This window comes from Schistocerca nitens, chromosome 2 (genome assembly GCF_023898315.1).
Source record: "Schistocerca nitens isolate TAMUIC-IGC-003100 chromosome 2, iqSchNite1.1, whole genome shotgun sequence".
Taxonomy (NCBI): domain Eukaryota; kingdom Metazoa; phylum Arthropoda; class Insecta; order Orthoptera; family Acrididae; genus Schistocerca; species Schistocerca nitens.
Genome location: NC_064615.1, coordinates 589224884 through 589296972, shown reverse-complemented (window position 1 = coordinate 589296972; position 72089 = coordinate 589224884). Strand labels below are relative to the sequence as shown.

The window sequence follows — 72089 nt, the reverse complement described above, 5'->3', positions numbered from 1 at the left end:
GTGCGTAGTAGTGGGCATCTTTCTGTCCAGAATAATCTTTGGTGATTCATCCAGTCTTGCCTTCTGCGTCTGCCAAAGTATATTCTAGCAACGGTGAGAACTGCTGTTCTATTCGCACTGCTGTGGACTAGTCCCTGTATGCCTCTGATTACGTTTTGTCATCTTCTCTCTTCCTCTGCTTGCTACACGTGGGTATCATAGTAAAGGTATGTGTCTTGGTGATCAGCACACTATGATATTTATACTGTCATGTTTTAAAAGTAGTTCATGCCACAGGGTGAAACAAACGTCTACTGATTGTTGTTCCACTGCTGTGCTATGTTGCAGTGTTATGGGAGGTTTAATTTACATATTTACCTGCTTGTTATCATCATTATTCATTCAGATTTCTTATTCTTTTGGGTAACTGTGTGTTCAGCATCAGTTGATGGTTGCCGAAGGCACAGTCTTTTCCTCGAAACCATTTCCTCTGTGTTGGAGGTGGTGGTTATGTGCATGTATATGTGAACTATGGTGGCGGTATTGGGTCAGTAGTGCAGATCCATGTGTCTCTTCCAGGGCATGTAATCGAGTATCTCTTAGGTGCTGGTAGATGACTGTGTCGACGATTCCGTGATGAGTTGCTCATAGCAATGTGTATTCAGCCACACGAAATTTAGCTACGTTTCATCTCAGTACAAGGGATACAGTTTGATAAAGCAATACAAGCAGAGATGAGACAAACAGCTTATTCGTCTGCATTAATTTCTTACAGAAGAAGAAATATCACTGGAGTCCACAGAAATCCATATGGTAACTGAAAACGAGCCTACGTCTTGCATAAAAACATTTCATTTGTAGCAGTTCACTGAAGAACAATGGATTGCGTAGTTGGATTATGTTATTGTGTGTTTGTCTCTGATTACAAATATTCGGGTACTGAATGGGCTCATGTAGGATGTTAAAGGGTTAACTTTTTCATTAAACTGTTTGCCTCCACTTTCATCTGATATTTCCACACAAACGCGCGCCTTCTTGTTTTGCCTGGCGCTGTAAGCGAGTATAACAATAACAGTCTGTGCAGTTTAAGACCTAACGGCTTACGCAATGATTGCCAGCTTTGTTATGTGCCACAAAGAGAACTAGGATATTTGTGTATCTTAATGTAAACAGCTGCCATCTACAAACTGTCAACACCCTGGATTTGCATGAGTTTTGTTTGCCTGTAGACATCGAAACCTTGACAGTACACATAGCACCCTTGTACTGAGACCCATATTGGACAATAACCCAGTGTCAGTGGCAGCTCAACGTGAGTAATAAGGGAAATGCTGGGAACATTGGCCAACTGTGACAATGTCTGTTAAGGCATTTAGGATGATGAAAACTATTAGGAGCTTCTGAAACTAAACAATTATTTTTTTGTAAGGCGCATGTGTAACTATTGGCATTCTTAGCTACGAAGCATTTCGTACTTATCCATTGTTAACATGCTGAAACTTACTAAATAAAAAAATAAAAAGTTGATTCTTTTATTTTTTTTACTTTTTTGCTGCCTCTGCTGATGGAAACCAGTGTATGTGATTGTCAATTGGCCAAAGCTGTTCCCTTTGGTCATAAAGACCTTGGATTCCGCTGCAGCGTAAAGGGACTGGGTATCACCAACCAGCAAAAGTATGTCAAAATACCATATGCGACTACCTTTTAATAATTCTTCACAAAATAACCTCATTTCTTTGTATCTTGTCGTAAACACATGTATGAAATGTGAGTACTTGTTATTTAACAGTTATTTGTCAGTATTATCCATTATTAAAGTCCATGGAGAAGAAATAAAAACGTTGAGGTTCGCCGATGACATTGTAATTCTGTCAGAGACAGCAAAGGACTTGGAAGAGCAGTTTGTACGGAATGGACAGTGTCTTGAAAGGAGGATGTAGGATGAACATCAACAAAAGCAAAACGAGGATAATGGAATGTAGTCGAATTAAGTCGGGTGATGCTGAGGGAATTAGATTAGGAAATGAGACACTTAAAGTAGTAAAGGAGTTTTTCTATTTGGGGAACAAAATAACTGACGATGGTCGAAGTAGAGAGGATATAAAATGTAGACTGGCAATGGCAAGGAAAGCGTTTCTGAAGAAGAGAAATTTGTTAACATCGAGTATAGATTTAAGTGTCAGGAAGTCGTTTCTGAAAGTATTTGTGTGGAGCGTAGCCATGTATGGAAGTGAAACATGGACGATAACTAGTTAGGACAAGAAGAGAATAGAAGCTTTCGAAATGTGGTGCTACAGAAGTATGCTGAAGATTAGATGGGTAGATCACGTAACTAATGAGGAGGTATTGAATAGGATTGGGGACCAGAGGAGTTTGTGGCACAACTTGACAAGAAGAAGGGACCGGTTGGTAGGACATGTTCTGAGGCAGCGTGGAGGGTAAAAATCGTAGAGGGAGACTAAGAGATGAATACACTAAGCAGATTAAGAAGGATGTAGGTTGCAGTAAGTACTGGGAGATGAAGAAGCTTGCACAGGATAGAGTAGCAAGGAGAGCTGCATCAAACCAGTCTCAGGACTGAAGACAACAACAACAACAACATTATCCATAATATAGAAAGATATCAGTGAATTCTGTGCGCTAACCAAGAATATTCTTAATTCAGAAAAGAACGGTCAAGCAGATCTGCAGAGGCAGTTGGCGAAATTTATGTGTAGGCCGGTTTATTTTATAATTCTTACTGGACCATCCTCATAAATATATTTTATCATGGGATTTATAGATGATAGTACTGATCCATTTAGAAAACTCTGCAACATTCATTCTGTGAACAATAGACGGAAAAACGATTTGCACTTGGATATCTACATCTTAAATGTTATACAGAAATTTGTGCACTATACAGCAAGTTTTATTTTGACTGGATTTCCAACAGAACAGAAAAATTGTGAGAAACCCCTTGTCTCCAAGTTTAAGTGAAAGGTTTCCTTGCGGCATGTTTTTTCTATTCTGGACTCGATATCTTCATTTTAGCTGAGAATGTGTTACATTTTCATATATGCTCTTACATTTTTTCGTGTTTTATTAGTTAATTAATTGTTGTTTATAAATTTTCTAATCATCGTTGCATGACTAAGCAGCTTTAGCTCACATTGTCCAACTAAACCTGATATATTAAGAAACGAAACTGGAGCTGCAAGCCTTCAGCACCTGCGGCAAACGAACCATACATCGGAAGATCAGGAGGACCGTCAGCTGGACGTCGTACATCAACTGCAGAATCAACAATGAACCACAGAAAGAAGAATTTTTCGTCCCGTGCCGTTTCATGTAATTGGGCTGGGTCCCCGTGTTTCATGGAAATCTGGAATTTTTAGAAAAGGGAAAGGAAGTATTAGTGTTAAACGTCACATCGACGGCGTGGTCATTAGAGATACGGTACGAGCTTGGACTGGCGAAGGGTGAGGAATGTAATCTTTCGCCTTTACTTCAAAGGAACTAACATGGCAACTGCCTCAAGTAATTTATTGAAACCACAAAAAAACTTACACCTGGATAGCTAGAAGTGGATTTGATTCGCAAACTCTCGAATGCGAATTCAGCGTTTTAATTACTGAGCCATGCATATCAAGATGAGACTTTTGGCTGTGAGACCTTACGGTATGGTTCAAACACCTAACTGGGAGGTCTGTCATGTATTACCCATGCTGGCACCTCCACTTCGTGAATCATGTTTCTTCTTAGAGTATCTTTACAGTGTAGGTGCCTTTGAAGAGTGGATGCAGGGTGTAGTTCAAATGTTCAAATGTGTGTGAAATCTTATGGGACTTAACTTCTAAGATCATCCTAAGGACAAACACACACACCCATGCCCGACGGAGGACTTGAACCTCCGCCGGGACTAGCCGCACAGTCCATGATTGCAGCGCCTGAGACCGCTCGGCTAGTCCCGCGCGACGCAGGGTGTAGTGTGTGTGTGTAAGCAGTTGGTGACTGTGACAGAGTAAAGATGAAACACCACGTAGGCATATAATATACACTTCTGGAGTAGCCAATCGATATGGATGTTATCCTGTGAATGTGTCACGGTTCGGCTTCGTAAAACATAACACTGTAGAGAGATTTGTACACTAGTGTTTTTGAAAATTGCAACGCCAAGAAAGAGACATGTGATTTCAATGAAATTTATTCTGAAGGTTAGGGATACAACAATACACAGGCTGGGCAATTAAAATTTGGCCTGGACGAGTGGAAATGATTGGCGGTGAATGTATGGTTATCACTACACCCCGTGACGCGCACACCACGTCCACATTGGTTCAGAGCGTAGTGCGGGCTGCGTCAGTATGAGTGGCGCAGTGTAAAGGTCAGTCTGGTCGTGGCCCTAACTGGCCACCCATGTCACTTGATCTGTCAGTGTGCGATTACTTTGTGTTGGGAGCCCTCAAGTCTAAGGTGTATCGCAGCAACCCTCATAGTTCTCAAGAACTGTAGCAGAGCATTTCGGATGAGATTTCAGCAATTCCAGCAGTCCAGCTTTGATCCGCCTTCAGCAGCTTGCTGACCGGGGCCCAAAAGTGTCAAGAGATGAATGGTGGTCACTTTAAACATCTGCTATAGTCAGGTTAGTACTGTCCTTCCTTTGCTGTGTTTCTTTGTACCATGGAACTCTGTTCTCTGGGCAATTTCATTTGTCTCACCATGTACTAACGATTGGAATTACAGAACTCTACTTGCACTTTGAGGAGATAACTCACTACGGTGTGAAGCGGCCACTTACTGACTTGCTCCAAGCGGAGCCTCTGGACATCGTGGCATAGAATCAAAGAGGATATGCTACTGGGGGACATACAGTTTATAGTCGTGTCCACAAAGCACAGACAGTGGTTTCATGAGGATCACAACCAACAGACCATATCCCACACATGTTCAATGGGTGGTATGACAAGTGAATGTGCAGGTCAGGAAAGCATGGTACCCGTCGTTCTTCGAATGCTTCTACATTCCTCGTCACATGTGGCCGGGCATTGTCCTGCTGAAATGTGGCACGTTGAATAGCCGGCAGCAGGGGCTCTAAAGCGTCCCTGATGTAGCGATTGCTGTTAATTTTCCCCCTAGTACATAGGAGGCGACATCTTATAGCCAAACCGTCACACTTGACACTTAGACAATCACTATTTCGGCTTCAAACTGCCATTATCAAGTGTTTTAAGTTGTAAGAGGTCCATGACTAAGGAATTTATTGCTAGCGCACTCGAGCAGATGTAATTTTGATGGATTGCTCACGCGCTGCCTGCGATATCGATATCGATAGAATCGCAGACCAGAGAGCAGTGTCGGCAGTAGTAGTAGTTGTAGCTCCGGCAGCAGCAGTAGTTGTAGTAGCTCGCAGTCGGGCGGTTGGGCCGGTCGTAGACAGCAATGGCGGTGGACGAGCTATGTAGTATGAGGCAAAAGCAGCCACGCGCATATGCAGTTTGTAACAACTGATTTTGTACTATTGTTATATCAAGTCCCATCTAAATGTTTTTAAAAAATCTTTTAATAATAATCCTTTTTATGAAAATAACTTTTGACAATCATTCATCTGTGATGTGTTGGCAGAAGAGCCAACACCGTGTTGCTAGAGGAGGCCGAAATGCACGCGTTTAAGCTCACGCAGACTGGCGTGAGGTCTGGAACAAGGTAAAGTAATTATAGTAGCCAAAAATAGTACATAGCTTCTGGAATACTTAACTTTAATCCATAATTGGAGAACATCGCTCTTGATGATACATAATTACAATCTCAATATAAACTGGTAATGGCGCCTTGCTAGGTCGTAGCAAATGACGTAGCTGAAGGCTATGCTATCTATCGTCTCGGCAAATGAGAGCGTATTTGTCAGTATATCATCGCTAGCAAAGTCTGCTGTACAACTGGGGCGAGTGCTAGGACGTCTCTCTAGACCTGCTGTGTGGCGGCGCTCGGTCTGCAATCACTGACAGTGGCGACATGCGGGTCCGACGTATACTACCGGACCGCGGCCGATTTAAAGGCTACCACCTAGCAAGTGTGGTGTCTTGCGGTGACACCACCATCTGAATTTAAAGATTTTACTTATTTCTCCTATCCATGGTCATCCTGATTATCGTAAAGAAAAATTAGTTGTTTCTTTTTATACATGACAAATCTAGCGGCCAGCATTGCACTGGGCTGTGCCAGTAAAATTTCTTATAGGAGCAGATATATACGCGTTATCCGGCGACTTCACTGAGGTAGGGATTTTCAATTTATTCAGAATGATCTTTCAGGGGCCATGACGCAGCACTACTGACGTCCAAAATTTTTAAATTCACAATCAGTTAATTATCGAAAGGTTATATGTGATGTTACTTAAAATCCGTCTTGATTGCAATTTTTTTTAAATTCATATGACCGGTTTCGGTTCATTCAGAACCATCTTCAGATCTGATATTTCAGTTACAGAAGTTACTCCTGTAACTGAAATATCAGATCTGAAGATGGTTCTGAATGAACCGAAACCGGTCATATGAATAAAAAAATTGCAATCAAGACGGATTTTAAGTAACATTATAAAATCACTGATTACTGTTATCCCATAAGACATCTGTCTGTTTTTGCAAAGGTTATATGTGAGCCACAATTTTATTGAGAGGTTAGTCACGATTTTTTTCCGAGGTTAGGGAAATAAATTGTTGGGAGGTTATACTAAATGTGAATGTTATATTTATTTAAACTGTTGGGAGGTTACAAAGTGTTATACAGTGCCTAAGATGGCATACTGTGTAACACTTAAAACACTTGATAATGGCACTTTGAAGTCGAAATCATGATTGTGTAAGTGTAAATGTAACACTGTAAATAAACAACAGTCTAATGGCAGTACTGACTTTAAAGAAATATGTTATGACTGTGGCTCCGCATTATGAAAAAAAAATTATTAAACGTCACACTTGACTTTTGCACGATTACCGCTCAACTATGCGGTCTGCGTGACTGCGTTTACCACTGTAGGGAGTAACACGTAAGCGGTCATGCTTGATGACCAGTTGAAACTGAACTCGTTCAAGAACACCATATTTCGCCACTGAGCACGCCAGCGAAGGCGTTCATGTGCCCTTCTCAGTCTTAACAGAAACCGGTGAAGATTACCATCATCTGTGAGTTTTTCTCGCATTCATTGACTGCGCCTACACCTGGGCAATATGTAACCCATCTGTATTACAATATGGCGTAGTACAACTCCTCTGACTCGTATTGTGACGGATAATTTAGTTAAGAATTGCTACTCTCATTAGCGTGGATATCACTGGAAATTTTCGGTGATTAATTTACGCTTTCTTGCTAATTAATGTGGCACCACTATGTGTGTACCAGTCGACTAGGAATTTGATGGTAGTGGATAATTATGAGCAAGACAGTAATATTTCATATCAAACGTTAGTATCTGGTGAAACAGGAACGGGAATAGATAATCCACCATTAGCTCACTCCTCCTCCTCTTTATCACCACTGGTTCCCAGAAATGAACGATGGACAACGTATTTATCACTTGAGTGAAGTCGATAGGCGGACCTAATCAAGTGCCGATTATGGCTCACGTACTTACTATCATCAACCTAATCAATCAAAATATCAAGTGAATCTCTGCAAGATTAACCTCTTCTTAAAGATATCACACCACACAAATCGCGGCTTCAACTTATTCTTTGACTACACACACACACACACACACACAAACAAGACACATCCATTTCTCATGAAATTCGTTTCCTCGCTCCCCCACTTCCCTTCTTTTTTCTGTAGGCTACCGATCTCAACAATTTTCCTCAATTGTCCATGTCTTAAAACACTTCTTGATGACGGCGATTTTCGTTACTTGTCAGCGTCTTATAGCTATTTTCTAAACTGACGCTCCGAAAAGGCTTCTTCTTAAGAGCACCTGTTGTTTATTCTGTGCTCCAGTAACTTTTAGACTACAAAACGCGACGTAATGTGTCCTTATTTCCAGTTGGTGGCCTTAACGCCCATTTCGAAAGCAAAATAATGAACACTACATGCTTTAGGCACAAAACGTACTATTAGCAGATTAAAGTGGTGACGACTGACTCTCATGTTAATATTGTCGAAAATATTTATTTATTTATTTTGTTTTAATTTGATAGAGTCACTGAAATAGTTAAGCATTGTTACTACTATCATTATATATGCACTTAACATCAAATCCAGGTACAGTGCTTTGTCGTGTTGGCTGTATTTTATGGCTCATCTTACATGTTTCTCAGCTTGTTCACAATCGTTTCAAACGTGGGAAAAGGAAACCAAGAACAACGGAAATTCAGCAACTAGCGACACAATTTCTGGGAACCAAAACATGAGTATCTCCACCAGTGAGAAACGAAAAGAAATGTTTTCAGTCGCGATGAAGGCGACCACTAATTACATCCAAGAAGATGAGCTTTGACGGTTGCTTTGATAGACGTTTGCCTTATATAAACCAGTTCAAAATTAACGTTATTTGCAAGAATTATTAATATGTGTATGTCGGGAGCAGTTATTTCGTTTAATATAATGCAACATTTTGACAAAAAATAAAGAACTCCACTATTCAAAGCGAGAAAGGCATTTACTCTCACACAATGCGTTAATAGTACGGAATGGGTTATTATAATCTGGTGTAACATCTCAGTTATCAATATTTATGCTCTTTGCATGATAGCAGTGGAATCTGTAACATTCATAAGCTTCATGTGTAATCAAGGGGCCAAAATGTTTGTGGATTTTTATCAATGTGGGAACAAGACATACGTTTCCGAGGTCGACTCAGTCTGAAATGAGTACCAGGAACAACGCTGACACCACACTTACCACGTGTCCGCCCACGCAAAAGCATCTGTGTCATGCCCTGGCCCGCAACTGCTGTCGCATTAGTGGTTTTCTGTTATAAGGATAGGTTACTGTAATGAATAGTCTCAACATACGGAATTAGAACATTAATTGATTCTTTCTTTATTAAATTATTAATTTGCTTTTCAGCTTTTAATTCAATCATAAAATGCCGCCGGCCGGAGTGGCCGAGCGGTTCTAGGCGCTACAGTCCGGACCCGCGCGACCGGTACGGTCACAGGTTCGAATCCTGCCTCGGGCATGGATGTGTGTGATGTCCTTAGGTTAGTTAGGTTTAAGTACTTCTAAGTTCTAGGGGACTGATGACCACAGCAGTTAAGTCCATAGTGCTCAGAGCCATTTGAACCATAAAATGCTAGTTAGCTCTGTAATGATCAAAAATTGTATACTTTAAGTAACTTACATCCACAATGGTTTTAAGAGGCGATGATATTATCAACACGTTACTAAAAGAAAATAACATATTCATGCAAATGAAAATGAAAAAAGTTACATATATGCAAATAATTTTATTCTGTTGCAGAAAGATCTATGTTATGATCTTCCTGTAAGCAGAAACTACAAAATAACTATATAAAGGTACCAAATAATAACAATAAATATTATTATTGTTAATATTGTAATTGCAATTATAGTAATGACATGTTAACTTCCAATATAAAACACATTCCTTCTTACATCATTTGCACTTACGAATTTGCTGCTATTTTGGCAATGTCAATATTTATAGTCATATAGTTATGAACATTCAAAATTTCCAAATAATTCATTCTTTTCTGGGTCATTTTTGACTGCAAAAACCTTTTCAGTCGCCTAAGTGCTGAAAATGACTGAATAATGATTTTGTGCAGTCCTGCCGAAAACTAAAAGTAACAGTTTCAGGAAAATAAGAAATCTGAATTGATGTAAAACTTCCTGGCAGATCAAAACTACACAGTTTTGATCTGACCGAGACTCGAACTCGGGACCTTTACCTACTGTCTGAGTCACTCAAGCATGACTCATGAGTCGTCAACTTATTCTTTGACTTTTGGGAAGAGATTTCCGCCAGTACCTCGTCTCCTACCTTACAAACTTCACAGGAAGCTGTCCTGTGAAACTTACAGAACTAGCACTCCTGGAAGCAAGGATATTGCGGAGACATGGCTTTGCCACAGCCTGGGAGATGTTTCCAGGACGAAATTCATTCTGAGTTGATGTAGGTCTGAAAAATATCCACTAGCCTCTCCATTGGCGTCACTTTTTTCTGGCAGCTCTTCAAAAAATTTCAAGAGAACGTCACAATTACTTTCCAGCGATTTTAGTGATGAGCACACCAAAGATTTAATAGAATCTAACCAGACTCAAGTATTACAAGAATCCCAAAATCTTAAACATGGCTGCGAAACAGCAACGGTGTAAATCTGAAGAGGTTGAAAATCAACCAACCAGATGCAAATAAAAAGTTATTAACCATTGACCATGGTTTCGATATTTGTAAAAAAACTATCTTCTTCAGAAGTAGTGGTCGTAAAAATGTATACACCAGTTACAAAATTATTATAATACATGAAAAGCTAGCCCATTCGTTGCTTAAGAAGGAATACTGGGCGAAAAGGAAGGCCAACAAATGTTGATTACGCGTGGTCCTAAGTGATCCATCCACGAAGAAGAAGAAGAAGAACAAGAAAAGAAAAATATTTGTGAGGTAAATGTACCCTTTTATTACATCACTTGAAAGCGAATAGACTAGATGAAGACGAGCGGCTCTTGCCATAACTAAATTGATAAAACAAGTATTATTGCAAGCTATGGCGTTATATAGCGCCAGATTAAGTGTATCGTACTTCAAAATGAATACTCATTAGCAAGTGCCCACAGATAGAGGCTGTTGTCAACATAAAATTGTAATAGGCGTCACAGGATAAAATATTTGCAACGTACCTTATGCGAGAGTCTAAGGCCAACTGCTACAAATATACATGCTCAAGTGGCCAGGGAAAATTGGGCTGCAGAGTGCGCTTAATACATGCGCGTGAGAACTGTGTCTTGGTTGAGTTGTAACTCGCGAGTAAGCACTTCCTTGATGGATTTAAACCGCTGCTCACAGTCATATAATGTGTAAATAAGAGCTCCGCCAATGTCGGTGAACATGCCGTTTTTCTCAGAATATATTTTTTTCTACTGCTGAGCTCCTGACATTTCATATCACTCGGTTTCATTTTTCGTGACCTTATCAACGCATGTTAATACAGTTGATATTCCAGAAATGGCACTGCCATAGTTTAAGATTCTGTTTTTTATTTTGTTATGTAATTTTTTATTCACCGTTTTGCTAACAGAAGTAGGCTTTTTATCCGTTATCTTCTGCATACTAAAGCTACGTGCAGTGTCACTGCACTTCATAAATGTATTACAGATTTTATATTTAATGTATACCTCCAAAATTGTTTCATATGTTAGAGGCCTTCTATAAGAAATGGCCATATTGCTTTAATGTAAAATTATGCTGCTTAACACCAGCAAGACGCTGTGCTTACGCGCATGTGTATAGCGCCCCCTGCTTACCCATTTTTCTTATCGCTGAAGGTTGCGTAGTGTTAAGCGGAAGTTTTCTCGTGTTGGTGGGGTTGTTTTAGCGTATATGTGCTCTTCTTTCCCCGTGCATTTGTCGCAGTGATCTTTTGTAAACAGAACTCTACCTTCTGCACGCTCAATTTATGTACAATATTACTCTGTCAGCAAATGTATTAATAATTTTATACATAATGCATACCTGTAAATCTATTATATTTTTAACAGCTTTGTAGAGGCAATTTCTTACTTACTTTATTATAAATTGCTATTGTTCAACACAACCAAGACGCAGTTCTTACGCGCCTGTGTTTAGTGCACTATGCAGCGCAATTTTCCCTGATCGCTTGAGCATGTATATTTCTAGCAGTTGGCCTTAAGTCTTTGGCATAAGGTACATGTAACTTACGCAAATATTTTATCCTGTGACGTCTAGTACAAGTTTATGCTGACAACAGCCTCTATCTGTGGGCACTTACTAATGAGTGTTCATTCTGAAGTACGATACATGTAATCTGGCACTATATAAAGGCATGGCTTGCAATAATAGTTGTTTTATCAATTTAGTTTATGGCAAGAGTCGCTCGTCTTCATCTAAACTATTGTGCCATCATGTGATGTAATACGTGAGTGCATTTACCTCACAAATATTTTTCTATTAATATTTTATTATCTTTGCAAAAATAATTTTGTAACTGGTGTATATACGTTTTTAGGAGCACTTGTTCTGAAGAAGATATTTTTACAAATATAGAAACCATGGTCAAGCACTAATAAACCTTTATTTGCAACTGGTTGGCTGATTTTTCAACTTCTTCATTACAAGAATGTTTCTTCACAGTATTATTAGGACTATATTTGACTATACTTTAAGAATACAGGCATTGAGATGCACTTTTCACCACTGCCATTGCAAACCACCTTGTGGAGCAGAATGATCTCAGAGTCGCTCAGAGAGTGATTTTCACGCTATCTTCGTTGTGTTCTTGTAGCGACTGAAATAGTACTAGTCTCTGGCGAATGACTTAGAAACGAAGTTAATTCACGAAGTATCGCTAAAAAGTCTCGCACATAACTAGTACCTTGCACTACCGAATACAACACAATGACCAAATAAAGCTCTCGGTTCCTTCTGTGTAATCCTACTTGTAATTCTGTTACTCGCGCTGTCATAATGACCACGACAGTATTTGATATCAAAAGATAATCATGTTATTAAATTACAGACGGCTTCAATCAGTGTCCTGGAAATTAAGTAAGTTACTTCATAGAAACTCGTAAACACTTGTTCAACTTGCAGATTTTTATCAACAAATCTGAAACATATAGATATTTGTTGTTTCACTGATATGTCCGAAGTGGTGTCTACAACGAGAGAAAAATATTGTACCGTATTAATAGGTTTCACAATGTTTTTCTGTGCATCGCTGAATAATAATTAGACAATTTCTTTAAGTATATCGCGATAAACCCATCTATATGTGGTTCGCTGCAGCCAAGATTTTATCTCATGAGCGTCTTTTGCTCAAGGAGCAGCAAGTGATGAATAACTGATACTCAGTCTGTGTCATCCTTACCTGCTATTCTTTGCTGACTTAAAAATTGAGGGACTTTACTATCTTTAAAATTGCCTTGGATGCGTTTTTATATATTCTAATTTATGTTCGATTCCATGGGAATGATTGGCCCCACGGCCTTTATGTAATCCAGGACACTCTTCCTTGTACTAAGCTGCACTGAGAGCTGAAATCTACAATGATGAGTTAAAATATTGAGACTACCTGTTTAATAACTTCATTGTTCCTCTTTGGAACTGAATACACCATTGATTTTGTGTATTAGGGACCCGTAAGTTTCTTGGTAGGTTTGTGGAGGTGTGTGGCATTAGATGTCTACGCACAGGTCATGTAATTCGCGTAAATAACGAGCTGCTGATTTTCGTACTCGGTGATGGTGCCCGATAGCGATCCCGATGGGTTCCAAAGGATTTACATCAGGCGAATTTGGTCACCGAGACATCAACGTGAGTTCATTATAATGCTCCCCAAACCACTGTAGCTCGGTCCTGTCTCCGAGATACGGACAATTATACTACTGAAAGATGATATCGCTGCCGGGGAAGACAGCATAAACAGATGCAGATGGTTCGCAGCTGTCAGCGTGTCTTCTATTATTACCACACTTCCTTGCAAAGGCATGATGAACGGTGAGCCCTGAAACACTTGTGCGTGCACCAGCATTGTGTTCTTTCGCCAGAAATACCACAGATCACCATCTGTTCTGCTTTACAACGCAGACAAGTCTCCAAGCTCCACTTTCTGTGTACAGTCGTGGACGTCCAATACTTATATTGGTAGTCTGACTGTCCTACCTCTTTTCGTAGACACTTAGGACCGTAGCAAGTGTACATTCGACCAGCTTCGCCGTTTTCGAGATACTAGTTCATAGGCTCTGCGTAATAATAATATGCCCTTAGTCAAAGTCGCTTATCTCAATGGATTTACCCATTTGCAGTCCCTATCTTCGCTAGGGTGATTCCCCGTCCATGTTAGAAAACCTACTGTTAGAATTCAAAAATGCGGAAAGAAGCAATCTTCAGTATTGTGTTTCCGCTTTCCACACGTGTCCGGTAATCGAGCCATGCTTGAAAACTGTGAAAAAGTTTGCCTGGCAGAGAGCTTTTGCTTCAGACATCCAATTCTTTGTGCTATCGGTTAATACGGTAACACCCTTTTTCTGAGAACGAGAACTTCCAGTAAACGATCTAAGTTCAGGCGTCCTTCCAAGCCACTGTCCCTCGAAGAAAAAACAAAACGATAACAATCCAGATTACTTGAAACCAAGTTCACTGAAATCATAAATCACGCCGCTTTTGTCAGACTGAAACAAAAAGAAAAAAATCAACTATTGAGGTAGTCGGCCACAGTCAGCTTCCTCGTGTTCGGTGTATTCTTTATTAGTGGTCAATATCGACAAGTAATTATTTTAAAACAATTGTTGAAGAATGGAGTGAGCATGTTTTAGTGTCTCACTTGTAAGGGAACATCAAAGCAAGCAGAAAAGACGGAATTCTATTCACAATGTACTTGCTTTATTATTTTGGTCACTGTCTTTCTCTTCGCCAGAGGCAGGCGGAGAAGGGTGGGATGTGTTGCTTGGTTGTCTTTGCAGAAACGCGTTTCGAAAACATAAAAGTTTCAGAGTTTAGAAATTTTAAATTCCACCACAATGTTTTAATTGACTAATATTTTTGATAATAGCAAGTGAGAAATGTTTATTTTATTTTGTTTTTATCAAACCAAACATCTTGTGGGGTGTAGTGCACCCACAGGATTATTTATGTGGGGGCTCTAGCCCTGGAGCATAGTCTGAAATCCTGCATAAATATAAGTAAAGTGCACGTATTACGTTTTGGGTATTCTGCAAAATACTGAATGTATGTCTGCAAGCTTTGCTGTTTTCTCTTAATACAGAATAATGCTGATGGAGTCATTCAGTCAGCCTTTCTTTCGCTACAATGACACAGTCGGCACTAAAGGCTGCTCACAAGTGTACAGTAACAGAATTCATTTTTAGATTCATCTTTCCTTAGTACTGTATTGTTTAAATTACTTCCTGTTTAGGTGTTAACTGTGAAAGTGAAATCCACTGTACCAATATTCTATGAACTGGCGATCAGTCACACTTTGCTTCAGTGTAGTTGCCTATCTATTAAATCACAATAGCATTCCACAGTTTATGATGCGACTAGGTCCAAAATATTCATGACATAAGGGGCTTCTGCTTTAGTAGTGGTTCTCATTTTCTTGTTGTTCAGGGCAGTTAAGCTGTAAGTAGGCTTTACAAAGTATCTTTACCAATCCGGAGTGACGAGAATGCATACTTTGATTATATGTTAGTGCTACCTTCTGTCTTTATTATGTAGGTTGTAACGGGTATAAGTGTGCATATTTTTATATGTGGCACCACAATATGTACACACGTCAGTGTGCTGGTTGTTTCTTCTCTGCATCAAACAGGCTCCCCACAAACAAATTACATACTTTACGACCTGATGCTTTCTGGATAGTTGCACTGCACGACTAAGTGGACTACGCCTGTCAGTGTAGACTAACCGTTTTGCGTTCTAACCGTTTTGCATTTACATGTCCACACTTCAGCACCTGATCTGCCGCCCAGGGGAAAATAACCATTAATGGCTTGCTCTTGCCACATGTCCTAGCTAACCTAAAAACATACAACTTGTAATGATCGTAGTTATTACTCTGCAAGTGACGTAGATACTGTTGTTACGTTGTTCAGTCCACCGTCTGCAGTCACTAACAGATATATCTGCACATATGCATGTTACACCCTGTGCAGGTAGGGAGGGGTGATACGTCTTCTATTTCATTCAGAAATGTCACATCGTTTATCATTTAAAGATGACTAATAGGTTGTCACTTCCAGCCCCTGCCACAACCCCCCTGCAGAAAACTGATGACATAATACAACACTGGACATTAAAATTGCTACACCAAGAAGAAATGCAGATGATAAACGGGTATTCATTGGGCAAATATATTATACTAGAACTTATATGTGATTACATTTTCACGCAATTTGGGTGCATAGATCCTGAGAAATCAGTGCCCAGAACAACCACCTCTGGCAGTAATAACGGCCTTGATACGCCTGGGCATTGAGTCAAACAGAGCTTGGATGGCGTGTACAGGTACAGCTGCCCATGCAGCTTCAACACGATACCACAGTTCATCAAGAGTAGTGACTGGTGTATTGTGACGCTCCAGTAGCTCGGCCACCATTGACCACACGTTTTCAATTGGAGAGAGATTTGGAGAATGTGCTGGCCAGGGCAGCAGTCGAACATTTTCTGTATCCAGAAAGGCCCGAACAGGACCTGCAACATGCGGTCGTGCATTATCCTGCTGAAATGTAGGGTTTCGCAGGGATCGAATGAAGGGTAGAGCCACGGGTCGTAACACATCTGAAATGTAATGTCCACTGTTCAAAGTGTCGTCAGTGCGAACAAGAGGTGACCGAGGCGTGCAATCAATGGTACCCCATACCATCACGCCGGGTGATACGCCAGTATGGCGATGACGAATACGTGCTTCCAATGTGTGTTCACCGCGATGTCGCCAAACGCGGATGCGACCATCATGATGCTGTAAACAGAACCTGGATTCATTCGAAAAAATGACGTTTTGTCATTCGTGCACCCAGATTCGTCGTTGAGTACACCATCGCAGACGCTCCTGTCTGTGATGCAGCGTCAAGGGTAACCGCATCCATGGTCTCCGAGCTGAAAGTCCATGCTGCTGCAAACGTCGTCGAACTGTTCGTGCAGATTGTTGTTGTCTTGCAAACATACCCATCTGTTGACTCAGGGATCGAGACGTGGCTTCACGATCCGTTACAGCCATGCGCATGAGATGCCTGTCATCTCGACTGCTAGTGACACGAGGCCGTTGGGATGCAGCACGGCGTTCTGTATTACCCTCCTGAACCCACCGATTCCATATTCTGCTAACAGTCATTGGATCTCGACCAACGCTAGCAGAAATATCGCTATACGATAAACCGCAATCGCGATAGGCTACAATCCGACCTTTATCGAAGTCGGAAACGTGAGGGTACGCATTTCTCCTCCTTACACGAGGCTTCACAACAACGTTTCACGAGGCAACGGCGGTCAACTGCAGTTTGTGTATGAGAAATCGGTTGGAAACTTTCCTCATGTCAGCACGTTGTAGGTGTCGCCACCGGCGTCAACCTTGTGTGAATGCTCTAAATAGCTAATGATTTGCATATCACAGCATCTTCTTCGTGTCAGTTAAATTTCGCGTCTGTAGCACGCCATCTTCGTGGTGTAGCAGTTTTAATGGCCAGTAGTGTATAATCAAAAGCAAATTTTAAGCAGGGAAAAAATCATGATGGTAGAACGACAACTTGTCGAATCTAAAAATGCTAGCGAGTTGAAACTATACCTACGAAAAAGAGAATAACACATCATTGTGGTGAGACACATTGATGAGAAGTTCGAGTAATTCTTATTCTTAAGGTAAAATAACTGGAAAATACTTCAAAGTACCCGCCTCCTTTCCTGTACATTTACAGTTTCCCAGTGTCCACCATACCTGGCGTGGAGGTCGACTTCCAACTATGGTTTGTTTCAAAACTTCCCATTATTTATTGAGTTTTCGCGAATTTGTATTTTGTTGTACAATGCAAGGGCATTTTTTGCTGTGCTGAAATCTTTTTCCGAAATTAGTAGTGCTAACTTTCTCCTTTGAACGTCAAAACATTTGTTGACTTCCACCTATAAAAGGACAAAGTTACCATCGTCATAAAATGAGAGAAATTGGCGTTTACACAGAAAGTTTTGTGTGTTCATTTTTCCCGTGTGATATTCGAGAGTGAGCCGGCCTGTGTGGCCGTGCGGTTCTAAGCGCTTCAGTTTGGAACCGCGTGACCGCTACGGTCGCAGGTTTGAATCCTGCCTCGGGCATGGATGTGTGTGATGCCCTTAGGTTAGTTAGGTTTAAGTAGTTCTAAGTTCTAGGGGACTGATGACCTCAGTAGTTAAGTCCCATAGTGCTCAGAGCCATTTGAACCATTTTTTTATTCGAGAGTGAGATTCTCGAGAAATATTATGAAATCGCTGTGTTAACTGTCTGCGAAACATTTAAGTGTGAATTTAGAGTAAGCAAATAGATGTATATGTGGGTGAACAGTTTCAGTACAAAAAACAATAATAATTACTCAAATATTAAGTACACCGGCTGCACGCCAGTATTACTATTACTGCTGTTGACACTTCACGTATCCAATCACACACAACAAGAGATTTCGACAACTTGATTATAATGTCTAGCTTTCCCGCAATTTCACTCGTGGAGATGTGAATAGTTCAGGTATCACTCACGTTGGCGCTATCTTAATCATGTCTGGCAATCCAGCAAAATGTATGGGGGGAGGCGGATGTTGTGTCTGACCACACTGTCTATCTGTCAGAAGTTCAGGGTTTTCCACAATGGGGGTGTTCGTGCAGCAGCTAGTCTGCAATACGCTGTAACCTGACAGCCTAAGTGAGATGAATGGGATTTAGGGACCAATAGGTAGAGTAATTCACAGGGGAACGACCAGATCATCCTATCCCAAAGCAGTCAATGTCCAAGTCTGCCATCAGATGTGACACACTCTTGGTGCTAACAATTTTGAGCGTATGGCAGTGGTGGCCGGAAGACCCCTCGCGGGGTGGTTCGGCCACCGCTCCACAAGTTCTTTCACGCCACTACGGCGACTAGCGAGTGAATGAGGATGAAATGATGATGAAAGGCACACAACACGCAGTCATCTCGAGGCAGAGAAAATCTCTGACGCCGCCGGGAATCGAACCCGGGACCCCGTGCGCGGGGAGCGAGAACGCTACCGCAAGAGCACGAGCCGCGGACCTCTTGGAACTGATGAAGGTTTTCTCTCTGTCTGCTTGAGGCACTAGAAATGTGTGCAAAGACCGGTAGCAGCACCCTCCTCTACTTTCATTACATCCACAATTCAAACAATCAAGCTCTGTGGTTTGGTGACTGAGTGGGCTAAATGTCAGAGTGCACATCTAAATGTCTGGTGTTCAGTCGTTACTTGTAGGATATTTCTTTCTTTCGCTTACTGCTTCTTTCACTTTTGGTAATTATTTGTGTATTTAAAAAACGCGAAGCCTCTCTGTGGTTTGGAATCCATGGTAAACTAGGATCCTCTGTAACTCGGTACCCAGATCAAAATTAGGGGAAAGGTAAGGGCATACCACGTCCAATAGGAACATGAAACTACACAGCAGTGTTCAAACCAGCATTTGGGCTGATGACAACTGAACCTCAACACTCAACTCTCTGAGACTATGCAGGATGCAGATATTTCTATTAATGACTGAGGCCAGTGTACTGAACAACATTACATTAATATTTACTTCCTTTGCAGAATTATAATAATAGTTATTACGAATGGTATGCTTTTACGTTGGCTAGAACCTCCAAGTAAACGAGGCACAAGCAAGCCACTAATGTTTATTTTCCCCTGGGCAGCAGGTCAGGTAGTGAAGTGTGGATGAGTGGATGCGAAACGGACAGTCTACACTGACAGGCATAGTCCACTTCACAGCACAGTTAAGATTGTACAGAAAACATCACGTAATAAATTATGTTATGTGTTTGCAGGAAGACAGTCACATAAAAAAGAACTAACACACTGAAATGGGTACACATTAAGGTACCAATTATCACAATATCTGTAACTGTACCCCTAACAACTTGTATGAAGTGCTTCAAACAATATAGTATTTAAGCTATAAGAAAGGGCAGTGACAAATACAACAAGAAGTTCACTATATGATTCTCATGTTCAAGATGAAAAGTTGGAAAAATGGAATGCAAAAATGTAAGCAGGTTTCAATAAGAAGTTCATTGTAACATCTCGGACTAGGAGAAAGGATTAAACAAAGTACAGTGTCTTCTCTTTTGTTTCGTTCTAGGCATGACTCAATGCAGTAATCTCATTTTCATTGGACTGGTTTTAATTTCGTAAGTGTTTTTTTTTCAGGTTAAGATTCAGATTGTTTGCACTGTAATGCTCACTCAAATATATTTTGTACATATTCACACATTTCTTTAAACATGTGTTGTCTCTAGGGCTTTTAATCCTCTTAGAAAGGATTAATTACAATGTGTCTTCTGGAACTATGGATGTTGCCTATGCAACTATCATAGCTGTGTTCATGCATATTTACTGTGTCACGACCGGTTTCGTTCGTTAGAACATCATTAGTTTATTGAGTTGTGCCACTATCATGATTTAAGAGGTCTAGTTGTGTTATGTAACATTAGAGGCAAAATCTGGAAAATGACGATCATGCAGACATTCAGACGACCGCCTGGCAGACACATGGAAAGCAGTAAGTAGATGCTGTGGACAGATTAGTCTGGACAGTGTGTTATCCATTTTTGAGGCTGCTTGTGGTGGTGGTCTCGTTCTACACGACTTTACTTATGTACAAACATTATAGTGTGGTCTGTGTAAAGTCATTGCTTATCTGCTCAGCCCTATTGATCTCCAAGACAGTAAGCATAGCTGAGTCATTATAACCATGAAAGGTAAACAATAAGGTCAGATCTATAAGTCACCAAACGATTTCATTACATTACTGTCTGTAAAGTGGCACATATTTGTGTTAAATGTTTGTGATGTATGCTGAGAAATGAATAAGGGTAGTGAAAGGTAAAGTCAGAAAAAGTGCACATGTAGAAATAAATTTTACTATCATTTCTATTAGTTAGTGGCCTGCGTTTAATCTCATTTATACAAATCTTATGCAAATTGTAATTAAATGCAATAAACCACGTTACGCTGTTAAACGCACGTGCTAGACTGAAAATATTATGGCGATGTAAGCTGCAAAAGAAAGGGGAAAAAATCTGCAGTTACATTGCTGGGAAGTTATCAAGCTCTTACGGCTGTTTTGTACAAAACTGTCGTGTGCTTTGTTGTTTCCAGAAAATAATTGATTCGTGAATTTACCCTGTTTGTTTTTACTGGTAGTAGAGAAACGTGACGCAGAACCATAACGACAGCCAAACACAATTTCTGAACTATCTGTTGAAGAATCCTGTGGATAACTGAGAGCTTAACACGTATTCCTTTCGTAATGGACGGATGCATGTCATCTCTGGATTATGATGCACTTTATGGAAGGGAAATAAAATATGTTCCGTTGATGAGCCAGAGTCTCTTGCCTTGATGACTGCTGAAGTATACGCCATTATCTGTTTTAAGTTACGGTCAAGCGCTATGAACGAACGGAAACGATGCAGGTTTATTTTATTAAGTTTTCTGCCGATAGATGGCGTCGAGAGCTAGTTCGACGATATATGCATCAAAAATTTGTACATTAATAACACGTGTTTCGGGCGCTGACGACCACGATGTTCAGCACCCTAAACACACAACAACAAAAAGTCTTTGAATCACTTTCGTTTTGTGGATTATTTTTTGTATTTATGTATGGTCAAACGCCAACGAACTGTTGACAAACTCACCAAACCAGAAAAGAGACTAAGACGGAAAGATAGTGGATCCGCTGAAAGGAAGACAAATGAAAACGAATAAAGGTTCTTTTATGGTTGAAATACATGTTATTATTGGGCTCTGCAGTTATGTTATATTAGCTATGGAAAATGAGCTTTAATTGCTAGTATCATCAAGAACCAGGAAGGGAAGAGAAGATTACAGTTTAATATCTGGTTGATAGCGAGGTAATTCGAGACAGAACACCAGTCAAGTTGAGACAATTTACGAAGTATTTGTAGTTCACGTAACTGCTGTAATCACCCTGACATTCAGCTTGTGTTACTTAGCCGAACTGTGGAATAATGTGAATCAGGATAACTGGACATGAATTATAATATGACTCATCATGTATGCGTTTCACGTGACTTAACTGATGCGCCATTTAATGAAATTACATTAAAAAAAATAATCAGTTACTTTTTTTTGTTTGTTTTTAGTTAATTTGCCTTTCTTTCCTTCTGTACGTACGAACTTTGTTGTAGAACCTCTTATTTACGTGTGGTAATAAAAATTCATTTACACAGAATTAAGTACATTTAAAATTACGTGAATTCATACTAACTGATTAAGAATATTTAGTTGAGAATTAAATCCTTTACATAATTCGGCCTTGGCACACATTTTCTAAATGCAGTGGTTTTTTTAAAAATATTTACTGAATTCTTTCCCAGCGTTAGCTATGGAACACAAGATTGTCTCTATTAGCAGAAAATGGTTAAATATTGCCAAGCCAACGTTTAATTATCATTGATAAAACACACTTCACTATGTATTTAAGTTATTTGAAAGAACCAAAATTGTTAAATTTCAACGTTAACTATCCGCCTATGAATGCACAAATGTGAAACTAGTAATAAATTCCGTCAGTCTCAGGATCGCTGTAAAAGAAAAACATTTTCTTAATTCACTGCTAATTTTTATCTGCTCCCGATTTACGGGTTTGGTTAATTTTTCTTAGCGGAACAATTTTTTTAATGTGCCGCCGCTGCAAATCGTTCGGTCGCGGCACAGCCCAGCAACACCGCTAGAAATGCTGAAAATTCTTTAAAGAAATATTGTAGATGACATGGGCAAGCTAATTTACATTAGTAATACACACTTTTGTTAAATTATAATGTATTTAGACCACAACAATAATTCAACTTACATTAATTTGTAATTTCTCCTCTAATGGCGGCTAAATCTAGATACAGACAAAAGAAGTCTACCCATTCATAAAATGCTACGTAACAGCTTCCTCTCACTCTCAGCTCTCGAGGAAGACGACAAAGAATGCACACTATGTATTCCTATTTATACGACTCTCAACCGTTATTGTCTCTTTGCAATCTGCGGCTGTATTTTACATTTTTCTTATCGCAGATATTGACACATTTCGTAATTATGAGTTTAGAAATATTACAATCATAAATACATCGAGAATATTACTACAGAAAATATTACAATAATAACGAATGTCCTTTACACAAAATTAAATAATATTTTTTGTTAAATAATTACAGTCTATAGGAATTGCTTCATAGCGGCGTATATAGTACGATTAAATTTTAGTTTATTAATAGTGTGAGTGTTGCCAGGGAACGTTACAGCCACTTCACTGTCACAGAAAAAAAGGATAAGAGAAACGACAAAGCTGTGAACAAAAAGGATACAGAGAACATGAGGAAAAATTAGCACTGGAATAGGCTTTCGAAAGTTACAGAGGGCTTTCCGTGGCGTCAGTGGAAATGTTCATGGACGTTATCATATATGTAATAGTAGCAGAAATCCTTAACAGGAGACAGCACAAAGTAGAGAAGCGTAATTAACTTGGCGGGGATAACGTCAACTGCAATGTTCGATACTGATTTAGAAGTCACTCAGTGAATGCAGTGTTGATTCCTCATAAGGTCAAATGTTAGACGGTTTCTGGAAGATACTCTAGGTCTGAGGAATAGGTAAGCTAACCTAACCTAACCTGTATAAAAGAATATTTTTGTCGTTCTGTGGGGATCAGTAATGTGTACAGGTCATCTCGGTAGAACGGCTCGCACGCTTTGTGTTGGGTTTAGGTGCTCTGAGGTGGACCCAGGAACTGTGGCAGCGCAAACAAATTAGTGACACACGAATATACACTTTATTGCGCGGCGATACTTGAGTTGTACAGCAACTCGTTGGATGTACTTGCAGATAGACACAACTACGCAGTGGCATTCAAGGAACGTGATACTGAATGTAATGTCAACAACGCTATGTCCGTCCAGTGCGCCACACTACCAAACACTGTAGTAAACACTTGTTCCTATGCGAAGGCTCTAGGCGACTCCACTTGTAGAATAAGTCTCGCAGGCTGATATCCATTAAAAACTGTAGCAACGAACTGCAACCCTGGAACTCTGTACTAGAATGGTCGTACGCAAATGCCTAACATGAACCGTCCGTGGCCGCCGTTTGTCAGAACGCGGAAGTCCATCGCATTGGCGGCGGCGCGGAGATGATGATTGCGCTGCGCTTGTGGTTGGCGCCGAACGTCGAAGCGCCGCCGGTGGCACCAGTCGGAAACTTTCAGCGCGCCAGTTCCGGTTGCGTCCACTGGCGAGGACACAACAATCAGAACGATACAGTCAATTCGCTATTCTATTGTTTGTTAAGCTTGAACTCTGATTTCTCGGTTAAGATTTTGTGGGCGCGTAACATGGACTGCAGGAGAGACTTGCTTGTGTCCTGAGACTTTAAGCTCCTGAAACTGAAAGAAGTTTACTGAAACCAGAAGGTGGGTCTTGAGGAAGAAGATATAGACTTCGCCTCTGCCAATTGCCGGCCGAGTACAATCCACCAAAGACCGCACCGAACGACAACGGACAGAAGCCTACTCGGAAGGCAGAAGAGCAGCTCTCGCCCACTTGGTATAGATCATCGTCCAGGGCTGTCTTCGACAGGGAACGTCGTTTAGTGAACTCTTAGAAGTGGACAGACAGTTGTAAATTGCATTTATTATGTTCTGAGAAGTTTACCTACCATTATTTGCACTTAGTCATTGAGGGCATTTTTGTGTTATACAGGGTGTTTATAAATAAATATCGGGGTTTTAACGCTTTATAATATTTATTACTAAACTTACAGTTATAAATGATATGTCAAATGAAAGAGCAACTCAAACAGTTTTACCAAGAACCTTATAAATGTTCAATGTGAGCGGCATTTGTCACACGACGCACATCAAGTCTATAGCCGAGTTCTTCCCAATCGTTGATAAGTGTGTCTTCAGTGATTGTAGCAACAGCTGCTTCAATCCGGTTTCTTAATTTAGGGTGGTCTGCTGGTAGCGGAGATACGTACACACGACTCTTGATGAAGCCCCGAAGGAAAAAATCGCATGGCGTTAGGTCGGATGAACGTGGAGGCCATGCAAAGTAAGCCCTGTCATTGAGCCCCTTGTGGCCTATCCAACGCTTGGGTACAGATTGCGGCAGAAACATTGCGCGCTGCGCATGCGCACTGGTGCCAAACAAAAATGTTTGAGTTTCTCTTTCATTTGACATAACTTTTACAACAGTAAGTTTAATGTAATAAATATTATAAAGCGTTAAAACCCCGATATTCATTTATAAACACCCTGTATTACATGCAGTGTTGCAAACTTCATTATTCAACAAGTCACAAAGAATAGTAAACCTTTTTAGCTCTTTTGTGTGACTTGGTTACTGATTTGTTGGAGTGTTGTAAAGCTTTCGTTCTCCTATCCTGTTACCTGACCCTGGCGCATAGCTGTGTAATAGTGGCAGGGAGAAATTGTCTCAGCAGTGTACTGCACCAGCAGCCGTTTCACGATCTCAACAAATTTTACAAAACTGCCGACGAGGTTTACAAAAGTGTATACGTGCTAATGACTGTAAATGTATTACTGTGAATTCAATTCCTGTATGAGGGTTTGATATTGAGAAACAGGGCTGAAATGAATAGCACAAAAGCGAACTATAATTAGTACTGACTCACATGTCAACTACCTTTCTTAATTGGTTTATTTGTTTAACCAGCATAGCTGTGGAGACAGTGAATGCATGTATGCCAGTAAAACGTTGTCTTTGTTGATTTGGGGTGAGTACTCCTAGAACAGAAATGTACCTGGATTACATAGATGAAGGCAGCAAATATTCTTTCTTCGATCACTTACAGGAAAGGAGAGATTTAGATGGGCCAGAGAAATTCCCCAAGTAAATATACGCTGGTAGGACACTTGGCTAACTATAAAACTGAGCAGTGTAAATATGCAAGAGGATTTTTCCAGTGAACGAAAATACGAGCGGCGTTCAGTAAGAAATGCAACACATATTTCTCGTCCATTTTCGGTTGAAAAAAAAATGCGGAATTTTTTGTGGAACATCGTGGAATACTCCCGCTTCAGCCCTTAAAGTTTCATTAAGCTCCTATATATGACAGTGCTGTAGTACGTAGCCTTCAAAATGGCGTCTGTAATCGAAGTGCGTTCCAAGCAGAGAGCTGTCATAGCGTTTGTTTTGGCGGAAAACCAGAGCATCGCTGATACTCATGGGCACTTACAGAATGTATATGTAGAGCTGTCAGTTAACACTGTCACTGTCATCAACGCGACGAGGTCCCGCCAACTCGTCCGATCTCCCGCCCCCACGTTCACACTCAGCTCTGCGTCCTGCAGTGACTGGACACTCACATTCGAAATGGTCGACCGATCGCAGTCGAAAACCTCGCTGCACAAGTGGACGTCTGTGTTTGTACTGCTGATAGACTTGTCCACCAGTTGTAGTACTCGAAGGTGCGTGCCCGCTGTGTGGAATTGCTTGCGCTTTACGAGGGAGGCAAATTGTGACCATTTTTTCTCTAACATTGTCACAGGCAATGAAACATGAATTCATCACTTCGAACTGGAAACAAAACGGCAAACCATGAATTGGCGACACACAACCTCTCCCACGAAGTAAAAGTTAAAAGCCGCACCCTCAGCTGGAAAGCTCATGTCGACTGTCTTCTGGGGCTCTGAAGGGGTTATTCAGTTTGATGTTTCAACGATCAAATGTGAAGTTATTGTGCTATCGTCAGGAAACTGAAGAAACGACTACAGCGTGTTCGTCGCCACAAAAATGCGTACGAAATTCTCCTTCTCCATTACCACATGAAAATTTTTGAAAATTTACACACACATAGGAGTTAGAGGTGACCTTTGCTCTGCAAAGATGTGCACCTCACGCGGAGAGGAGAGTAGATAGATAACTGAGCTGTGGTGTTAAATGTGAACTGTCGAGTTTTGGATTAGTAACGGTAACCAGGAAACAATGGAGATTACTGAGAATTATATTGTGGATTAAGCGAAGATTTGTTATGGAGAGAAAAAGAATTGATTTTTACGTTGGGACCATTATACATTGTGGAGAATGGATTACAGGTAATGATTAAGTTTATTTCATTTGCAACAAGGTTTGGTAATGTAGCATTCTTGATTCGTCAGACATCCAGGTCAGGAATCTTTCTGCTTCTCTTTTTTGTTAGGATTTATCAATCATTGTGAGAGGAACGGATTTAAGAATTAAATTTTGGATTTTTGTTTAAGGAAAGATTATACATGTGAAGTTTTGTTTTTGTAATTTTTGGATTATAATTATGTGATTCCAGAAAAAACTTGACTTTTATTGAAGTTTCATTAAATGTTATTAAGTAAAATGATATGAGATTACTGTTAAGTTCATTTAACGTAGATCCATTGTCCACATCCCGAGAATCAATGTATTTTCAATTTATTTAAAACAATTGTCGACTAAAAATGAAGGCAATGTTTTCAAAGAAAGCGTTGCGCCTTTGCGTATCTCAGTAGTTAGATTTTGCAGCTCTGTTATCGAGACGCGCTGTAACTACGAGAGCAATTTGTACGGCGTTATCCAGTGCGACCAAGGTAAGCCAAATAGTGTTAAAAAACAGGTTCTTTCTTTAATTAAACCGCAGTGCAAGTTTCAAAGTAATCAGTTTTTCCTCAAAGTTCGTGGTCAGATTTTGTGATAATACTAAGTTTCAGACAGGACATGATTTTCGTAGAAATCTCGCAGTTGATTATTGTCATCAACAGTTAGCGTTTCGTAAGCTATCAGTTTCAAGATCTGGTGTACGCACCGTTCAAAACAGGTAAACTTGGCGACATTCCTTCTAAATTCGGGCGATGAGGAATTTTCCGAATTTTTTTTCTTCAAGTAGTCAGATAAAGCACACTGCTCACGATCGCTGTTTACTTGTAGTTTTGTCTTGTTGCTATGGTATTTGCTAACTATTTGTGTTTTATTACAGCTCTTGGTATAATTTCTGAAAATTTCTTTATTTATTTAGTACATTTTTCTTTGCTGTTATAATTACCATGCCACGCAGCACAGTAAATAACATGTCGCGTAGCAGTCATTTTCAGACAGTCAACATGCAAAATTCAAGCAATAACAATACCTTAAATTCTGGTGAGTCATTAATACTGCAGAGACTAATTCAGACACAACAGCGTTTGAGGTAGGTGCACTATGCAAGACAGGTCACTAGGAATATGGACAATACGCAGAATTCAGATGGCAACATTTTTGCGAACTTAAATATTTCTTTTGATGATGAGACGCGAGACTCGAGATTAAAAGTATTAAGATTCAGCGCAGTCTGACTGTATCACCACACAGACGACACAAAAGTTTTCGGAACACAGCAGTGAATGAAAAGACAGACGAACAATCAGTTCATCACACTACAGTTAGCACGCGTTCTTCGCAGAAAAACGAACTTTCACTTATGCTTCTCCACTTATCAAAAGATAGTAACAAGAAACTAGCAAATAACTATCAAGTCACCCCGAAACAAAATAAACAAAATACCGAAACACAATTACAAGAAAACAACAAAATACTTGAAACAAAACAAAAAAAAGCAATGAGTCTATTGTAAAGAATGTAACAACAGGCGTGAAAACAGAACGAAGCAAAATGTCTACGAGAACGGAAGAGACAAAGGCACAGGTACAACGTCAGTTTTCTCAGAGTGTGGCTGAGATTGACACAAAATTTAAAGAAATTACGGATAGATACCGAAAAGAGAAAGCTTCAATTATTGAAAAAACCTGTTAAAGTAGTTCCATGCGCCTCAGTCACAAAACCGCGATGCAAATCACGAAAGCATTCAGAAAAGATACAGTCTTCAAAAACAGAAGCGAATGAAGCTGACATCAGAGCAAAAGAACAATTTGAAACATTGAAAGCGCAGATCGACGAATTTGCAAACGAAGTTGAGGAAATCGAAGTGAATATAGACGATCACTCAGTAGACACACAACCAATACAATTTAAAGACACCGAAGAATTTCAATCTTTTCAATCCTTAGAACCTTTTAAAGTAGGACGGAAGAAAGTAAACAAACAGCACAAACAAGAAATCGATTGAATACGCACACATCCAGCTGACACTGAAAACCATTTGACGCAAGCACAAGATACACGTGATTTTAGTGAGAGCTATAAGGAGCGAGAAAAATATTTCGTGTAAGAACAACATTTTTGCTGACTTAGATGTGAAACGGACTTTGGAAATGAACGGGAACATTCACATGCGTATTGCCGCGCGGGGTAGCCGTGCTGTCATGGCCGCCTTGCATCGGAGGTTCGAGAACTCCCTTGGGCATGCGTGTGTTTGTTATTCTTAGCGTAAGTTGGTTTAAGTAGTGTGTAAGCCTAAGGACCAATGACCTAAGCAGTTTGGTCCCATAGGAACTTACCACAAATTTCCAAAAAAATTTCACGCACCTATTTGAACCGAAAGAACTTTAATGACTTAACAAGACACGACAGATTTGAGTACAAATGTTTTTCATCGGTCAGAAAGTTTTTAAGTTTTTCGCAATGGCATCAATGATCTTGCGTCCCCCAGAATGGATCCAACAGTTTAGCTTTTCTTTACCACTAGTATGGCCAGTGACACACAAGTTAGAAAATATTTACAGTTTTTTGGAAGGTGAACCAGCTATGCGGATGTGACACGTAGCAGGACAATGCTTTTCTTTACCGGAATTTCAAAAGGAATTTCTCGCAGCATACTGGTCAAGAACTATGGTTGATGTTGTTGATGTTGTTGTTAGAGACTGGTTTGATGCTGCTCTCCATGCTACTCTATCCTGTGTCAGCTTCTTCATTTGCAAGTAGCTACTGCATCCTACATCCTTCTGAATCTGCTTAGTGTATTCATCTCGTGGTATCCCTCTACGATTTTTACCCTCCACGCTGCCCTTCAGTATTAAATTGGTGATACCTTGATGCCTCAGAATATGTCCTGCAAATCGATCCCTTCTTCTAGAGAAGTTGTGCCACAAATTTGTCTTCCCCCTAATTCTATTCAGTACCTTCTCATTAGTTACGTGATCTACCCACTTGATCTTAGCGTTATTCTCTAACACCACATTTCGAAAGCTTCTATTCTCTATTTATCGTCCACGTTTCACATCCATACATGGCTACACTCCATACAAATAGTTTAAGAAAAGACTTCCTGACACTTAAATCTATACTTGATGTTAACAAATTTCTCTTCTTCAAAACGCTTTTCTTGCCATTGGCTGTCTACATTTTATATCCTCCATACTTCGACCATCATCAGTTATTTTGCTCCCCAAATAGCAAAACTCATCTACTACTTTAAGTGTTTCATTTCCTGATCTAATTCCCTCAGCATCACCTGATTTAATTGGACTACATTCCATTATCCTCATTTTGCTTTTGTTGATGTTCATCTTTTAGCCTGCTTTCAACACACTGTCCATTCCGTTCAACTGATCTTCCAGGTTCTTTGCTGTCTCTGACGGAATTACAATGTCATCGGCAAAACCTCGAAGTTTTTATCTCTTCTTCATGGATTTTAATTCCTACTCCAAATTTTTTTTTTTTTTTTTTTTTTTTTTTACTGCTTGCTCCATGTATAGATTGAATAACACCGGGGATAGGCTACAACCCTATCTCACTCCCTTCCCAACCACTGCTTCCCTTTCATGTCTCTCAATTCTTATAACTGCCATCTGATTTCTGTACAAATTGTAAATAGCCTCTCGCTCCTTGTATTTAACCCCTGCCGTCATCAGAATTTGAAAGAGAGTATTACAGACAACATTGTCAAAAGCTTTCTTTAAGTCTACAAATGATAGAAACGTATGTTTGCCTTTCCTTAATCTATGTTCTAAGATAAGTCGCAGGATTAATATTGCCTCACGTGTTCCAACATTTCTACCGAATCCGGACTGATCTTCCCCGAGGTAGGCTTCAACCAGTATTTCCATTCGTCTGTAAAGAATTCGTGTCAGTATTTTGCAGCTGTGACTTACTAAACTGATAATTTGGTAATTTTCACACCCGTTAACATCTGATTTCTTTGGGATTGGAATCATTATATTCTTCTTGAAGTCTGAGGGTATTTCGCCTGTCTCATACAGCTTGCTCACCAGATGGTAGAATTTTGTCAGGACTGGCTCTCCCAAGGCTGTCAGTAGTTCTAATGGAATGTCGTCTACTCCCGGCGCCTTGTTTCGACTCAGGTCTTTCAGTGCTCTGTCAAAATCTTTACGCAGTATCGTATCTCCCATTTCATCTTCATTCTCTCCATTTCCACAATATTGTGCTCAAGTACATCGCCTTTGTATAGACCCTCTATTTACTTCTTCCGCCCTTCTCTCTTCCCTTCTTTGCTTAGAACTGGGTTTCCCTCTGAGCTCTTGATATTCATACAAGTGGTTCTCTTTTCTCCAAAGGTCTCTTTAATTTTCCTGTAGGCAGTATCTATCTTACCCCTAGTGATACATGCTTCTACATCCTTACATTTTTCTTCTAGCCATTCCTGCTTAGCCATTTTGCACTTCCTGTCGATCTCATTTTTGAGACGTTTGTATTCCTTTTTGCCTGCTTCATTTACTGAATTTTTGTATTTTCTCCTTTCGTCAATTAAATTCAGTATCTCTTCTCTTACCCAAGGATTTCTACTAGCCCTCGCCTTTTTACCTACTTGATCCTCTGCTGCCTTAACTGTTTCATCTCTCAAAGCTGTTCATTCTTCGTCTACTGTATTTATTTCCCCTGTTCTTGTCAGTCGTTCCCTGATGCTCTCGCTGAAACTCTCTATAACCTCTGGTTCTTTAAGTTTATCCAGTTACCATCTCCTTAAATTCCCACCCTTTTGCGATTTCTTCAGTTTTAATCTACAGTTCGTAACCAATAGATTGTGGTCAGAATCCATATCTATCCCTGGAAATATCTTACAGTTTAAAACCTGGTTGCTAAATCACTGTCTACTATTATATTATCTATCTGAAACCGTCCAGTATCTCCAGGCCTCTTCCAGGCATACAACGTTCTTTCATGATTCTTAAGCCCAGTGTTAGGTATGATTAAGTTATGCTCTGTGCAAAATTCTAACACGAGGCTTCCTCTTTCATTCCTTATCCCCATTCCATATTCACCTACTAGTTTTCCTTCTCTTCCTTTTCCTACAATCGAATTCCAGTCTCCCCGTATCCCTTCACTATGAGTTATCAGTGGAATGTTCATGGACCAATAGTGTATCCTCAGAGTCTACTCCAAGCCTCCTCGGAAATAAACCTGTACAATGATGCAAGTTATACAACGTTTATGTACTGAGTCTTCGACAAAACATGTTTACTTCAAGATTGACGTTGACGAGTTTTCTTTAGTGCAGTACTGGGTACACTAAAGTTAACAACGATTTTCACCGAATACATATAATTTAACAATAGCAACACTGTTTTTGCAATAGTGTAAAAAATGTGAAATTTCACTGAAGTTTTATTTTCATCTTTCCGATGCAACAAATTTCTTAACAGAGGACTCACATTCTATGTGCAGAGTAAAACAATCAATGGATTACCATTTGTGATATTACCTTTTTTGTTTTCTTATTGGTGCTTTGAACACGCTGATGTTTATGGGACAGTTGGTGCACCTGCGGACAATCATTTAAACCAACTTGTAATACACTGTTGTGCGCCTGTGCACAAGGACTACGAGTGAACCTGTGAACGGCAGTTGAAAACGATATGTAATTGCTGTGAATCATCTTATCTTTCTATGCTATTAGAGTTATCACCTCTTTAATTCTACTGATGTTCTTCGTGTTTTAACTTCGCAAGCTAATTTTACTGTCTAAGATTTGTTAATTGCAAACCTCATCCTGCAAAATTCTGTCCAGAGAGGCCGAGGGATAGTAAACGGCGTGTGTGTACATTTTCTTAGGAATTTTTCTTGTTTTGGACGTCTGGAATCTCGCTGGTAATTTTTGAATTGTTCAGAAATGCGCTCGCAGGCTCGGCAGAGGAGCTGCGCAGCACAGAGGAGTTAGGGGTGACCTTTCCTCTGCGAAGACGCCCAATAGAGCTATCTGCTGATCACGAGGAGAGAAGAGGAGCTTCGGTGATAGACTGAACAGTCGAATTTTGGTTTAGTAACAGTAAGCAGCAAACCATGGAGATTTTGCGATATTATATTGTGGATTAATGGAATATTTATTGTGGGAGGAAAAGAATTGATTTTTAGATTTGTACGATTATAGTCTCTGTGAAGAAAGGATTACCGGTAACGATTAGATTTGTTTTATTTGCAGCAGCGGTTTCATAATGCTGCATTCTTGGTTCGTTAAGACATCCAGATCAGGAATATTTTCGCTTTCCATTTTTTGTTAGAATTTATCGATCATTGTGAGAGAAATGGATTTAAGAATTAGATTTTGGAATTTTGTTCAAGGAAAATTTTTGTAATTCTTGGCTTATAATTACGTGGTTTTAGAGAAAGTTTAACTGTTACTGAAGCTTCATTAAATGTTATTAAGTAAAATATAATGAGATTGCTATTGTGTTCATTTAATCGACAGTCATTGTCTACATCGTAAGAGTCCATTAATTTTCGATTTATTTTAAATCATTATCAAAAATTATGAACCGAGAATGATAGCAATGCTTTTAGAGAATGCATTGCACCTTTGCGTACCTCAGTAGCTACATTTTGCAGCTCCATTGTCGAGATGTGCTGTGGCTTCGAGAGCAGTTTTTGTGTGGCGTTATCTAGTGCGGTCCAGGTAAGCCAAATAGTGTAGAGAACAGATTCTTTCTCAAACAGGACATGGTTTATCCCAGTTCTCACAGTGGTGTGGATTTCTCTATGCATTCTGGCAGCTGAATTTTGTCACCAACATTTAGTATTTACGCAAGCTATCAGCTTTAAGACCTGTATTCATCCCAATCAAAGAAAAAGCCCAAAGTTTAGCATCTAACAGACAATTTAGCATTAAAAATTCAATCGACATTACGGATCCACTGCCACCAATATAAATTTAAGCAGACAACTTTCAGACGCAAGGCCTCACACAAGTTTGCGCACCCAAGAGGAATTCAAAAAATTTCATGCGGCTGTTCTTCCCCATCCACCTACAGCCTGGGTCTTGCACCCTCGACTTCCATCTGTTTGGCCCAATGAAGGATGCACCGCACAGGAAGCAGTACATGGATGATGTGGAAGATGTTGATGCACCAAAACTTACTCTGCTGTCAACCGGTAGAGTGTTATCATGGGGCCATGCAGGTCCTCTCAGTAAGGTGGCGTAAGTCCGTCGCATTGAACTGAGATTATGGTGAAAACAAGGTTTTTATACCCAAAGGAGTGGGGGATAATATGGCGAATTGGAAGCCTGAAGAAGACCATCCTGCTTTCAGAAAAAAAGTGTTGTATTGCTAATTGAACGCTCCTTGTGGTATCTGATTATGATGAGCTGTTGACAGTTATAACTGTGAATTCTCTCATCACAATATTTTTATCACGTGTTTTAATGGAAGATTTCTTTATTGTTTATTCAGGCGTACACAGTTATTATTTTAAGGTTACTTTTGGTTAGTCATGCTAAGAAGCTTCGCATATCGTATCCACGAGGACTTCTGAGCGCGGGATGGCCACAACAGGTATTGCTTTTCGCACGGAGTGGTTGTGTGCGAGGTCCAGAAGCGCGCTGATGAGCCCGTTGTGGCCGAGCAGCCTGGCCACCTGGGCGGCGGTCCTGCCGGCGGCGTCTGCGGCGTCGGTCCTGGCTCCGGCGGCGACGAGCGCGGCCACGGCGTCGGCGCAGCCCCTGGCGGCGGCGCGCAGCAGCGGCGTGTCGCCCTCGGCGTCGCGAGCCTCCACGTCGGCGCCCGCGGCCAGCAGCACGCGCGTCACCCCCAGGTTTCCAGCGCGCACCGCGTAGTGCAGCGGCGTCGAGCCGCTCGAGTCGGCCGCGTCCACGTCTGCGCCGGCCTCCACCAGCGCCTCCGCCGCCCCCGGACAGCCCGCGGCCGCCACGGCGTGCAGCGGGGTGTCGCCGTTGGCGTCGCGGGCGTTCGGGTCGACGCCGGCTGCCAGCAGCGTCCTCACTGCCGTGCCGCTGCCCTTGATCGCCACGCAGTGTAAGTCGCTCCACCCGCTTCCCCAGCTGGAAGTCTGCTTCAGTGCGAGGCGCACTCCCTCGACGTTGCAGCTTTCGGCTGCCAAGAGCAGCTGTATCTTTACCAGACAGCGAGACACGCCCCTGTCGCACAGCGCCATCAGGACACTCGTGTGGCCACCTTCGCAGGCGAGGTGCACCGCCGTGTTTCCTTCAGAGTCCTGGCTCTCCGGGTCGCCGCCGGCGTCCAACAGCAGCCGGAAGGCGTAGACGTTGCCACTGGCGGCGGCGGCGTGGAGGGGTGTGCGGCCGCTGCCGTCCGTCACGTCGTAGTCGGCGCCCGCCTCCAGCAGCAGCCGTACAGCCGCGTCGCGCCTACTGGCTGCCGCCAGGTGCAGCGGCGTCGACCCACACTCGTCCAGGCGCGCCGACGCCAGCTTCGCGTCCACCGACAACGCCAGCCTCAGCAGTTGCAGGTGTCCCGCTGTGCAGATATCCCGCATCAGCGAGGCAGCGGTCTCTCTGATGGACAGCCGTCTCTTCGTGACAGGCAGATCCTTTGGAGACATGCCGCCTTGCAGCATTTTCTCGATCCATTCCCACGAGTCAGTCTCTTCTGCGAAGCGTACAGGGGTCCATCTGAATACCTCCTCTACTGTCCACTTCTTGGTCGTCATTTTGGAGCGGCACTCCTGGAACAATGATACTTTGGAGATAAAACGTGCACAATGTGGCAGCAGTTTTAGATTTGTGATAATTTAGCCGAATTATCGTTTCTCTTCACTACAATTAAATTAATAAATTAAAGGAACATCTACAACTACATCTACATCTACATCTACATCTACATCTACATTTATAGTCCGCAAGCCACCTAACGGTGTGTGGCGGAGGGCACTTTACGTGCCACAGTCATTGCCTCCCTTTCCTGTTCCAGTCGCGTATGGTTCGCGGGAAGAACGACTGCCGGAAAGCCTCTGTGCGCGCTCGAATCTCTCTAATTTTACGTTCGTGATCTCCTCGGGAGGTATAAGTAGGGGGAAGCAATATATTCGATACTCCAACCAGAAACGCACCCTCTCGAAACCTGGACAGCAAGCTACACAGCGATGCAGAGCGCATCTCTTCCAGAGTCTGCCACTTGAGTTTGCTAAACATCTCCGTAACGCTATCACGGTTACCAAATAACCCTGTGACGAAACGCGCCACTCTTCTTTGGATCTTCTCTACCTCCTCCGTCAACCCGACCTAGTACGGATCCCACACTGATGAGCAATACTCAAGTATATGTCGAACGAGAGTTTTGTAAGCCACCTCCTTTGTTGATGGACTACATTTTATAAGGACTCTTCCAATGAATCTCAACCTGGCACCCGTCTGACCAACAATTAATTTTATACTTCAAATCGTTCTGTATGCATACTCCCAGATATTTTACAGAAGTAACTGCTACCAGTGTTTGTTCCGCTATCATATAATCATACAGTAAAGGATCCTTCTCTCTATGTATTCGCAATACATTACATTTGTCTATGTTAAGCGTCAGTTGCCACTCCCTTCACCAAGTACCTATCCGCTGCAGATCTTCCTGCATTTCGCTCCAATTTTCTAATGCTGCAACTTCTCTGTATACTACAACATCATCCGGGAAAAGTCGCATGGAACTTCCAACTCTATTTACTAGGTCATTTATATATATCGATGTTTAATGGCTGTAACTCACCACTGGCATTACACTATTCATTGAGTGGCAGCCTATGGAGGGTTACTTACTTTCACTAGCAGGAGTTTCTTTTGATTAATATTATTTCTTGTGTTCCAGCCTGCTATGACGGCATATCCTGTCCACATACGCTCTTATTTTTCTTTGCCGATGTAACCTTCTCTGAATAGTTTTGCCCGTTATTTGAAATAGATTTAGGCCCATCTAAATTTTAAGAACAATTCCTTCACTGATAGAATTTATTAAGGTCGCAATGGATGTTGCAATGGCATTCTAAGGGGCAGTCAGAGAAAGCTATGTACCATTAGCCAAACTTGAGCCAAGCACTTTGGATTTTAGGAGCGTAATCATCAATACTGCATCGTGCGGTTCTAGGCGCTTCAGTCCGGAACCGCGTGACTGCTGCGGTCGCAGGTTCGAATCCTGCCTCGGGCATGGATGTGTGTGTTGTGCTTAGGTTAGTTAGGTTTAAGTAGTTCTACGTTCTAGGGGACTGATGACCTCAGATGTTGAGTCCCATAGTGCTCAGAGCCATTCGAACCATTTGAACCATCAATACTACAAATGTGATACTATTTTCAGATGTATTGAAAATAAATTAACGATCACGGAAATGGCTTCAAATGATAAAATATTTAGTTTTGACTAATATGTCGCATGTTAACAGTAATCTTTTTGAGTTTAATAGATGGACAAAACATTCCTGGTACATTTATATACGATCCTATGGCTTTCTCATACCAGAATAGCAAGCCACGTTGGCCTTATTCTGTAGAGTCCTATCGGGTGGGAAATTCCGAGGAGCACGTGGTCACTGCTCAAGTTTGTAACACAGACATTCACATGCACTAATTCACACAGCAAACAAAATGTCGACAGCATTTATTAGTGGAAAGAATTGTATGCACCTTGTGGCTGGCATCGAGCAGGATTTTGGTGACTGCATATCTTTGCGTGAAGCGCTTGGAATCAAATCGATTCATCTTGCCGAATATACGCTAGGTACAGTTTTATTGATAGTTTAAAATGTCCATCACAAATAAAATAATATGGCAAGCAGTAACTTTTAAGGCTTGGGCTGCGCTTTGAGTCTATAGACCGCGTGGTCGCGCCTAACACTGATTAATTGAACCAAAAATTGTAACCAGAACCTAAATGGTAATTCAAAAAATGACTAAGAGAAGAAATTGTTGAGATTAACAAATTATTATTAACAGATTTAAATACGTTTTGTCCCTTAACTCAACCTTCGCACTCTCTCCGAATCACCCTAGGTGGTGGGAGAGGCCCATGGCCAACCTCTGCTAGGAAAACGTTTTGCTTTACTCGTCTCTGGCCAAGCCCTCCTGTTCCTGCTCTCTGCCTTCCACCGACACCGTTTAGGTTGGTAGAAGATTAAGAAACCCATCACTTCTCTGGTTTGTCTGCTACTGCATTCAAATCATTCACACTTGACCACACACTTTCAGGAAAGGTGAAAAATGGGTATCAGGACTCAGGACGTGCAGATAAGAACGAAAAAAAGAAATGTGTAGACCCATATCGCTTCTACAGGCATGCGGTTCTTTGGGGCTGAGATTAATTAGTTGCATCACTCATTTTTTAAATCATGTAACGACTCCTATTGTGATGTTACACGCCCTTTTTCTGGAAATGGTCATTGGAGTTGGAATGTAACCTTAGACTGGAAAAAGGATGTGGCGGGAAATCGGTCTGTGCCTTAACCAATATGTTACACCGACCTGTAACGAATGCATGCATGTCTGAAGAACATTGCAGAGTACATCATAAAAACGCGAGGCCGCTACAATAATCATAAGTCTCTCCCTCTGTGTAAATCACGGGCAATTGTGTGAGTGCAGGACGTGGACACACAGTCACATATGGAAGTTGGGTCGGTTCTGGGGGAGTGCTCGGATGACCGACCGTTTGCGTAAAGCGGCAAATACTGGTCACCAATACATTGTGCAGCTGCATATTCGCAATTTCGAACACATTTCTTGTGTTTTGTACAGCTGTCGGCTGCAGCAGTGCCTCTTGCTTCAGACTTGTCCCATAAGAGATGTCAGCGCACCAACTATGTTGACAGCTTGAACTAACGACTGGAAACAACATATGTGCGTTCGATCAGTTGGCTGTGAGCAGAGTTAAGTAATGGACGTGCGGCAGCAGTGTCTCAGCAGTGTTGTGTCAAAAATCTAAAAGGGAGCTGCATCTCTAAATCAAATGATCAGCGTATCCGCTAGAATGTTCCGAAGAAGAGAAAAGTGTGTGTAAAGTTTGTACCACACATCTTGGCTCCTGAGTAAAACCAATGACGCATGGACACCTGCCACTAATTTACTGAAATGCAAAACGTGGCCAATTCTTTCGTGGAAAACACTCATAACGGCCACGAGACTTGCTGTTATCAATACGAACGTATCACAAATCGACAATGTGCATAAATTCACACGAAGCGCCAACATTTTGACGACACATCGACATCATTCAAGCCAATGTGACGCGCGAGTTGAGCTATATCCAAAAGAGGGACGTTCTGTGCGTGCATTGCACTCAAGTGTGGGGAGACTACGTAGAACATCTGTAGCATTTTATTGATAGTCTCGAAACCTTTTGGATTAATGGGGTGTAGTTCTCATACACATTAATTATCAAATCTCCTTCACTATGTTCGAGTTGAGCTATGCATTATGTGGACTCATATATTGTTGCAGTAACCATATTCGAGGTGAGCGAGTATTTTATAAAATAATGGAGACATACAGGGTGTAATATGGTAATTGCATTTACTTATACAGTAGATATTTTCTTCTGTTTATTTCTATATAGTTCAGTCACTGCTAGTTGGAAGACTTGGGGTTAACCGTGAATCTGTGACTAGTGATCACCAAATTTCGTGGACAAACAACACGCCAGTGTATGAACAGCTACAGTGCCGTTGTTCAATCCTTCTCCTTTTTATTTTGAATGTTTCTCTAAAATGTTGCTCACTAACTGGGTTCATACAAACTGGGTTCATACAACCACCAAACACATAATTACGCAACTTAGTGGAAAACAGGATCTTGCCGCTGTGGTAACACTGGTTCCCGCCATATTACCGAAGTTAAGCGTTGTCGTGCTTGCCTAGCACTCTGAAGCGTGACCGGTTCTGTTCTGCTGAACATTGTTGGCAATCGGAGTGCACGCAGCCCTTCTGAAGCCAATCGAGTAGCTGTGTTGGCCACGAGCGCTGACAAAGTTCAGGAGAGCAGTGTGATGACCGTAAGCTCCTCCACATTCGCCTCCAGTGGTGCCAACCGGCTGAGGAGACACGGCAGTCGGCCGCTACCGTCGGGCTTTCCGACGTACCCCCGTGCTGCAAGAGTGGCGCGTATGACACTTGAACTGCCCGGCCAGGACGTTGCTTGTGAGCCATTGGGGTTCGATCGTTTCTAAACTGTTCTGGTCAATTATTAAAATTTTCACCGCTCATAGAACTTTCACCATATTGTAAAATTGTCTGAGAATTGATTTTACCGATTTTTCTCCTTCAGAGAGCAAACTTCAAGCGGAAACACCATCGTTAAATGCAATATTGAGGTTATAAACAAGACAATTTTTATCCGTCAGCAATTCTCAGCTCGTCCCAATAAGGACAACTTAAAATCATGAAAGTGCAAAGCTCCTCTGACAAACTGTTTTATTTCTACTTCAGTTTGTATCTTAAATTATTAAATGTTCCACGTACTATTTATCTTACAGAATAGGTCTTTGAACGTCGTCTTCACATCTTTTTCTCTTTGGTACGGCGTTATTGACTATCACATAAGTTCATTAGTATTGGTTTTAATTTTGCGACGGACGGAGATAATTCGTGATCACCTTCAGTTCTCACGATATTAGCTCCCTCGCATCGTGCACTACTTTCAGACTCTGGCGTCTTCCGAGCATTTCACATGCAGCAGTCTTTCAGTTTACCTGCAGTCCTTCTGACAGTCGCAGTTTGCGTAGTTCCCATTACAGCTCACCAAAAGCAGTGGTTGAGTTCTGTACTCAAGTCTGACAGCCGTTTTGAGGGCAAAAACTGGCCACTTCCTACAACATAAAAAATTAGGAGGTGGTTACGAAACAGGAAGGTGTATCGAGAAGGGTGTGAGACACGTTTGCATTTTATCATCACTTTTATTCAATTATTACTTCAAAGATGGAGTGAAAGAAGGGTGGGAAAATTTCGGAAGAGGTTTAAAAATGAAACTTTGCAGAAGCTCGGTGACGCCATAGCCTTTCCGGCCGGAGAGAGGTTTAAAAATGAAGCTTTGCAGAGGCTCGGTGACGGCATTGCCTTTCCGGCCGGAGAAAGTGTTAGGCAGGACTAGCTGTGAATAATGGACAGCATACTTAGCACCGTATATGGCTTAAGGAAAAACAAAGCAGAGGCGAAAGTGAGCAAAAGTAGTAGAAAAGAGAATAAGACTCGCTTAACATCAGATTGTGGAAAGACAGAGCAATGGAAGAAGTAAAAGAATTCTCCTGTCTGAGAAGGACGGACTCAGTACATAGAAAAACCAAAACATCTACATCTACATCATACTCCACAAGCCACCTAATGGTGTCTGGGGGAGGGTACTTTCGGTACAACTATTTGATCCCTCCAACGCTGTTCGACTCGCGAATAGTGCGTGGGAAGAATGATTGTCGGTAAGCCTCTGTATTGGCTCCAATTTCTCGTATAGTCTTTGGTGAAATTAAAAGTAAGGGCGGTAACATTAAGAGTGCAACGGGAATTCCACTGTTAAATGCAGAGGAGAGATTAATGTATGTGATATCTTATGGGACTTAACTGCTAAGGTCATCAGTGCCTAAGCTTACACACTACTTAACCTAAATTACCCTAAGGACAAACACACACACCCATGCCCGAGGGAGGACTCGAACATCCGCCGGGACCAGCCGCACAGTCCATGACTGCAGCGCCCTAGACCGCTCGGCTAATCCCGCGCGGCGCAGAGGAGAGAGTGGACAGGTGAAAAGAGTACATTCAAGGCCTCTATAAGGGGGAAGGCTTATCTGATGACGTGACAAAAGAAGAAACAGGAGTCGATAGAGAAGAGATAGGGGATCCACTGTTAGAATCAGAATTTAAAAGAGCTTGGGAAGACTTACGATCGAATAAGGCAGAAGGAATAGATAGCATTCCATTAGAATTCCTAAAATCATTGGGGGGGGGGGGGGAGAGGTGGCAACAAAACCATTATTCACGTTGATGTGTAGAATACGTCTGGCGATATACCACCTGACTTTCGGAAAAACATCGTCTACACAATTCCAATGACTGTAAGAGCCAACAAGTGTTATAATTATCGCACAATCAGCTTAACAGCTCATGCATCCAAGTTGTTGACCAGAATAATATACAGAAGAACGGAAAAGAAAACTGAGGATGTGTTAGGTGAAGATGAGTTTGGCTTTAGGAAAGGTAAAGGCACCAGAGAGGCAATTCTAAAGTTGCGGTTGATAATGGAAGCAAGACTAAAGAAAAATCAAGACACATGCATAGGATTTGTCGACCTGGAAAAAGCGTTCGACGGTGTAAAATGGTGCAAGATGTTCGAAAATCTTAGAAAAGTAGGGGTAAGCTATAGGTAAAACTGGTGACATACAGTACGTACAAGAGCTAAGAGCGAATAATAAGAACAGGCGACCAAGAACGAAGTGCTCGAACCAAAGAGGGTGTAAGAAAGGGATGAAGCCTTTCGCCCCTACTGTTCAATCTGTACATCGAAGAACCAATGATGGAAATAAAAGAGAGTTTCAGGAGTGGGGTTAAAATTCAAGGAGAAAGGATATCAATGATACGGTTCGCTGACGACGTTCGTATTCTGAGTGAAAGTGAAGAAGAATTAGGTGATCTCCTGAATGGAATGGACAGTCTAATGAGTACAGAATATAGATTGAGAGTAAATCGAAGAAAGACGGAAGTAATGAGAAGCAGCGGAAATGAGAACAGCGAGAAACTTAACATCGGGATTGATAGTCACGAAGTAGATGAAGTTCAGGAATTCTGCTACCTAGGCAGCAAAATAACTAATGTCGGACGGAGTAAGGAGGACGTCATAGGCAGACTAGCACTGACAAAAAGGGCATTTCTGGCCAAGGTAAGACTATTAGTATCAAACTTAAGCCTTAACTTGAGGAAGAAATTTCTGAGAATGTACGTGTGGAGCACAGTGTTGTACGGTAGTGAAACGTGGACTGTGGATAAACTGGAACAGAAGAAAATCTAGGCATTTCAGATGTGGTACTACAGAAGAATGTTGAAAATTAGGTGGACTGAGAAAAGAATAAGGAGCTTCTGCGCAGAATCGACGAGCAAAGGAACATATGGAAAACATTGACAAGTAGAAGGGACAGGATGATAGGAACACCTGTTAACACATCAGGGAATATTTCCATAGTACTAGAGGGTGCTGCAGAAAGTAAAACTGTAGAGAAAAACAGAGACTGGAATACATCGAACAAATAATTGAGGACGTGGCTTGCAATTGCTACTCTGCGAATGAAAAGTTGACGCAGGAGAGAAATTCGTGTCGGGTCGCGTCATCGAACCAGTCAGAATGCGGATGATACGCTGATGGTCGAAGCGAGGAAAACATCAGAAGAAGGTTGACACAAGCGAATAAAGCGTTGCTCTATAAAACAGCTCTATTGGAATCATTTACCGTTGTGGAAATGGGGAATAAGTGTAGATCTAAGCACAGTATTGTCTGGAAGTGCAACATGGAAAGCCGGTAATAAGTAGAGAAAGTGAGTGGGAATGCGGCGCTATTGAAGAATGATAAAAATTATGTGAACAGATAAAGTACGAAATGATGAAGTACTGAAATAATGGGTGATGAAGTAAATTTATGGAAAACCCTTACCAGAAGAAAAGTACAGGTTTGTGGGACATCTGCAACAACATCTAGTAATAATTATTTCGGTAGAAGAAGAAGAAAGTGATGATGAAAGAAGGGATACATGGGAGGAGCAGACGAAGACAGGAATATGCGAAACACCATATAGAGAATGTTGACTGTAGTAGTTACACAGAGATGTAAACATTAGCGCTGGATGGGTAAAGATGGTGGGCAGCATCAAACCAGACTTATACGTATTAGGCTACGTACCACAACAGGAAAAGCTTTTTGATCGACCTTAGTCGTTATAGAAGAGCATTCTCAATTCAGGTGAAAGAAATAACGTATTTTATTGCTATGATTATCCGTGGAAAAGTTATTACCAATATTATTTGTGTGACAATATCGCAAAAAGATAAGTTAACGCTGATTTATCTTTAGTGGCTCACTCGCCAGTACTGAACTTCCAAAAAGACACAAAACGAAATAAGGTTATTATCTAACGGCTCGTTGATAATGAAGTTATAAGAGGTGGAGCACTAGCTGTGCTGAAGAAAGATGAGGGAGGAAACAGCTGAGGGCTTATCCAGAAATGTGTTTGATGTGTTTTAGTGATAGTAAGACACAGGAGTAGGAAGTGACCAGTAATGGGCACTCAGATAATAAGGGATAAATGTTTTTACACTTTGTCCTTCGCAGATGATCAGGTAGTGGTGGCTGATGGAGAGTATGATGTCTATTTTATGCTAAGAAACTTATTAGAAGAACATGAGAAGTGGCGTCAAAAGACTGATACCAATGCAATGGAGAAAGTGTAAGAAACATAACAATAGATGGTCATCACATGAAGGCATGCAGAAAATTTTTATTTGGACAGAGCCCTATCAGAAAACGGAATGAGTAATTGGGAAATACAGCAATGATTAGCTCATGGGAGAACACCAATCCAGAAGCTGAACACTCTGTTACGGTCTTCTAAGATGAGTTGGAAAGTAAAGAAGATGTTCTATAAAAGTATTGTAGATTCTATAACAATTTATGGATGCGAGTGCTGGGAGCTTACTGCAAAAAATGAAAACGAATTGAGAAATGTCTCTGTCTGCTGTGACAATTCTAGAGTCATTCAAAGATTGCCTCAGGTCACAGGGCAGTAGTGCCTAAATACCCACATCATGCATTAGTAGTTGGAGGCGACTTTAACCTACCGAGTATAGACTGGGATGTTTAGGGATCGTTGCAGGGGGTACAAACAGACAGTCATGTGAAGTACTTTTGAACACGTTCTCTGAAAACTGTCTCTAGCAGCTAGTTCGGCAATCCACTGGCGATGGAAATATCTTAGACCTTGCAGCTACAAATAGGCTGAACCTTATCGGCAACGTCAGTACGGAAACGGGGATTACCGATAATGATGTCATTATAGAAAGAATGGTTACGAAAGTTAGTAAATCAGTTAAGAAGGCTAGGAGAGTGTTTCTGCAAGAAGTAGCTGATAAGCAATTGTTAGCATGACACTTAGACAGTGAACTGACATCATTTAGTTCCAGTAAGATGGACACAGAGGAATTATGGGCATAGCTTAAGCAGACTGTAAATCGTTGTCTGGATAATTATGTGTCTGGTAAATGGGTTAAGGACGGAAAATATAGGAAGCAGAAGTTGTTGCACTCTCCGTTCAAAAGCGAACTCGCAAATGACGACAAATAAAGGTTAGTAGAGACTCGTGCGACTCTGAAGAGATCTATGCGCGAAGCATACAACTAGTATCACCGTCATAACTTAGCGAAAGATCTGGTAGAGAGCCCGAGAAAATTCTGGTCCTACTTAAAACCGCTACGTGGGTCTAAGGCTTCCATTCAGTCACTTGTTGACCAGTCTGGTATGGTAGTTGAAGGCGGAAGTTTTAAATTTCACGCTTAAGAAATTGTTCTCTCAGGAGAACCATACAGAGAGACTGTTGTTAGACCATCTAACGAGCTCCAGAGTGGAAGACAGCAATAAGCATCTCTGGAGTAGAGAAACAACCGAAGGAGTTGAAAAAAAATGACTTACCAGGTCCGTATGGCATTCCAGTTCGGGTTTTCAAAGAGTACGTTGCGGCATTGGCGCCTTATTTAGCTCGCATTTATCGTGAACCTCTGGCCCAGCGTAAAGTCCCAAGCGACTGGAAAAAAGCCCAGATGACTCCTGTGTATAAGAGGGCAGAAAAACGAACCCGCAACATTACAGACCAATACCCCTAATATAGTTTTGCTGCAGAATACTTGAACATATTCTCAGTTATGATATAATAATTTATCTTTAGACCGAGAACCCTGTGAGCACGAATTTTAGTAAGTATCGCCCGTGCTGAACTCAGCAGATCCATATTTCTAGATTTCCGGAAAGCGTTTGACGCCGTGCCCCATTACAGGCTGTTAAAGCAGGGACGAGCAGATGGAGTAAGTTCATAGATATGTGAGTGGCTCGAAGGCTTCTTAACTAATAGAACCCAGTATGTTGTCCTCGACGGCGAGTGTTCATCAGAGACAAGGGTGTCGTCAGGAGTGGCTCAAGGAAGTGTGATAGGACCGCTGTTATTTTCGAAATACGTAAGTGATTTGGCGGGCAGAGTGGGCAACAGTTTGCGGTTGTCTGCTTATCATGCTGTGGTGTATAGTAATGTGTCGAAAGTGAGTAACTGTAGGAGGATACAAGATGACTTAGACAAAATTTCTAGTTGGTGTGACGAATCGCAGCCAGCTCTAAATGTAGAAAAATGTAAGTTATTGCGGATGAGTAGGAAAAACAAACCTGCTTGACACAGTCAAGTCGTTTAAATATTTGCAAAGCGTTATGAAATGGAATGAGCATGTGAGGACTGTGATAGGAAAGACGAATTATCCACTTCGGTTTATTGGACGAACTCTGGGAAAGTGTGGTTGCTGGCCGAAGTGGCCGTGCAGTTAAAGGCGCTGCAGTGTGGAACCGCAAGACCGCTACGGTCGCAGGTTCGAATCCTGCCTCGGGCATGGATGTTTGTGATGTCCTTAGGTTAGTTAGGTTTAACTAGTTCTAATTTCTGGGGGACTAATGACCTCAGCAGTTGAGTCCCATAGTGCTCAGAGCCATTTGAACCATTTTGAAAGTGTGGTTCATCTGTAAGGGAGACCACATATATGACACTAGTGCGACCTATTCCTGAATACTGCTACTGTGTTTGGGATCTGTACCATGTCGGAATAAAAGAAGACATCGAGGCAATTCAGCTGAGGGCTTCTAGATTTGTTACTGGTAGATTCGAACAACATGCAAGTGTTACGGAGATGCTTAGGGAAAATTTAGAGAACCAGCTTTCGAAGCTTGTAACGCCGGAACTGCATATCCTCCTATTTCCATCTATTGTACTATAAATTTTTTCCTTATTTTGTTACCTGAAGATATGACATTTCTGGCCTTTATATATTGTAATTGTTTTACTATTTGTATATATATATATATATATATATATATATATATATATATATATATATATATATATATATATATGTGTGTGTGTGTGTGTGTGTGTGTGTCGATGTATAATTGGTTTATTTTGTAAATATTATTTGTATTTTTACGCTGGGTCTGGCCTAGGGAAAACTATGCTATCGAACGATTATATCGATAGGTCGTGTAGGGAACCAAAGTGTTTAGGATCTTTGGTAGTGTTAACTCTGCCGCGTGGAGCGAGGGAAAGGGCAGAGTCTGGCTGGAGTAGGGCGGTGGAGCAGGTGTGTTGAGTGACGCTCCCGCGAGTTGCCGCGCTTCCGGGGTTTGGCAGCATGTAATTGCGCTCGACTTACTATGATAGTTTCTGACACGGTGTCGCGGATAGGAAATATTAGCAGGCACACATTAAGTGCCCGTTTCGCCTGGTGACCGTGTCGAAAAGAAGGCGCGCCAACACCCAGCTCCTGCAACAGCTACTGCCGACAATGAGTGATTGTCGCCACCTCCTCGATCGACGACTTCAAACCTTCAATCAACCAACAAGGAAGACTGAAAGCACGTAAAGTTTTAGAACTGTATGGCAGACCTCAGCTTTTCAAACTATTCCATTTTCATAAAAAATCACAGCAACTTAGCATGAACCTTCGTTGCTCATTGTCCCAATTGCATTACCAAGTAGAGTCCCTTCCTTTTCCAAAATGAACCCGAGTGTCGTTGAAATTCAAACGCCAGCATTAAAGTAATATCATTCCATTTCACTGCTTTAATTTCAAAGTTCAGTTAAGGTATTCATAGCTGGCTACAATATTTAGATTACACAAACACAAATTAAGAGTGCGAGTTTTGCTACCATATTTTATCTTACCTATGACTGCAGCTGAGCTTGGTACGTACTACAATTTACTATTGTTAATTGTTCAGAATCTTTAATTCAAGTTCAAAGTTAAATCTCTTATTTCTAAATTGCGTAGATTCAAGTAGCTTTTGAAATGATTGTTGAAGTAGCCCAAGATTAACCTTATCTTATTGAATCTCGAAGTGCTTCAGAAACAAAGTTCATTATTAATTTCAGTCACTAAATTAACTTTCAATTTTCCGGTTTTATTAATTCTTTTGCTAAATTAAGTCAGAGTGTAGCGAAATTTATTACTTCTGACAAACATTCAGTGTTCACACAACACGTGTCAACCTTCAGTTGCCACGCTTTTAGTGCTAATTATATGTGCAATAACCTTTCTTTTTCAGTTATTATAGTAGTTGTCCATAGGACTGGCGACCGTAATTTTCCCCAAATATCTAATTAACGCCAGTTAGTTGTTAACGTAAGTACCGCACATTTACTTTCTTTATTAACTTCAACCATTTTGAAAATTAATTTCCACCAGTTTCATCTGAATTTTTCCTTTCATTAAGATGTAACCCTTTCCTCCGTCTTTACCGATCGATTAACTTCGGTGACGATTGCTTTTCCCAAATTTTCCATTAGGTACATGCGGTTTAATTTTTACTGTCATTAACGTCGATAAGTGAGGGGGAGGTTACAAGCTGACGGCAGAACGATTCTGTTGCCTCCAACATACATTGCACTTACGGACCGCGGAGATAAGATAGTGAAATTATGGCTCATACGGAGGCATAAAGACAGTCGTTTTCCCCTTGTTCTATTTGCGAGTGGAACAGGAAAAGAAATGAGTAGTAGTGTGGTACGGGGTACCCTCCGCCATGCGCCGTAAGGTGGATTACGGACTATCGATGTAGTATGCAGGCCATCTCAGCGAGACCACTCAGGAAGTAAAACCATTAAGGAAATGGTCCAGATTTAAGAAATCATCACAGACAGAACAGAAGAACGGGAGCTTGCTTGATATTGACATATAATGAGAAGATTCTGTTTTACTATTCTCATGGAAGAAGGAGAAGAGAAAGACGGAAGGTTGCCTGGTTAAGGGGATACGGAATCGGATTTTGGGTTAAAAAATCGAATTTTTTTTTATTGGCGTATTATATTCTGCCATGTTTCCTCTTTAAAATGACGTATCATACATAGCTCTACTACAATTATAACTATTTTATTTTTATATATTTGTGAGATCGGGTATTGCGCTCTTCACAGTGGTATAATGTTCGCTATGTCAAATATCTGGGAGATGGTGACTCTAAAGCATTCAAAGAAGTTTTGGAAAGCAAACCATATGGGAACAGTGTAAATATAAGCAAACTTGAATGTATAGGACATGTGCAGAAGAGAATGGGTGCCAGGCTGAGAAGGTTAAAATCAGTTATGAAAGGGAAAAAACTAGATGATGGGAAAACCTTGGATGGCAGAGGAAGATTGACTGATTCCATAATAGACCACATTCAGAACTGCTATGGCCTTGCAATCAGGCAAAATACAGGCAATCTTGAAGAAATGAGGAGAGCTATATGGGCTTTATATTTCCACACCGCATCCACGGATGAGCATCCACAACATGGTTTGTGCCCCAAAGGTGAAAACAGCTGGTGTAAATACAATAGGGGACTAACAACAGGAGAGAAATACATTCACCACCACAGTCTACCATCAGCCATCATGGCAGAAATAAAGCCCATTTTCAGAGATCTGGCTGACAGAAGTCTTCTGATGAAATGTCTTCACGGAAAAACGCAGAACCCCAACGAGTGCTTGAATAGTGTGATATGGCATCGTCTCCCAAAAACAGTGTTTGTCGGAATTAATACACTACATTTTGGTGTGTATGATGCTGTGGCAACCTTCAATCTTGGAAATATAACTAAATGCCAGGTCCTTCAAAAGTTGGGTATGTGTGTTGGTTCCCGTACGGTACGTGCTATGTTCTTTTTAGATCAGCACAGACTAAGGCATGCTGATAATATAATCAAGACATTAGTGAAAAAAGCAAGACAGGTGCAGAGGGGTGCCAAAAGAAGACTTGAAGATGATTATGAAGACTGTGAAGGGGGTATTAGCTACGGATCAGGAATGTTTTAATCTTCTTTCTCCGTTTCCCGTAAGTTTACTTTTTACTTCATCTAGGAACATTATCTCAGGTACTGGTCAACCTAGAAGTCTGAAATTTTTATGACGTAGTGACATAGGTCCCTATTACATACTGAAACAACGATTTTTTAATTACTTGATTTACAAAAGACTTAGGGGTGATAGTCTAGTAAAAAGCGATGGAAAAAATTTACTTAAAAATAAATGTACAGTATCTCTGTAAGAAAATACTTTGACAATAAACTGTTGTTTCAGTATTGTTGTAACATATGAATGCACATACAGTAAAATTTTTACCTCTCTGTCTCCAGTAGTTTGTGAGAAAATGTTCCCTATAGTAGGCATATATTAACATTGCGGGGATAGGTGATTCCGTATCCCCTTAAATGGCGTATAGGAAACCATGAAAATAACAGAAATAAAAGAAAACATGGGAAGACAGAAATCGAAGGCGTCATATGTGTGGGATACGACGACAGCTACAGAACATCTAACATTCTGCGTGGTGTCTGTTTGTTCTATATCGTGTCTCCCTACCACTTTCGCGCAACGACGCTCTGAGCGTGTTTTTTAGGGAATTGACTAGTTTGAACCTGGGACCTGTTGCTGGTAAGGAGACGCCAGACCACACATGACATGTAGAGTTCAGAAGAGTTCAGTGAGACTAGCGATGATATAACCAAATACGTAATGATTTCAGCGTCAGCTCCACTGCACTCCCTGTAAACGAATCTTAATACTAACTAAATTTAGTGGAAGGGGTTCAAGGCTTTCTTATTTTTAGTTAGCTGGTAAAATAATGCCGTTACCATTGGAAATTTTATTCTATTCGCAAAACATTGTTTATAAATTGCACTATTGATAAAAGGAAATGTTTTAATACAGGATGGTAAAAACCAACTGCGTTCAACAAAAATGTGAACGAATATTCCCTGAATGGGTTTCCAAGTTCTATAATGGATCGAAGGATGACCTATGCCATATCGCATCTATAATCTAGGTTTAAATTAAGTTTCACAAAAGAGAAAACTATCAAAATGGTCTACAGAGACCCTCAATTATCTTTAATTACTTATCTAACTTGTCGTAAATTACAGTGGCTGATGTGGCTTCTCAATAACTATATAACAGAAAAATCATCGCGTTTCAGATTTTTACTTCAAGTGGCAAATGTGAACACCATGAGCTTTAATTGACGATCGACACTAGTATTACGCAAAAAGGGGGTGTAACAGATGAGACTTCTGCAGCTCTGAGTGAAGCTTTATGCGCTGTTACGCGGCATCGCGTGCGTTCATTACCTTGTTGGTGTTCCTCAGGGGGTGGCGAGCAGCACAGCTCCGCTCACCTCGACGACTCGGAAGCAACTCTCTCCTAACTTCTCCTTACTACAATTTACCGAAGTTGGTTTAAAAAAACTATCTGGCTGTGTTTTCATCTGACCAATCAGGGTCTCAATGTTAACCTTAAGCTCCGCCTACAAAAATTCTGTGCATCCAATGAGAAACGTTATACTTTTCGTGGTGGGGCAATGTTTTTAAAGTTTGCAACGTAACAGAGACGGGAAAAAGTCTCACGCTAAAACTTGCAGCTGGTGTGGTCCTTTTAGTGTTATCGTAAGATCTATACTGTTCTTCTGGAGGGCTCTAGCTTTTAACATGGGCTGGGGGGTGATCCTAGCGGTTAGCTGGCGACGTGGGTGTCCGTCCCTTATCGTAGGGCCTTCCAGCTTAACACGGTTCTGCTCTCGACTTATGTTCTCGTTTCTCCTCTCGGAACTGCGTCTGTCTCACGGTGGGAAGGTATGACATGCATTTAGGCATTCTTGTGTTAGTCTGTGGTATTCCATTTGCTCACTCGTTACTCGTATTACTTTGGTTACTTTAATGTCACGATTTATTCGGAGCTATGTGACATACTACTGGATTTGCTTATCATGTCATGGTTTTCATGGAAGGTGTTGGATTTGCCTGACACCTTACATATCACCATCCTGCGAATCGGACATCAAACTCGCATTCATGAGGAGTGGGATTCTAATTCGCATTCCATCATCCAGACTTTTTCTGTGTTTCAGTATCGTCTATTGAGGCTGTTATTTCGTTTGCAAATGAGGCGACCGATTTCCTTCGTCATCCTTTCCCCGTCCGAGCTTCTTTGCCATCTTTAACGACCTTGTCGTCACTGGTACACTAAACCATTACCACCCTTACTATCTGGTCATATTCTGTCGGCAGGACAGCGTTCGTTGTCAGACCTCATCTTCTTTCCATATCGATATCACTTTTGTGCCTATTGTGATACCAAATACCAATGCACTACCGAGGACGGGCATTGGGATGATGGTAACAGGGTTGCGAGGGAGTCAGATCTCTGCTCGGCAGTCTTCACGTAGGTTTCCACGCTGTCCTTGGGCCATTTAAGGTGAATACAAGGGTAGTTGCTTAATGAGGCCAAGGCTGCTGCAGTCTTTGATCCTACTCTGGCTCAGGAAGTGTCTGATTTGAATTAATTCAGTGGGGCGATTGACTTTCCCTGTCTCCCCTGCACCCTACCCCGTCGTCTCGTCCCACGCGTGATCATACACACAGGAACATAAAATTTATCAAACTAAATTTCTGTGAGTTACGGCTAAATAATAGCAGTCGAAAACAACTGTGTTGATATGGACTAAAATAATGGTGATAAAAATAGAGAAAAACGCTTCGTCACTCAAGATTTCGTAGCTCATAATTTCGCCATTCGTGTGATTTTGCATCATAAACTAAAGAAACTGTCTATTAAACTCGCCGCAATTATACCGCGCTAGTTTTTAACCAATAAATCAGACAATGCGAGATAGTATTCAGTTCCGCAGTGTCAAGTGCTGGAGTGGAAAAGACGGGCGCTTGTCAGCGACACGTGTGGTCTCGTTTGACTGCGCCTTATTGAAGCAGATAGCGTGGTAACGTCGCAGTTGACAAAGATAATTCTCTACGGTCTAAAGCTGTACACCCATTAGCAGAGTAATCTCTGTTCATTACCGTACTGTTATCAGCCACGATAGGATGCATATGGCCACGGCAATCAAAGTTAAATATCTAATTACGCCTGTGTTTGTAATGATGACGAAACACACATACAGGGCTATTACAAATGATTGAAGCGATTTCATAAATTCTCTGTAGCTCCATTCATTGACATATGGTCGCGACACCCTTCAGATACGTAGAAAAACTCATAAAGTTTTGCTCGGCTGAAGCCACACTTCAGGTTTCTGCCGTCAGAGCACTCGAGAGCGCAGTGAGACAAAATGGCGACAGGAGCCGAGAAAGCGTATGTCGTGCTTGAAATGCACTCACATCAGTCAGTCATAACAGTGCAACGACACTTCAGGACGATGTTCAACAAAGATCCACCAACTGCTAACTCCATTCGGCGATGGTATGCGCAGTTTAAAGCTTCTGGATGCCTCTGTAAGGGGAAATCAGCGGGTCGGCCTGCAGTGAGCGAAGAACGGTTGAACCAAGTTTCACGCGTAGCCCGCGGAAAATTGGCTCATGCCACAACTGGAGACCGACAGCGCCGACTTCATCTTTCAACAGGATGGTGCTCCACCGCACTTCCATCATGATGTTCGGCATTTCTTAAACAGGAGATTGGAAAACCGATGGATCGGTCGTGGTGGAGATCATGATCAGCAATTCATGTCATGGCCTCCACGCTCTCCCGACTTAACCCCATGCGATTTCTTTCTGTGGGGTTATGTGAAAGATTCAGTGTCTAAACCTCCTCCACCAAGAAACGTGCCAGAACTGCGAGCTCGCATCAACGATGCTTTCGAACTCATTGATGGGGACATGCTGCGCCGAGTGTGGGAGGAACTTGATTATCGGCTTGATGTCTGCCGAATCACTAAAGGGGCACATATCGAACATTTGTGAATGCCTAAAAAAACTTTTTGAGTTTTTGTATGAGTGTGCAAAGCATTGTGAAAATATCTCAAATAATAAAGTTATTGTAGAGCTGTGAAATCGCTTCAATCATTTGTAATAACCCTGTACATGTGGAGTAAAACATAAAACCTATAAAGACAACTGCACTCTCCAAATTGGAATTTTTTCAAAGCTTTTTTGAAGGGGTTAATTCTCTTTTCTTTTCTCTTTTTTTTTTAATTTTGCACTTGCTCCATGTTTCTGTCATTAGGGCCAAATTATACGAGCCATACTTAGACCGAAAGCTTTCCACCGTTCAGTTAATTAGTGTTCAAATGGCTCTGAGCACTATGGGACTTAACTTCCGAGGTCATCATTCCCCTAGAACTTAGAACTACTTAAACCTAACTAACCTAAGGACATCACACACATCTATGCTCGAGGCAGGATTCGAACCTGCGACCGTACCGGTCGCGCGGCTTGAGACAGTAGCGCCTAGAACCGCTCGGCCAATCCGGCCGGCGTTAATTAATGTCATTTCAGTAAATAAATCTTCTGACTATTTTCAAACAGCTGTACCAAGTTGTTGAAGATAATATAATATTGTTGACAGACTGAAGAGATTAAGGAATTCGATTGAATCTAGCACCTTGAATGACGTGAAAAATTGAAAATCAGGTATGCAGTTGTTGTAATCTGCCTGCAGCCTTACACAATGGAGTCGTGATGACCTTCTGGGCTAAATTTATAGCCGGCCGTTGTAGCCGAGCGGTTCTAGGCGCTTCAGTGCGGAACCGCGCTACTGCTATGGTCGTAGGTTCGAATCCTGCCTCGGGTATGGATGTGTGTGATGTCCTTAGGTTAGTTAGGTTTAAGTAGTTTTAAGTCAAGGGGGCTGCTGACCTCAGATGTTAAGTCCCATAGTGATTGGAGCCATTTTTTTATTAAATTTATTCGCATCGTCCCGTATCGTTTCCGTATGACCTATGTCGAGAGTTTGCGGCACTGAATTATCTCGCCCTAGAGAGTCGTTCGTTTGGTCAGAGTGTGTGTGTGTGTGCGTGAATTCCTAAGGGACTTAACTGCTGAGGTCATCGGTCCGTAGTCTTACACACTACTTAAACTAACTTATGCTAAGAACAACACACACACCCATGCCCCAGGGAGGACTCGAATCTCCGGCAGGAGGGGCCTAGCAGTCCGTGACATGGCGTGTCAAACCGCGCGGCTGATCCAAGTAGTCTGACGGTTAGGCGGGTGAAGAAGACATTTATGTCGTTCAGTAACGTTAGTTATAGCCAACGGCCTTGCGGCAGTGGTAACACCTGTCCCGTAAGATCACCTAAGTTAAGCGCTGTCGGACTGAGCTGGCACTTGGATGGGTGACCATCCGGTCTGCCGAGCGCTGTTGGCAAGCGGGGTCCACTCAGCCCTTGTGAGGCAAACTGAGGAACTACTTGACTGAGAAGTAGCGGCACCGATCTCGTAAACTCACATACGGTCGGGAGAGCGGTGTGCCAACCAGATGTCCCTCCATATCCGCATCCAGTGACGCCTGTGGGCTGAAGATGACAGTGTGGCCGGTCGGTACCGTTGAGCCTTCATGGCCTGTTCGGGCGGAGTTTAGTTTAGTAACATAAGTTATGTCTCAGATCTATCTGCTGCGGATTGTTCATACACCTTCAGGTAGCGGTGTTATGTCTGTCACATTGTTATAGAGACGCTGGAATACCATAGCTGCGTCGGTCTCCTTGTTCTTGCTAACTTAACGTCAATGGAAATCGGAGAATGTTGGTGAAACCTTATAAGTAGTTTTTCAGTTTCAACAGTTATGAAGATAATTTCGTAAATTTAAACGTGTTATATTTCTCTAGCAGGTTAGTCATATCCCGTAACTGCAACTAAGGATGAAAACGTCGGAAAAGCACACAATATGGTACTGGACGATCGGCATTTAAATATTTGTCGAGAGGTTGACACCGAAGGCGCACAGAAAAAAAGTACATCTTACATGAAAAGTTAGCTAAGAGAAGACTTTGCTTTGGTGAAAAGTGATCAAAAAGAATGCAAACATATTTTTTTCAGCAACGTTTAACAGTTTTATAAATAATGGTAAAATACTTGAAAATATCATATATTGTGATATTTTATGTGCATTGCCGTTTCTTCTAATGTCTTGGTATACGCAGATTTTCTCATTCATTTGTCCTAACAAACAGAAAACAAAATACTTTCAGAGAAAATGATGGCTTTGCTAAGCAAACCCTAACAACAAGATAGAGTTTACTCTATTCTAGACCACTAGCAACATGAAACGCACCCAGGAAGCAGCGAAAGCTGTTATGTGCTCTTTGCAAACGTTACCGTGTGGCCAAATCTGCCTCAGACCTCGAGTGCAGCCCTCGCGTGACTTCGCATAATCTCAACAGCTGAGTAAACAAATAAATAAGAAAGCCAGTTAACGCGATGTAAACCGGAATATTAACTACCATGGTCGTATACTTTTTACATAATATTAATGTTTAACATTACTTCGCAAAATTTATTTAGGGGTTGTAATCTGTGAAGATGATAAGAAATAAACATAACATAGCGTGGAAAAGATAATTCGAAGCTTTAGGCTGCAATTAGTGTCACAGTACACTAATAGAGCCTATTTCCATCTACAGATTATTGACTTTTTACTTTAAATGTTTTACCCTTAAGAGCTGATAGCCAAAAAATCTAAATTACATTGTATTTCTGTGTGTAGGAATGTTAAAATGTGTTGTGTAGCGTAGTAGCTGCCTACTTCAAATGTACTGGCAAATAAGCACAAAAATATTAGAACTCTGAACTATGACTCAGCTTTTGGGATATAATTGGTATATTGTTGATATAATATTTACTTTCTTATTACATCATTTTATTCTATTGAAGATGTTATTCTAGCGAGGCAACTAATGCAAAATGAGTTAATATTAAACAAAATGTGCCTTTGAAACTGCAATCTTACAAGTTACCTATGTCATATGTTTTGGTATGATTAGGTAAGAAAACAGGGAGGGATTACTTCCAAGGCATCAATTCATTTATATAAACATGTAGAAACAAATTACAGGTCTTGAATTAATATGGTGGCAGTGAAAAACCTCCCATTGTAGAAGTTAAAATATATCGATTTTTGTTTTGTCTGAATCGAAACACAACACAGCCAGCTGAACTGCTTCGTACATGAATTTACAGATAACCTTACATGCGGAGACGACAAACGTTAGATAGTTGATTTCCTTTGTGGTAAAGAGGAACAAGTGATGCAAGTTACCAATGTTTCACAGTGTTGCCACAACCATGTGCCTTAAAGAGACGAATAAAACGTTTATGATCAGCTTTCATTGTTTACAGCCATTATCACTCAGATTTCGTAAAAGCAGAAGGTGGAAGGAATGCCACCCGACAAATGAAAAATCATGGTGTTGCCAAAATAAATCTTCCCCCTAGAGTTACATGTAGAAGATCAGAAGGTTTCAAGGGCTTTTTGAGAAAACAGAAATAATCAGACAATAAACATTACCGATTACATGTGAATGGAGATGATGTATGCTGACACATAGTCCACTGGTGGGAAAAGAGACTCAAGAAGAACGTCCTTCACGTATTTGGAATGGTTGCTGAGAATGTGTGAAGATGTTGATGTTGATGTCCGTCACGTTGCATCTCCACTGTGATACCGGAAATGATTAATAGTTCTAAAACAAAAGCTAATGACTTTGTTATTGTACTGCATAACTACACAAAAAACCAATACATTTGTTGCACAAATTTCAATTCATTCAGATATCTCGCTCTCCCGTGTTGCGACAGCAGACGCTACTAGTACGTCTCATACCCCTCTCTATTGATGTGCGATACTTCTGGGCAGGTTCCTTACAGAGCCTTTCCATGCGGATGCATAAAACATTCAGCGATTATGGAGAAACCGTTGTGCATCGGATGAGATGCGGACCTCAACTCAGGGAACGACTAAGTCGATAGTTATTAAAAAAATGGGAAATGTTCATGAATACTATTTGTCGGGCAGCGAAAATTAAAATGAAAGTAGACGCATTTCTGTAATAATTTTGTTCGCCTGGACAAATAGCACGAGATACTGCTTTCACAACAATTATTTGAAGTGGTATCGACCATGTTATATACAGACATGACGTCATCGCAATAAGCTCTATTAAAACAATGTTAGAACAGCGAATATTCTTACCAGAATACAATATTTCATTTAGTTAATGGAGTTTCCAGTATGCGCACCTTAAAATGGACGTTTACAAGTTGATATGGTTTTCCTGTTCTACAACTTCAGCTACGCCCCAAAAGCTATTACATAGCACAAAGAACGATTCGTAGGTTCTATATTCAATAGGCTTCGTAACTTGGATGTTTTCCGGACCACGATTCCTTACCTCGAACTCATACACATGCTTTCTTCACAGTTACCACATGTGTGTATCGTCGTAACGGAAACAGCCCATGTAAGTGAAGGAATCGATGATAGCTTGTTTTGGCATTATCCTTCGATGACAAAAGGTGTCGTGGGAAATCCGATGCCAAATTTGTGGCTTCCACTTTGATATTAAATCATTCTGATCTCGTTCCCTTCATTTACGCAGCATCTTCTTTGCGATTGTGACCTGACTGAAATTCCTTCAGGTGCTAACTTTGCTTACTCAATGTCTATCTTTTCAGAACGCTATAGAGCATTTAAATGTTTTCATAGCGTTCCAGGCGCCACGGTTACCAGTATCTTCATATTAAACTCTACGCTATTTTAAAATTGGAAATAATTACAAAATCGATAATTCAGGACTGTCAGTTAATACTCCGATTGCATTGTGTATTCATTTCTCCGCACAAGATTTGTGAGCTGAAATTTTGAACATTGATGGTAATTTGAACCGTTTTGGTGCTTTGTTAAAATGCTTTCGTAAAACCCGACAGTAAAAGGTCAGACACATATATATCTTAAAAATAATGTATTGTCCCCTTAAGTAACTGCGACAGGTCTACGACCGTATTGGACGGCAAACACCGAATCCGTTTCCTAACTTTTGTGAGCTCATGTATTGTGCATCAAAATGCTTAGTTTTGGAGTAACGCACAGTGCCATGAACAGCTTTAAACTTCGGGACTTACAAAACCTGTTTCACGATGTGCATAAAACCTGACACTTAACAGTGTAACGGCACCACTAAGAACTGAGCCAAAATGTGGGAATCGTGTTACTCAATACCAGAGTTGGACGCCCAGTCCAGACGGCCCGAAATTTTCCATATTCTGTAAATATCAGTGAAGCGAGTGCTGATATGTGTTCACAGGCCAAAGTATTCCCTGCTTCTTGCTAATCGTGGTCATCTGACTAAATGTCATGGATGTCATCTTTGACCACATGACTCAAATTTAAAATTTAAAGGAAACGCTTTAGTGAAATGTCAAAGACTGTTGAGTACTCACGCGTTGGCTTCTCCAGTTGTTATGAACCCCAGAGTGCTGCGAGCCGGTTGACAGACAGCTTAAATAGAACAGCGAGATAAGATAAAAGCGAAAGAGATTGCAGAATGTTACACCATAATACTTACGACAATTAGATAAACATTTGTTAGAACGTAACGTGCGCTGAGAGTGTGTAAGGAAGAATGTTATGAAGTATTAGGCTTATCAGGGCAGTTGAGCAAATGATAAAATAGTTCCCTAAAGCGGAAACACTCTGCAAATGGTTTAAAATGTATACTTACTTCAAAAGGAGCTATACAGTGAGTACTATTATCACTGATATTTAGAAATATATCCATGCAAGGTATTTTTTATACAAAGGTAATTAAAACGTTTTATTGTTTGTTATTTTTATTACTAACATTTTCCAGTTATTAATATACTGTTAACTCGCGACATATACCAAAATAAGAATGAATAGATTACTTCTTCTATTAGGAAATCGTCAAATGGAACTACCATCGGCACTGTTTTGAGTGTTCTGTTGTGTAGGTAGTGGAAGAGAGATCAGACGAAAAAACTCATGAGTCGCAAAATGGTCGAGAATTAGTTGGTACATATCTCACTAGAAATATCAGGCATCAGTAAGTCGAAAATTCTAGCATAATATGATTCAGATTTCGTGTAATGCTTTTTTAAAAAAATCACTGTTTCATCGCAAGATAAGAGTACTGCGAACTCTTAGATTTCCCGGGTGCGGATTATCCGTGCATAATTCGTCTATTTTCGGATAAAAAGAAGCCTGTTGTTCTCTGTTATAATTAAGTGGTTCAGAATGGTTCAAATGGCTCTGAGCTCTATGCGACTTAACTTCTGAGGTCATCAGTCGCCTAGAACTCTGAACTAATTAAACCTAAGTAACCTAAGGACATCACACACATCCATGCCCGAGGCAGGATTCGAACCTGCTACCGTAGCGGTCGCTCGGTTCTAGACTGTAGCGCCTAGAACCGCACGGCCACTCCGGCCGGCTATAATTAAACCGAATATTTTTGTTCACAAAACAAATTTCTGTTTGGGTAAATGTAGATAATAGAAACATGCGAGAGTTGTCCAACATCGACGCCTCTGAACAGGGATTTGAGCAGCTAAGAAAGTGACCTGAAAACTAGCGATACAAAATACAATGGAATTTAAGAGTAATTTTATTACCAGGTTGTCAGTTTCGAATGAATGACACGGAACAGTAAAGCAGTAGAGTTTCAAATGTTGATATGCTACGTGTTTCTAAACACAAGAAGTAGCAGTTTCTGTTATAAATATGTAGATTTCGGATTACGGTATATTCAAGTTATTCGTGGATTTTCGGGTCCGTATTAACCCCGGCAATCAGGAGTTTGCTGCACGTGGTGCTATACAGACTTCAAGGTGATTGAAACTTGTCTTTTGTGAACATGTATATACTAGCGATAGCTCGCAAACGTCTGTTAATACGAAACGGATTGGTTAAATCCCCGAATCGTGGCGACGCACAATGGGTCAGCTCGCTTCAAAACCTGGACTTAGTAGAAAAATGGATATAAAATTTTGCAAAACACTGTTTTTTTGGTCGCTGATAAGGAATGCGATGTCGGATTACAAAATTCAAAATGGTGAATCCAATATGGCGGATCAAAAACTACACATTTACCGAATTCGAGTAAAACTTCGGATATAAAATATTGTGACGTCACTGATAACGCATTAGAAATTGCGGGTACTGAAATGTTTTATTCGATATTTTACACTTTTTAATCTAAATCATAGTCACATTAGTTACTTGTGTCATTATTGCTTTCAGAAGGTTCGCGTCGGATTGTCCACTGGGAGATGCTTAGAAAGGCAAATCTTTTACCCCAGGTAGTATTTGTCTATCTTCTTCAGCTGACATTTTCTCGACCCCTGAGATGGATGTAACAGAAGATGCCAGAAGTCGATGACATACGACGTGCATCTTAAGGGAATATTTATGCGTAAAATCTTCCCGGTAACGCCGAGAATTCTTATTCCGAGCTTCCTGAGCATCTTCAGATAGCCTACCAATCGGCAATGCAGCAACTTCGAGTATAGCGTATCATTCCATCAAAACTACAGTATGTGGGCTGGTTTCGACATCGGGAATCACTGCAAAATATGGTAAATCCATTGATGAGGCACCTGACTTTCGAAAAATATAATTTTTTTCGGAACAGTTGATTATGTTTTAGTTCTAGAGTTCTGTGCACAAAATTTGAATAGTTCGACAGTATTTCACGAAAAAACAATATTACTCATATTACTTGGGGGAATTTTGATTTTGTTAAAAACATTACTTGGCACAAGTTTGTTTCCGTGGCCATCATTCGCAGCAAGCACAGAAATATTTGTTTTGTAAATAAAACTACCTTTTCTTGCTGTAACTGTAATTTATTTTTCCCAGATGCGTTTCGCCTTTTTCTTACTCTAAGGCATCTTCAGTGGGATCTACAACGATGCAGTTTTGTTATTTTTAGATTATCAAACAGTTTACGTCGCGTTTTTATGTAAATAAGTAATTACTTATATAATCTTTTTTATATAAGTAAGTAATTACCGACATAAAAATCGGACGTGAACAGTTTGATAATCTAAAAATAACAAAAAGTATATCGTTCTAGATCACACTGAAGATATCTTAGGAGAAACGCGCCTGGGAAAAATAAATTACAGTTGCAGCAACAAAAAGTCGGTTTTATTTAGAAAACAAACATCATTTGGCAGTTCTCGAAAAATAAATTATGATTACAGTTTCGAACAACTACCCAAGAATTATACAGAAAATCCTAGTGACATTCTTCAGTGCAGTTAAGAGTTATAAGATAACTGTAATAATGAGAGAACGATTTTTCCGTGTGGTACTGCAGTACGGTAGAGAAATGACCGTCCACTAAATACGTGCAAATATGTGCACGCAAATACATTTGTACTCATTAACTACACTATTATGTACTGGAAGATCCATTTGCAAAAATGGAGCCACGCAGAGGAAATTTTGTAGTCAACGATTCCGGATAATATCGGCAGTAGTTTAATTTTACGTCGACATTCGTCATTACAGTGGTCAAAAAGTCATCAATATCCTTCTGTAGTGTTATTCATCTTATTTCATGCTGATAACTAGCAGGATCGCTGTCAAATATTAAAAAGGCCATACAAACGATATCTGAAAAAATGTGTCCTTATCCGACTCACTGTATTAGTCGACTGTCACAGCACATACCGTACAGATTTGAGGCTGGAATGACACCACAGCATTGGGCACGTATGCCGCAGTCGATCTACACAAGGTTTCGCGGGAATAAAGTCAGTATGCGCACCGTTTTTTTCCCAATTCTATTTTCTTGGCTCACTATGCGCGTTATGCTCAAGTCCAACGCTCGCTGTGACCCACACGGCCAGTGCTCATTTTGGAAGAGCATGTCAGTCACTGGAAATGTTCGGAACCTGTCGATGTCCGAGAGTCGCAGCAAAAGGTATGTTCACGGCATACGCGTAGCGGATCGCTTTATGAAAGTGAGTTCAGTGTGATACAGGGCGCAAGTGAAGACAGAACAGGATGGAGAGCGAAAGAAAGTTAGGTATTCATGTAGGAATGAATGTTCTGGTAAAGACAGAGAGACAACGAACATTTCGTCGTCTAGTAGCAGCCTTCTGACAATTAAGCAATAGACTGTTATTCAGGAATATGATGCCTGACTTAGAAAGCCACAAAAGTAGTTCATTGACAAGTAGAATCACAAAATATATTGAATGAGACTGACTCCGTAACAAGACTGGAATTTGCAAAGCTCGGCATTAGAAGGGAAGAAGAAAGTCCAATAGTAACTTTGTAAACGCTAGTTGATAGCTCGGTTTCAAGTCGCGTGAGTTTCGGAGTGTTGTATTCATGAAACCAAACAAAAACTACAAGAATCACAAAGTAATGTATCAGACACAGTAAGAAGCACAAGCAAAAATGTTTCAGGATGAGTAAGAATTTCACAGTAAAATGTATCGGGAATGCATGAATGGAAAGTAAAATTGAAAAGGGGGACAGCCGTTTAGACTCTCGTCCGATTATTGACCTTCAGGTTTTTTTTCGTTGCTCTCAATCGTTTAAGATGTATCCCATAATTGTCCCTTTTACAAGCACAATATCGATTTTATTGCCCATTCTTCGTCAATCCGAACTGTCACATCGGAACGCTCCATATATCTGGATACTGCACGATCCGAACAGCTGGCCAAATGGAGGCTAGCAATGAGGTCCCTCTGTCAGGTGCTGATAGCGCTGTCTCACGCGGTTACGCGGCATCACCATGTCCTTACGTACCCTACCAGTCCTGGTAACAACATTAAACACGAAAAACATTAATGTACTCACAGGGAATTGGAACTCTAATCATTTGCGTACCTACCCATGGCGTGTACGTGTACGAAGTTACATCGACACCCGACCATGTCCCTGGGTCCTTCAATTTTTTGGTCAAATGGTGTAATACAAATAAATTTTATCTTAAACTGTTCTGCTTTCTAGTTCTTACTCGAAGACCGTATTTCATATAAGTACAGTTATAATCCTATCTGGCTATTACCACAGTGAAATGTTACACAGGTGTTGTGGGGGTGCTTGGTACTGTCACCTCATGTTTGTATTAAATGAGCATAAGCTATTTCTTTCTAAGTGCTTGTATAGTTTGGGATGGCTTGCTTATATACTGCAAATCACTGAGTGGAGTTACTACATGCATTAGTTTTTATCATTCCAGCCCACCTCGTCAAACACATCTGTTTCTACTCCGAGCACTCAAGCAAACGTTATAATTTGTAAGTTTTTGATTCAACAAAAACCCAATGATTTTCAATCACATGACTTGTTTTATTTGTGTCAACTAATTCCCAGACTTCATTCTTCTTCATGGCTATAATTTCCTCCTCCATAGCTTTTCTCCAATTTTTAGCCCCCTTAACCATATCACCTCTGCGCAAGAAGGAGCATCATGCTTGGTTCACAGAAACGTAATAATTTCTCTATGCTCTGTGGATTATGTAGAATGTGGGAATCTTCGCCTACATGACTCCCTTCGAAATTATTCTCAAACTGCACTCCAGTGTCGGAAAGTGACCGCTAACATTGCCATTAAATATGGCTTGTTTACTACAATACTGTTCACTTACCTCTTTAAAACCAACAATTTGTTATAACCTCATCTTCTTCTTCTGCATCTGATATATCATCAACCATTTTAGTAACACAATACAGTTACTTCTGTAATTGCTTGGAGCTAAACTTTATATGTCTACACATATAGCAATTATTTTGATGATCAGGTTTCTCAAGCCTCCTTTGTAATGTATCATCCGCTTCAGCAACAATACTTAACGTCTCGTGACGACTAGCATTCACAGCTAAACTACCAAGTGCATTTTCACCCTTGGAAGCAGCAAAAGCAACGGCGGTTTTATTTTTGAAAAATACCTTCGCTTTACCATCATTTCTGTTATTTTGTCGATTCTCTGTTGTACGGCTTTCTCTACAGATAATGCGTTACAAGCTCTATCTGAACAAAAGAAAAAAAAAAACAAAAAAATAAAAGAAAAAAAAAGATTCTTCAAAACATCGTTCACTTCATTTATGCCCGTCGAATTCTTGTACTGTTTTCCTTTCTTCATATACAAGACCGTGCTGAAAAGTAATGTCTCCGAATTATTATGCGAAAACCCTTAAACCTTTTTAAGTAAACCAGATGCTACTAACATTATCCATCTTTATTTTTCATGTCCACACTTTTCCAGACATATGCCATTAGATTACTCCGAATTATAGCGTGTAATATGGCAGTGTATAACGTAAACATGTCGGTGCGTGAGAAACACAGTGCTGTTATTGTGTTTCGAATTCGAAAAGTTCATCCACGCACGGAGCACCCACTCCTTCAACCTGCGAATGCACGCAATAGCATTTCGACGTCTGCAACAACACGACGCCTGGGGTTCACTGTTATCGATCATACTCCATGCAGTCCCGACTTAGCCTCATTCTGTTTCATGGTTCCGAAACGTAAAGAACACTTTCTAGGACTTCAATTCGGTAGTGATGGAGAGATGCAAGCTGAGACGAGGTTATGGTTCCGTCAGCGAAGTTAAACACTCTACAATGACCGTATCAACAAATCGGTCTCTCGTTGGTAGAAATGCGTTCGTTGCCAGGGTGCCTATGTTGAGAAATAAATATATATGCATGAAGAATAGTGAGTTAGAATGTTAATAACGTTTGTTTCATTTAAATAGCCTTAAGAGATTTCACGTAAAAAATTCGAAGGCGTTACTTTTCAGTACGCCTTTGTATGTGTCACAAGTTCAGAACATTGCAAAACCTTTCCCTTTATTTAGATTAAGATAGTGTTTTGACTAGTGACCTTTTTGCTTGCATCTTTAATAATCCAAAACAGTTTCACGATGTTCTGATGAGCGACCTACCTTGCTAAAAGAAAAGAATTTTCTGTCACCATTCTCCTTCAAATTGACGTTTCTGTCACATCTCTCCCCTACGTTGTTTGATTGCGTCTTCGTTGCTGACTAATTTGAGAAGATTAAACTTTTTTAAAAATTGTTGCTATATCACCAACAATGAGGTCATCTCGACCTGTGATTTCCAACTCATAATTATTCTTCATTTTGGTAATTTATTCTGTTATAACATCAACAAGTAAGTCGTACCATGTAAGAAATAGAATCAAAATGTACTGTAAAAGCAAAAAATCGCGAACAAAGGTGACCTTCGTCAATGACTCATTTAAGACAAAATGATTAACTTTTTTCTTTAATCGAATTAGGAGAAATGACCTTACACACAAATGCATGCTTACCGCTAATTGTTATATCACTGATGTCGAAATAAGTCAGTGTTTTTCTACCACATGAGTATCGTAGCTTTTATATAGCTTCTCCCAAATGTCTTTATAAAGAAAGCATTCGCTGACACGACAAAATGACTTTGTTCCGAACGACACCATAACACATTCCTTAACCTTAAAATTAGCATTTGTCCGCGTAACGATGTCGTCTTGATAATTTTACGTATTTTCTTCGGGTTTAGTGCAAATCATTGACAGCGACAATATCTATGTCACAGTTGAAAAGAGTATTCGTAATAATTCTACAGGTTGTTCAGTTTTTCTCGCCAATAAATTATCCAATAGAATGACTTTCTTTTATTTCCGCGTACCTGTTTCAAAACATTTCCTAATATAATGAAGCCTTAATGGCATTACGGTATATTGATAATTTTTATTTATGGACCGTCTGACAGCAACTGAATAAAACACAATCTTAGTGCCATACGCGTTTCGCCTTTCTTTTCTGCAAGGCATCATCAGTGGCAGGTTGCGTAGACAGTTTCTTACATATTACGCTCCTGTTGCATTTTTGGTGTTGTTCTTCTTCCTATGAATGCCAGTTTGCTGTTTTTTCCACATTGATTCGATCTTTGGCAAAAACATTTGACAGTCGGAAACAGAAACCAAAACATTGCATTAAAACAATCGTTCAGTGCATAGTGCTGTGGAATGTGGAAAAAAACAGCAAATTGGCGTTCATAGGAAGAAGAACAACACCAAAAATGCAACAGGAGCGTAAAATGTAAGAAACTGTCTACGCAACCTGCCACTGATGATGCCTTGCAGAAAATAAAGGCGAAACGCGTATGGCACTAAAATTGTGTTTTATTCAGTTGCTGTCAGACGGTCCATAAATAAAAATTATCAATATACCGTAATATTACACGCAACTGAGGAAGACAGGACCACAAAAGTTGAAGATGTCCTTAATGGCATCGTCAGAAGACAAACACGAAGTCAGTAGTAGATGGGGGTGCTGGTGCAATTTTGACATCAAATTGATATGCAAATTAATTAAATTGATCAGTTAATGGTGATGTTTCTCATGGACAAAAATGTGGAAGACATAGCAGCATACGAAAAGTGGAAGAGTTTGTGGCGTTGTAGAGCGTGTCCAACAGTTATCCGAAGGTGATTACCTATACAGTTAATCTCATCTTCGACACCAGCAGGGTGATGGATGTCTTGGTGTCCTGTTTCGAAAAGCATTGTTCCCTCGCTTTGCAGTCACGTACATGATTACTGTTCCAGTATTGACCGTCGCCGGAAGATACAGTTCACAACACACGTGAGGTTACAGAAATAAAAAGAGGTACTGTTGTTATCTTATGGGTGAAAGAAAAGAATTTGGAGGGCATCACAGCATATGGCAATAGGAGATGTCTGCAGCATTGAGGAATGCTTCCAAACAACTGACTGAAGGTAGTGACACATTTAATACCATCCTCCACAGTGACAAGTAGCAGATATCCAGTGTTCCACCAAGGCTCTCCATCTCAACCAAATGGCGTCAGTCAATCATTATGTGGTAGTCAATAGAGCACCAGTGGAGGGATAGGATAGGAAAGACACCACTGATATGGAACGCTGTACTGTAATACGCGTCACAATTGACAGCACGGTCAATTTTAGCAATTTTCTCATTGTTCTGTAACTTCACTGCTAGCCAGTGACACAGCAGTTTCTGTATCATCGCTGAATGACCCCTCCACTACTTCGCAAGTACCATATACTAGATTGCAAAAGCAGATAGATGACTGTGCAGTACATGCATTTCGCCATATACAGCAAAGTATACCAGACAGCGTCCTATACTGATGACATTAGGTTATCTATGTATTTCAAGCACATCCATCATAGTGCAGTATTTACGATTACGACAAGCCATCTATCCCTGTGTAGATGAGCGTCATAGGGTACATTCACATTCGTAGGAGATTGACAGATCCCTCCCATCCCTCCCACATTGTCCCTGACCAATCCTCCCTGTGACATGGTCGTCAGTTTAGTCTGCAACTGACAAGAAATATGAGTTGTGTCCATAACTGCTGTCCAGCGAAGACTCTACCGCTCCATTCTCACCCAGAGCACCCTTCCAGATGAACAAGATTAATCCAGATGCATGCATGTCGATAAGGGTAGCACCTCTTGTCAGTATGTAGTAGACATGAGAGTGTTGCAGTGATATAACAGTCGGTTAAGAAGAAACGTGTGGTTTACACATTATGGAGGTCCAGATGGAAGAAGTTTGAAACATTTCATGTAAATCAACTATGCTATCAATTCTGAAGTATTATTCCACTGTCTGAGGTCAGTACCAGGAAGGAACCGGCATCAGAGAAATGATAATAGAGCATAAACACACACTCCTATGGATACACGGTTGTGGACCTAAAATTGCTATATTGTTAAAGCCATATTTTTTTGTTTCTGCAAGTCGTGCAGAATGCAACGCTCTTAATACTCTAATGCAGAATATATTTGTCCGACATCAGACATACAACCACCCTGCAAGTTTTCTACCCCAATCACTATGGTAACAAACTTGAAAATGATAAAGCTACTCCGTTTTGCACTTTTCTGATGTCCTAGGAAAGCATTGTCAGTGTGTATCCGTCGATGGAGCTGCTTATAAACCAATTAGAACGAAGTCAGGAAACTGCTGTTCTGTCTCTCAGGAAATTAATGGATTTTATGGATTTTATACGTCTTTCTAAGTACTCTTAGGAAACTAATGGATTTTATAAGTCTTTTTAAGTCGGAAACGTGTGCATTCTCAATCACACTTCCCCAATCAGTTGTGCTTGTTATTAGTAGTAGTATCGATTTAGATGCCTATGTCTCAATAGGAAATCGAGCGAGGAAAAACCGACATAAACATTTTCGGTAGGTGACATATTGAGGTACCACTATAGTCCTGCTGTACAAAATGCACACAAACAAGCAACGTCTTCTTACAATGGAATAAACAACACGATCAGTAGCCAAAGGAGATGTAACAGTCTGATTGGTGTTTACAGCGGCACCACCACAGCTCTGGTAGAATACCTCTTGCACAAAGAAGTACTGGTCTGATGTTTGGTAGTTTTTCTCCTGTGTAGGATAACACAGCAATTTCGTCCTAACACCTTGTCTCTCGAGTACACCTCCCCCCCCCCCTCTCTCCTCACACACTACTAAAAGTGATATCGTGGCATCGGTCCACTCTTCTACAGAACACTCTAAGCAGTTGCTTAAGTCCGATAAACGCATTGATTCTTCTCCTTAATACTTAAGGAATACCATTGCTTGTGAGAACCAACCGTAATTCGATAATATCTACATTCGATTGCATGTGTGACAACACAATTTTGGTTTGGGATACATACTTTTCGCCTGCTTCAATACAGCACCGCTGGGTAATATTTTTGTCGCCTTTGTAGAAGTATGTGTTACGAAAACCCACATAGTTAAGAGGTGGGGGGGGGGGGGGGGGCAGAGGGTTAAAACTGAATGCAGACAGAGCATAATTTTTAAGCTTTTCTCGGTCTCGAGTATCTGGGTACTCCCAACCCACCTCAATTTCCTGCATTTCATTGTATTTTTTTCCTTGATTTTATGTATTCTCAGTTAATTTACGTACTTTTGCAAATTTCATTCGCGATTTTAAATACTTCGTCGTATCTCCCTCAATCTTACGTATTTCTCATCAATTTGTCGTAATTACACTAAGTTTCCTCGATTTTTACGGATTTTGTATCATTTTGTCATATTTTTTACGATATTTTCTACATGATCATGTATTTGGCATACCCATGAGTTGTTCTACTAAAACATCCTTAGAACTCCCCTCTTCCCAATGAATTTTGGATAGGAAGATCATGAAAAGTATAGTAACACCCGCCTGGTACCTAGATGACACTCAATGAGCAGTGCAGATAGGAAACTCGTAGTGTGGAAGCAGAGGTTAGATTAGATTTACTTTCATTCCAATTGATCTGTAGGAGGAGATCCTCCAGGATGTAGAACGTATCAGAAAAACAATAATACATGACAAATATTTACAACTAAAACAAATAAGGTAATGTACCTTCCTTAGGTCCCAAGTACAATGATCGTCGGTTTTTTTAAAGAACACTATATGAAAGGATCATTTTACAACACTCATTTAGTAAGATCGCATTAATGCACTGAATTTAAAATATAAAATAAAAAAATGGTTTTTATTTTTAATGTAATAAACATATAATAGAACTACTACAATACTTATTTACAACGAACACATTACTGCACTGAAATGGTGGTTCTACTGAGAAATTCATCAATGGAGTAGAAGGAGTTGGCCACCAATAAATCCTTTAGGCTTTTCTTAAACTGTATTTTATTGGTTGTTATGCTTTTTATGGCTGCTGGCAAGTTATTGAAAATGTATGTTCCTGAATAATGCACACCTTTTTGTACAAGAGTAAGTGACTTTAAATCCCTGTGAAGATTTTTCTTATTTCTAGTACTGATTGCATGAACTGAGCTGTTGGTTTGAAAAAGTGATATATTTTTAATGACAAAATTTTAGTAAGGGATAAATATATTGGGAAGCAGTAGTTAGTATGCCTAGTTTTCTAAACAGGCCTCTGCAGGATGTTCTTGAGTTCACACCACGTATCTCTCATTGCACGTTTTTATGCTTGGAAGACTTTAGCTTGGCTTGATGAATTACTCCAGAAAATAATGCTATGTGACATTATGGAGTGAAAGTGAGCACAGTATGCCAGATTTTTAATTTTTATATCGCCTATGTCTGGCAGAATTCACATATCAAATAGAAAAATGGTTCAAATGGCTCTGAGCACTATGGGACTCAACTGCTGAGGTCATTAGTCCCCTAGAACTTAGAACCAGTTAAACCTAACTAACCTAAGGACATCACAAACATCCATCCCCGAGGCAGGATTCGAACCTGCGACCGTAGCGGTCTTGCGGCTCCAGACTGCAGCGCCTTTAACCGCACGGCCACTTCGGCCGGCTATCAAATAGAATTTTGTTTAGACACTTCAGCTGTTCTGTGGTGTGCTCCTCCCAGTTGAATTTATTATCAATCTGTAATCACAGTAATTTAACACTGTTCACTTCTTCTATCTGCCTGTCATCATATGTTAGGCATATACTCATAGGACACCCTTTACAAGCTATGAAGTGCATGCAGTGTGTTTTTTCAAAGTTTAGTGACGAAGAATTGGCTAGGAACCAGTGATTAATGTCCACAAATATTTTATTAGCCGATCATTCTAAGAGTACACTTGATTTGCTATTTATTGCAATGTTTGTGTCATCGACAAACAAAACAAACGTGGGATATGATTATGTTACTGATGAAAGGTCATTGATATACACAAGAAAAGAGGGAACCTTGTGTAATTAGTTCCCAGTTGGATGATGCCTGATAGCTTAATACATGTCTCTTTCCTAATAACACCCTTTTTTCCTGCCAGAGGTATAAGATCTGAACCATTTTGCAGAATTTCCTGTTACACCGTAATACTCTAATTTACTTAAAAGGATATTGTGATTTACACAGCCAAATGCGTTTGACAGATCACAAAATATACCAGTTACCTCCAATTTTTTGTCTAATGAATTAAGTCCATTTTCACTGTAAGTGTAGATAGCCTTCTCAATATCAGAACCCTTTAGAAATCCGAACTGCGACTTTGACAGTATTTTATTTGTAAT

The 72089-nt window shown here is 40.7% G+C and overlaps 1 protein-coding gene across 1 annotated transcript; it reads right to left on the bottom strand.

Annotated features, from left to right (window-relative positions):
- Positions 1 to 14271: 14271 nt before the first annotated feature.
- On the bottom strand, positions 14272 to 59497 carry LOC126235181 (ankyrin repeat and protein kinase domain-containing protein 1-like). The gene is made up of 3 exons (XM_049943912.1): positions 59467 to 59497; positions 34749 to 35684; positions 14272 to 14322 (listed from the first exon to the last, which is right to left on the bottom strand). The coding sequence occupies exons 2-3, from the start codon at positions 35667 to 35669 to the stop codon at positions 14272 to 14274; spliced, it is 972 nt and encodes a 323-aa protein (XP_049799869.1). The 5' UTR covers positions 35670 to 35684; positions 59467 to 59497.
- Between the last annotated feature and the right edge of the window lie 12592 nt (positions 59498 to 72089).

What these genes read in the sequence shown, in the direction of transcription:
- LOC126235181 (XM_049943912.1), bottom strand. Translation starts at nt 35,669, where the DNA reads ATGACGACCAAGAAGTGGACAGTAGAGGAGGTATTCAGATGGACCCCT. An exon ending in CCGCGGGCGCCGACGTGGAG is followed by an intron (nt 14,323 to 34,748) that starts GCTCGCGACGCC and finishes TTTTTGTTTCAG; the next exon opens with TCTGACAAAAGCGGCGTGAT.